This window comes from Neltuma alba, unplaced genomic scaffold, assembly GCF_004799145.2.
Source record: "Neltuma alba isolate B1F8T4 unplaced genomic scaffold, ASM479914v2 tig00004267_pilon, whole genome shotgun sequence".
Taxonomy (NCBI): Eukaryota; Viridiplantae; Streptophyta; class Magnoliopsida; order Fabales; family Fabaceae; genus Neltuma; species Neltuma alba.
The window spans coordinates 143,001-213,599 of record NW_021633628.1 but is presented as its reverse complement, the minus strand read 5'-3'; the positions used below and the strand labels follow the sequence as shown (position 1 = coordinate 213,599).

The following is a 70,599-nucleotide window of genomic DNA, read 5'->3' as shown; positions in this document are numbered from 1 at the left end:
CAAATAAAACTAAATAAACTATATTATTTGGGGTAAACAAAATTTGTTCAACTAGATTCCATTTCATCCTATATATAAGTTATAATTTTTAAAATATGTTTACTTTTTTCTTATAAGTTACACGTTCTATTAAATACATATTTCTGAATTAATTATCATACATTGACTAAAAATTATATTTTATTCTTGTTTGTAGTAAACTCCTCCTCATCTCTTTTTGAGCCCATTGTTTATAGTCTTTTTTTTTATTCATTCTCTCTAATGACATTCTTTAGAAGGGTATATTTTAAAAAATAAATATATATTTATATATATTATTTTTTAATTAATTTTAAAAATTTTAATATATATATATAAGTTGAGTATTTGTATTTTATATATAGGAGTAGAGGGATTTTTTTTAATGAATGCAAACTGCTGAAATACATCGGACAATGCTCCTCCTTCTCTCAAACTTAGAGTGATTTGATAAATGCAGTTTCTGACTACTAATTATTAGTTTAAAAAAGAAGTCAAAAATCCCGCAATTAATACAAATCACAATTTAGATATTAGAGAAGAAATTCACCATCAAGATTGAGCTCCCAGAGAGAGAGAGAGAGAGAGAGAGAGAGAGAGGTGGATTGCAATTAATACAAATCATAATTTGGATACTAGAAAGATAATCAATTAAGCAACTTCAATTCCGGAAATTAATTTTTTTATTAATTTTATTAAACCCTGAATTGTTGGAATTTAAACTGATTCTTTTTTAAAAAGAAGTAGAAGAAGCATATTTCTATAACAGAAACAGAACGATCTAATATCAGACTTCAGGTTAGGAAACTATAACCTCAGGTTCTAAATTAAGAACCGGATCAAAATTTTGGCTTTGAAATAAACCGGGATCATTTAAGTGGGTAATATATGCATACACACACACACGCATATATATAACGGTACAATTTGATGATTAACTTTTTTAATGGGAAAAAAAAAATCTCAGATTAGGAAACTACGTTTGTTTCCTAATTCAAAACGGAGTGAATTGACATACTTTCCTACCAAGTTTCCTTTTGAAGCCGCTTAAATCTTCTTTCTCATTTCACGTTCACGACCATTAGTCTCTAATTCAACATTCAGAAAGTGAACTCACTTCTACTTTCTAAAGCCACAAACAAACAAAGCATCACACTTCAACTTCCCACTCTCTTCTAGGGGTAAGTTCTTCTTCTTCTTTTTCTCTTCTTATATTATTATTCTAATATCTGGAAATTTCGAATTAATTGTGATACCAAATTCAAGTGTTGTAACCAGAATAAAATCATCCAATAAAGAAACCAGAGAAAGAACGCACCTACATAGACGTTTGGGGAAATTGGTAAGCATTTCCATTTCTCCTTTCTCATCATTATCATTATTATTATGTCAATTGATTCTGTGAGATGAAATGGAATGGAAAAATTAATGAAATGCAAAATCGTTATGTTTTAAATACAAAAAACGCTTACCTTTCCTTAGTTGTAATTGAATGGGGCTCATTAGCTTCTTTTTTTTTTGGGCTGACGGGCCTAATAGTTTATCATTAGCATAAAACGTATCTAGTTTCCGTCCTTATGTTGTGATATTGGGGGAGGGGGTGTGTGTGTGAAATTAGTTTGTTTATAATAAGACAAGATTTCCTGTGGTCAAATTTTGTTTAATGTGGTCGAGTCTGAACCTGTTTAGAGCCACTTCTCGTCGCATCAAATTGGACTTATATAGTTTTGAATCAATTATCCTCTTGCTCTTTATAAAAAAGTTATTCTGGGTCTTATGGTGTCAGCTTTTACATTTTGGTGTGTGAGAAAGACATTCAACTCATACATTTCATAGATATTATATTATCTATATTATATTCTAGTGACTATACGTGCCTCTTTTATTTCAAGTATGGTAAACTCAAAGCTGCTTATACTTGGAATGATCTGATCTTAATATGAAATTTCATTTTAGCATAGACCGTGCCATTCTGTTCTCATCTTGTTTATATAGATTTATCTGAAACTCTAGCTGATCAAAATTCGGACATCTTTGTCTGAAATGCAGAAAAAGGCAATAGAGAGAATGTCTGATTTGTTGAGTATGGAAGATTTTGAAAGCATGAAACAGAGTAATAATAATTTGAGCTCTTTGGAGATACTGTTGCAAGTTGCCTTTGTTGCTGCCAAAAAGTAGTATGATTGCCCAATATGAATAATGAAAATATTGAGCCTAACTTGGGTAGAAATGACATGTCTTGTAAAGGAGCTCGAACAATACTGGTCAAAGAGAAGATGAAGCCTCTAAAATTTGTGATAAGGAGACGACATAATGAGGACCAAAATCTCATCAGCTATGCCATTAAAGACCCCTCAATGATACATGATGCGAAAAGAAAGTCTGGTGACTTGATTGAAAGTACTATCTTTAGTTTAATTGGTGAATCATATGGTTTCAAAATTAGTCTTATATTTTTGTTATGGTTTATTTGATTGATTGCTTTTTTTGTGTAACAGAAGGATAGGTCTTCAAAAAAGACTGATACACTAAAGAGAAAATTGGAAGAAACTAAGTAACAAAGAGTGGATTGAGGCTATAGAAATGAAGAGAAAGAAGAACAAGAAGAAGCCGGGTAGTCACCAAAATCCACCACCACGACCAAGGTTGTTGAAAGAATTTGAAAGAAAGATTATAGATGAATATGGCGGAACAAGAATCACAAGAGTCATACAAAAGTCCTTAACTAGTACGGATGTAAGCAAAGGACATAGTCGGGTCATAATACCTTGTAACCAAGTTGAAAGCTTCAAGTTCTTGGATGAAAATGAGATGACACAACTAAGGCTTGGGCAATCCATTACGGTGCCTTTGATTCACACACCAAGAAGAAATGGGGTGGCTCTTCCTCTTATAGAGACATCAATGGAATTGGAACAGTGGGATTTGCATAAAGATAAGAATGATATTCAGAAAGTAAGTTATCAATATGTTTTGAGAACTAACTGGAATACAATAGTTTTAAGAGATGGACTTCAACAAACTGACACGATTCAGATTTGGGCATTTCGTGATGTTCACAACAAGCTTTGTATGGCACTTGTCAAGCTTTGAGGATGATGATGAAGAAGAAAGAGAAGCAACGCAACAAGTCAATAGAAGCACAAAGGAATTCAATTTAGAACTTCAAATTTTTCCTTTTTTTTTTTTTTAAATTGTAGATAGCAGTGTAGGCTTTTAACGCAGTCACAATTTAGATGCCCATTATTTTAGTGTAATCGAGATTGATTGCAATAAAAGCATAAATCAGTTCATTCTTCTTTAGCTTTTTGTGAGTTATAGTATGTTAGATATTCTTTTTTTTTTTTAATCAGTTAATTTAGTAGTTTTTTTTGTACTGCTTAGTTTTTGATATCATTTTAATATGATGCAAGCTCAATTAAATCAATTAAACAAGCAGAGGAATAATTCTATTGTTACATATTATATTGAGCCTACATTCATTTCAATAAATCACGAGTGAATCTTAAAGAATCATGTTAGCTTCATCAACGCTACTCAATGTGTATGTGCAACAAAACAAGTGGCTACGTGGTTTGCTTAATATTTTTTTCATGTGTCTTGGTAAAAGAAAAGGAAATCAAAGAAACACATTTATATACTCCCTCCGGTCCTAAATATAAAAGCTAATTAAAATGTTTGTTTAATGGTAGAGCAGTTAGAAAGTTTTGGAGTGCTAAGTGGTGGAACAGAATGGTGGAGGAGGAGGAGGAGGAGGAAAAAGTGGGTTTTACCGGAAGATGGACTGGTTAAAATTAATTGTGATGGATACTTTGAACCAGAAACTGGTTCTGCTACAAGAGGTGTGATGCGTAGGAATAAAAAGGGTGTGATGCAGTGGTGTTTTGTTGCTAGGACATTAGCTGTGCAGAAGACTTTTTGCCTTGTGAAGGAAGTAAGAGCTGTAATAGAAGTGGATTGTGCTGATGTTTTCTGGTGATGCAAGAAGGGGAATATGGTGAGGGTGCAGATTGAAGAAGTGGATGAGAACTACAATATGTCATCTCAGCATTAATTCTGCAGGAGGTATAAGGACTGAGGAAGAGTGCAAGGCCGAAAGAAATGGAATTGGTTGAGGTTTCAAGCTTGCTGTGATGGCTTTCGAGTTTATTTGTATTTGCTGTTAGTTGTCATGTTTGTATTTTTACTGTGACTTTGTAATATTGTTCTAGTTTGGTAACGAGTGATTGTTTTGCTTTTTTCTTTTCTTTTTCTGGTTTAGTTGTTTGTGCTCGTTCATATCTTTATGCTTTTTGAGAGTTTTTTTTTTAATAACTTCAGCTATAATATAAATCTTTAATTTACTCTATGTCCCAAATCTATAATTTTTTTTAAATAATATCTATTGATTGCATTTACTAAGAGAGATATCATCAAGGATAATTTCAATTTCAATGCAAACAATGAGAAAAAATATTTTAAGAAAACCAACACATATCTTTTATAAATAACTAAATTAATTTTCTTAATTTTTGCAAAGGTTAATAAAAACTTTGATCTTTTAAGTTAATCATCATTTTGGTTTTAATCCCTCAAATTTTAAACCATAGGTTTTAGTCCCTCAAATTTTTTTTAATTTAAAATATTGATCCCCATAATCTAATAAAAACTTGGAATGTTTTATTCCTTAAGAAACCAAAACCTATAATTTGAAACTTGAGGAACTAAAACTAAAATAAAAGCAAACTTTATAAACCAAAGATTATATTAACTTTTTTTGCAGATTAGTTATGTTGTATAATTAGAATGGGAAGGAGCATGATATATCTCGATCAGGTTTTGATAAAACCGGAGATTATCGTCACTAATTCAATACAAAATTCCGTCACTCTCTCTACCTAAATTGGTTTGGGCTCATGGGTTCAAGGCCCAGTTGACATCGAAGTCCATCGCTTTGCACTTTGTTGAAAGTCCCCTTTGACTATTAGACTTTTAGCTTACAACATGAATCGATAGGGACATGGGGCGGGCTTGGTTTGGTATGTAGTTGACACACCCACACACAGAGTAAGCTAAATGAAAGCTTGAAGGGTGCCAACAACAGCTATATATAATATATGAATAAAACTCATGCAAATCAATTCCCATAATTGATCAAATGAGTTCGTGACAAAATTGTAAATACAATTCAAAGTGAGTAATTCATTGCCAAGTGTACATTCTCAGAGTATAAGGTACAACATTAGTGCTAAACAACATTAAAAGGACCTCCACAAAGAGACGCGGCCTGCGCATGGATCCTCAAAAGAGCTGTTATGTCTTAGCCACCATATTATTCACATCAAGCCAGCATTCCTATTTACTAAAAATCAAACTGAGAAGTGTGATCTAGTAAAAGTATAAATTGTCTTATTCACCAGGAAGAGAATGGCAACTGTTATGATATTGGTATCCAACATCTTTCATATTATGGACCAAGTTACTGATTATTCCACATATCTCTACAATTTGGCCATGACACTTGTCCTTGGCTCTAAACTCATGTCTTGTATTTCTTAACTCAATCCAACTGCAACCTGCCTCTTTCTTTAAGCCTTTCTCCTTCATGATTCTTTTGATTCTATTGGCATCATTCCATCTTCCTAATGCTGCATATATGTTTGACAGCATAACATATCTAGCTGTGTTTTCAGGTTCATGCTTGAACAGAGCTTCTGCAGACCTACTTGCAAGGTCCAAATTCCCATGGACACGACAAGCAGCCAGTAGTGCTCCCCAAATGGCAATGTGATCCGTAGCATCTGGTGTTCTCTCGATTAAATCCAGAGCTTCCTCGAATCTGTTTTTCCTCCCAAGCAAATCAATCAATATAGCATAGTGATCAAGTCTGGGCTTCAAGCCATACTGCTTTTCCATCATGTCTTTCAACTCTAGTCCTTCATTATCTAAACCTGCATGGTCACAAGCAGATAGCAAGCCAAGAAATGTCACATGATTTGGCTTTACATTGGCTTCTATCATCCTTTTGAAGAGAGCCAGTGATTCCTCACCGTGGCCATTCTGTGCAAACCCGGTTATTAATGTGTTCCAAGAGATTATATCCCTCAAAGGAGCCGTGTTGAACAAATTTTCAGCCGATTTCATATCCCCGCACTTGCTGTACATATCAATTAAAGCATTACTTGCTGTACATATCAATTAAAGCAGATCAGATAAGTAGCCATTATTGCTGTTTTTGATAATGTGACCATGGATTTGTTTACCTCTTTCAATAAGTGCCATATCTGCACAAGCACTTAAGGCAGTGACATTAGTTGGAGCACTAGGCCATACTCCTTCCTCCAGCATTTGCCCAAAAAGATCCAGAGCTTCCTCAAAACGCCCATTTCGTGCGAAACCCGTTATCAAAGCAGTCCAAGACACATTATTTTTCATTGGCATTTCGTTAAATATCCTACACGCCTCTTCCAATCTAGTAGCCCTTGTGTAAGCCGCAATCATCGAAGTCCAAGACACAACATCTCTCTCTGGCATTCCATAAAATATAGAACTAGAGATGTTGGGTAAGTCACATTTTCCATAAGCATCAATTAAAGCATTGTTAAGGACTACGTTCCCCTCCAAACCAATTATAACTGCGATCCCATGGACTTGACGCAACCAATAAAGGGAAGCTAAAGAGGCACAACTGCCAACTATGCTAACGAGCGTAAACTCATCTAATAGTAAACAATCATAATCCTTCTGCATCTTCCAGAAAAGCTTCACTGATTCTTTGTGAAACGCATTATGTGTCAGACCAGTGATCAATGAATTATAACTGATAAGATTTGGTTCAGGCATTTTATCAAACAGTGAGTGAGCCCTGTCAAACAAACCCATTTTAGAGTAGAAAGAGATCATCATATTCCACGTACGTGTTGTCTTATGGGAAAGATCCTCAAAGGCCCTTTGGGCACTCTCCACACAGCTGCACTTAATGTACATGTCTATGAGACGGTTGGTAAGGAAAGAATCGAAGAAAAATGCGGATTTGATAAGATGAGAGTGCAAGGCCTCGCCAAGTTTCAAATTTCTGGTTGTGATGCATTGAGAAATGAGAAATGCGTACTTCTCAACGGAGGAGCAGATAGCACCATGAAGCATGATCAGAGACTTCAACACATTAAGTCAAAGATATGAAGGGGAAATCATCGGGAAAGGAATTGTAAGCTCTGACAATGCAAATTGTTTGATAATATGCCCCAAAGTAACAATTTCAGTTGAAAGGCGATTTTGAAGTGCCTAATTCCCAATGAAATGGGGCCAAACCCATTGTAAGATGTTCTACCTGAAATGATGACATCCAAATAAGCCCCAACTCTTTCCCACTTGAGACAACGGATATTAGCATAAGGAAAGCAAAAATACAAACGAGATCACCTGCTATAAGAGTAGAAAGAATATGGAGATCGGCTTCCGTCTCTTCTGCTCCTCCTGCTATGCCTGTGTCCGACTGGGGATGGCGAATGTCTTTGCCTATAAGATGGTGATCGGGATCGGGATAAGTCTCGAGGCATTTTCTAACATTGAACTTCAGTATGCCAGATATTTCTCAATTTTGAGCTTTAATTTCCCTGTAATAAAGAAATACGCGCACACAAATAGAACAGGTTTCAAAGAGAACAAAACATTGGCCAAAAAGAAAAAGCGAGAACAAGAAGAGTTCCCATTGCAAGGTCATCAAACAGAGTTAAAAAAGTCAAACGGATAATCGATACCCCAAGCATATGAAACGTCAGTAGTTAAATTGCGGCGAAAAGAAGAAATCAAAAACCCAATTAATGCAAACCAACAAAAGGATTGTCATTTTCTGTACTGTTCACATGCGCAAATAAACAATAAGCAGTGTTTATTTAAAAAAAAAATTGCAAGTTTTCACCTGAAAATCCCAGAGAAATCTCAAATAAAGCAATCAACATCTGTACGTTCAGAGGTTGAGGAAGAAATCCAGTTACATCCAAGTCCCACCCAATCTCAGTCCCCAAAAAAAAGTCCCACCCAATCAAGTAAACGATGAGATAATCTCAATCGAAAAAATCAAATTTAATAGATAAACTATTGTGATTAAATTATGTTATTATTAATCTCGGTTAATTCATCAATCTGACTTCCTTCAAGTTCCTTGATATTTTCGGAAAACAAACGGAGGGCGCACAGATAACGTTAGCACAGTTAAAGTTCCAAAACCCAACAGGGAGAGAATTTAGTGGATTTACCAGCTGAAGCAAATTACTGAGTAACATTGGCGATGTGAGCAGCCAAGAGTGTAGGATAAAGTATAGATTTAGAGCTTTTACTTTAATGTTAAAATTGTCGGGTTTAAATGATGATTTTTATAATAATTATGATTGTTTTGAAAATTAAAATTAACCGACTTAAAAAAAATCTTTTCCCTTAAAGTTTTCAAAAAGGAAATGTGAGTATTCAAAAGTTTTTCTTAGTACAATTTTTGGCCTGAAAGTAGTAAAAAAAATGTAACAATTTCACCATACCCTAAATTGTCATTTGACTTTCATATAATATATCAATTTATAGGGGACCTAAATTAGTTTGAGAGAAAATAATAAATATGAGAAGTAAAGTAGATTAAAATATTATATTTAAAACGAACTCTAATTCCTAACTAACTCTTATATTAAAGATAAGGAATATATATCTATATTTTTATTTATTTATTTTATCATAGATATAACATTTTTCAATTTTATTTATTATATAAAAACTATATATATGTTTGTTTTACATGTTGTATTGAGCTTTTAAAATTATCACTAAAGGAAATAATAACTTTAAAAAAAAATACTTCCTATAGATTTTATTATATTTTATATTGATATATTCTCTTATCATTTTCGGTATCTTTTATCAATCAAAGGTTTGAAGATATTTCTAGTTTGATTTTTTTTTTTTGGGTTGAATGTTCTAGATGCTGATAATGATGATGAAAGGGAAAAGCTTTATTTTTTCATATTTTTTTGTCTACATATTCAGTAATTGTCATTGTCAATAGTTTCCTATTGACTTGTTAATATGTACTCAAAACTTTTTAATGACTTTCTACAACAAAATTATTATATAAACTCATCATTTTATCTGATATTAGAAAATTATTATATAAACTCATCATTTTATCTGATATTAGTATGCATATTTTGGTCACACATGATTTTAGTTTAACAATTGTTCTATAACACTCCTTTATTATAATTTGATTTTATGTGAAGATTATGTTATCTCACAAGTTTAGTTGTCAATTGACATTCACTAACTTGTTAATAGCTTCTCATTGACCTATTTAACCTACTCCCATGAGCTTGTTAATCGGAGGCAAAGGCAATGACGTAATTTTTTATTTAAAATATATTACTCTCAAGTGTTACGTGACTTTCTATTTATTTTGAGATTTCAAAAGACCTTAGATTAATAAACTGTGCTATTTGGAACTTTTGTGTAATTTTTCTTTTTTAATACTCTTTTATAAAATTTTTAGATATTGATGTTTAATATTTTGGGAAAAAGACAGAAAAATGGACCTTTAACTTCAAAAGTTCAAAAACGTCCGTCCAATTCCACAAATCCCATTTTGGTACCATGAGACCAAATTGGGATTATTATGTGAAAGGAAAAGACCACATTGCCCTTCATTTTAAATATTATTTTTAAAATATCACAGCTCCTACTGGCTGGCCGGTCACCGGACCTTCGGCGGCGGCGGTCACCGGAGCTCCGGCGACCAGCCGACAATTGGTCATCGGAGCTCCGTCGATCGGATTTTTTTTTTTGAAAATTTTTACAACTTCAATATAACAGTTAATAACTTTTGTAATGCTATTAACAACTTCAGTATAGCAATTAACAACAGCTCTTTTGGAAAATTCAACAAACTCCGGCGACCGGAAATAATTATTTTGAAAATTTTTACAACTTCAATATAACCGTTAACAACTTTTGTAATGCCATTCACAACTTCAATATAGCAATTAACAACAGGTTTTCTGGGAAATTCAATAAAGTCCGGCGACCGGAAACAATTTTTTTGAAAATTTTTACAACTTCAATATAACGATTAACAATTTTTGTACTGCTATTAACAATTTCAATATAGCAATTAACAACAACAAACTCAGGCGACCGGAAACAATTTTTTTGAAAATTTTTACAACTTCAATATAACGGTTAACAACTTTTGTAAGCCTATTAACAACTTCAGTATAGCGGTTAACAACAGGTTTTTGAGTTTGTTAAAGGCATTACTGAAGTTATAAAAATGTCACTTTTTGAATTTAAAAACTTGTTGTTAACTGCTATATCAAAGTTGTTAACCGTTATATTGGAGTTGTAAAAATTTTCAAAAAAACGTAATTGTTAACGTTATACTGAAGTTGAAAATTTTTACAACTTCAATATAACGGTTAACAACTTTTATAATGCTATTAACAACTTCAATATAGCAATTAACAACAAGTTTTCTGGGAAATTTAACAAACTCCGGCGACCGGAAATAATTTTTTTAAAAATTTTTACAACTTCAATATAGCGGTTAACAACTTTTGTAACCCTATTAACAACTTCAGTATAGCGGTTAACAACAGGTTTTTGAGTTTGTTAAAGGTATTACTGAAGTTATAAAAATGTCACTTTTTGAATTTAAAAAATTGTTGTTAACTGCTATATCAAAGTTGTTAACCGTTATATTGGAGTTGTAAAAATTTTCAAAAAAACATCATTGTTAACGTTATACTGAAGTTGAAAATTTTTACAACTTTAATATAACGGTTAACAACTTTTATAATGCTATTAACAACTTCAATATAGCAATTAACAATAAGTTTTCTGGGAAATTCAACAAACTCCGGCGACCGGGAATAATTTTTTTGAAAATTTTTACAACTTCAATATAGCTGTTAACAACTTTTGTAAGCCTATTAACAATTTTAGTATAGCAGTTAATAACAGGTTTTTGAGTTTGTTAAAGGCATTACTGAAGTTATAAAAATGTCACTTTTTGAATTTAAAAACTTGTTGTTAACTGCTATATCAAAGTTGTTAACCGTTATATTGGAATTGTAAAAATTTTCAAAAAAACGTAATTGTTAACGTTATATTGAAGTTGAAAATTTTTACAACTTCAATATAACGGTTAACAACTTTTATAATGCTATTAACAACTTCAATATAGCAATTAACAATAAGTTTTCTGGGAAATTCAACAAACTCCGGCGACCGGAAATAATTTTTTTGAAAATTTTTACAACTTCAGTATAACGGTTAACAATTTTTGTAACCCTATTAACAATTTCAGTATAGTGGTTAACAACAGATTTTTTTGAAAAATTATATAACTCAAAAACCTGTTGTTAACCGCCATACTGAAGTTGTTAATAGGGTTACAAAAGTTGTTAACCGTTATACTGAAGTTGTAAAAATTTTCAAAAAAATTGTTTTCGGTCGCCGGAGTTTGTTGAATTTCCCAGAAAAGCTGTTGTTAATTGCTATACTGAAATTGTTAATAGCAGTACAAAAGTTGTTAACCGTTATATTGAAGTTGTAAAAATTTTCAAAAAAATTGTTTCCGGTCGCCAGAGTTTATTGAATTTCCCAGAAAACCTGTTGTTAATTGCTATATTGAAGTTGTGAATGGCATTACAAAAGTTGTTAACGGTTATATTGAAGTTGTAAAAATTTTCAAAATAATTTTTTCTGGTCGCCGGAGTTTGTTGAATTTCCCAGAAAAGCTGTTGTTAATTGCTATATTGAAGTTATTAATAGCAGTACAAAAGTTGTTAACCGTTATATTGAAGTTGTAAAAATTTTCAAAAAAATTGTTTCCGGTCGCCGGAGTTTATTGAATTTCCCAGAAAACCTGTTGTTAATTGCTATATTGAAGTTGTGAATGGCATTACAAAAGTTGTTAATGGTTATATTGAAATTGTAAAAATTTTCAAAATAATTGTTTCCGGTCGCCGAAGTTTGTTGAATTTCCCAGAAAAGCTATTGTTAATTGCTATATTGAAGTTGTTAATAGCATTACAAAAGTTGTTAACCGTTATATTGAAGTTGTAAAAATTTTCAAAAAAAAATCCGACCGACGGAGCTCCGGTGACCAATTGTCGGCTGGCCGCCGGAGCTCCGGTGACCGCCGCCGCCGAAGGTCCAGTGACCGGCTGGCCAGTAGGGGCTGTGATATTTTTAAAATAATATTTAAAATGAAGGGCAATGTGGTCTTTTCCTTTCACATAATAATCCCAATTTGGTCTCATGGTACCAAAATGGGATTTGTGGAATTGGGCGGACGTTTTGGGCTTTGAAGTTAAAGGTGCATTTTTCTGTCTTTTTCCCTAATATTTTTATACTAACTTTTTAGCATTATTTTTTAATTTAATTTTTTCAGTAGTAAAATGATTAAATTAATAACATAATACTAAAAAGAGAAAGTTAACTATTAAAGATATCAAAATAATGAGTATTAAAAATATTTTAAATAAATATAAATATGAGTATTAAGAGAATAAATTTGAATAATAAAAAGATTAACGCAAACAATTTTAATTCTAACTAATCATGTTGGTCTTTTCTAAAATTTCCGGAATTTAAAGTCGTTAGTTATAGTTAATGCCCGGGGAGTGACTCGCCCATTTCATATCATTCTTCGGCTTGGTCACAGGTAACAACCATCTGTTGCCACGTCATCACCTGTGCTGAGATGTCAAGCTCCCATTGGTATTAAAAAGAGCACGAATCAAAGACATAAATTATAAAGGAAAGATTTTTAAAATTAACCGAAAAAGAAAAACAAATTGGGAGGGGCAAAGCAAAAACTGGAACCAGAGCCAGAGGACACAGAAATAGAGATCCAAAGTGTTGTGTGCTTCGTTATTTCCAAAGACCTCCCTGACAAAATTCTTCGGTACAGAGAGGGCGAAAGAGAAGGGCTATGGAGAACAGACACATCTTGTTGCCCTTCTTTGTTCTTCTCCTTCTTCTTTGCTTCTTTTCATCCTTTTGTCACGCTATTTGGCTTACTTTACCCCCCACCGGTACCAAATGCGTCTCCGAAGAAATCCAGAATAACGTCGTGGTTTTGGCTGATTATGTCGTCGTACCCGATGATCATTCCCACAATCCCACCCTTGGAGTCAAGGTATCGTCGTGTTGCATATTCTGGATTTGTTTTACCTTTTATGGTTTGGTTTCTGTGAAATTCGAGGGGGAGGTAACCTGGGATCCTGAATTTTGTGGAATTTGTTTACTGTTGTTTCGGATAACCTGTTGGTGTAGTCTATGTTCTCGGAAATCGATTGTTGGACTGGTGATTCGGAAATTCTTTAGCTGATTTGTTGTTTTGTTTTAGGATGTTGAGTACTGGGCGACGTTTGTCTAGGCTTGATGACTTGGTGATGTTAACCTACAATGGACCCTTTCTTCGCACATAATTGAGTATTAGAGATTTGCAAATATCAAATATGATCTGAAGATCATAATTGTTTTGATGATGAAAATATCTCCAAATGTAAAGTAATGCTGCTATTGCTCTTCTGGGTGTCACCAAGATAGCAGAGCAAGAATAACTCTTTTCTTTTCCGATGAGAAGAGCAAGAATAACTAATGTTTTAGTGGCTTGCATGAGTTTATAAATATTAAATTACATACGGAGGTAAAAAATGTTGGAAGTTCTATTGTCTAAGCAATAATAACCTGAAAAAGGTCTCTGATCGGTGTAGATGAGGGTTTGGTAATGCAGAAATCTCAAATGCATGCTTTTATTTTCTTCTCTTAGTTGGTTATCTTTATCAAGATGTTACAAAGTCCTTATATGGGGCAATCATGTTAGGAACTGGCTGACTCAAATTTTAATTGCTATCTCAATTGTCATTGCTTCATATCTGTCTCTTGTTAAAATGATTGATTATAATAAGGGAAAATTGGGGATAAATCCCTCATTGAAAAATCAATTAGTAAATGAGACCTAAGGACTTTGTGCAATTTAACTTCCTTTGTGTGGAATTTATCTTCCCTTGTGTGTGATAATTTTTCTTTGTGCGATGTACAACTCAATTTCTTTTTGTGCAAATGAAATTCTCTTATGTACAAGTCATCTTCCCTATGTGCAAACTAATCCCTTATATCCAAATAATGTTTTGTGCAAACCATCTTCTTTTTGTGCAACTTACCTTCCTTTGTGTGTGACTAATATTTCCTTGTGCAATCAATCATCCTAGGGACCATTTGCCAATTAAATTTGCAATGAGGGATTTATCCCCAATTTTCCCTTATAATAATTTACTTTATTAATACCTTATTTCAAGATTCAGTGAAATGCATAATAATAAATTAGTTAATGATGGATTTCTTCTCAAAAATCCTCTGTACTGAAGGAACATGGAAATATGTTGAATAATCCTCTATTGTTGACCCTTATCTTAAACAAGGGAAAATTATATATTGAGCAAAATTTTGCCTTGTCTTATCCTTAAAGCATACCGTTAGGCCAACTTGTTAAAATGGAAACAAGCATATCATTAATTAAGAGGGAAGATAAGAAATTTGGGAATATTGACTTGTTCTTATGGCTTATCTGGCCTGTAGCTGTAAATTTCTCTGCTGATTGTTAACAGTAGTCTGATTTATTCAGGTGACATCACCATATGGAAACATTCTTCACCATAGGGAGAATGCAACAGATGGTCAATTCGCATTTACTACTCAAGAGACTGGGAACTACTTGGCATGCTTCTGGGTGGATGGTCACAATGAAGCAGGTAAAGAAGTTAGTGTCAACCTTGATTGGAGAACTGGAATTGCAGCTAAGGATTGGGATTCAGTGGCAAGAAAAGAGAAGATTGAGGTGAACAGAAATATTTTCATATTCATTTTTAAATTTCACGTATAACTTCTTACTTAGTCCTTTCAAGGGGCTCAAAGTCTGCATAAGGCCATGTCTAAGTATGAGTCTAATATTTTATGAAACCTTCTTGAGAACCTCCTCGCACTGCGGTTTCCTGGGTATCTTCCCCCTCCCCCCCCAAAAAGAATATAAGGTGGAAATTTTTAGTTATATGGTACTAAATCACAAGTGAATTGAAAATTTTTCCTTGTCTTCTTTCATTTTGTTTAAGCTCCCACACTCTGCTTTGTATCTGCATGTATCATTAACGCCTAGGGAGTTGAGCTTGAGTTGAAGAAGCTTGAAGGAGCCGTGGAGGCCATCCATGAGAATTTGATCTACCTTAAGAGCAGGTTATTTTTCACTACAACATCCCTCTCCCACCAAAAGTGGCAAAAAGAAATAATTTTCTAGTATTTTGAATATTTTATCTGATGCAATGTTGCCTTTTTGTGCTTACTAGAGAAGCTGAGATGAGGATAGTAAGCGAGAAAACAAATGCCAGAGTGGCATGGTTCAGTATTATGTCCTTGGGTATCTGCATTACAGTCTCAGCTTTGCAGTTGTGGCATTTGAAGCGATACTTTCAGAAGAAGAAGCTGATTTAGATCATAAACAGTGTTGAGTCAGTAGCGGAAGAACGGATTTGATATCTGCGGAATCATTATTTTGAAATTCACTTTTTACGTGTAGCTGAAAAATTTTGAATGCCTAATGCCTATAGTAGAGTTCTAAACCTTTTTTTCCTTTATAATACCTATATTAATTACGTGCCACTATCGCTGGTAGGCGCAAATTCTACATGAATTGCTCTCTCCCCTTCTCTCCCTCTCTCTCTCTCACACGCAGCCACATATAAAACACACAAGCATATTTCTTTTCAGTTATTGTCCTGTTTCTACTTTCTTTTTCTTTTTTTAATTTACAAATAAAACATGGCTTGGGCCTTAGTGTTTAAGGAAAAAAATTGGCTTTTGCTGATCGTCAATGGAAAGTATGCGTGGAGAAGCATTTGGTAAAGGAGTCGTAAAAAGTCAAAAACCATTTTTTAAGCAGACAAGACTATTTATTTCTAAATGGGTAAATTTTTTCCCTAATATCTTCATTTAATAATTGATTATTGGGTATAAACAATTGATTGCATTAACTTTAATGAGGGGAAAAATTATAATAGATTCTTCAAATAATATGTTTTTGTTTCTTATAAGATCAATCCTCCCAAAGTTCTCTTATAGAATAGATAGAGCACATCTAAAATATTCAAGTGATCTCGTTGTCATCGTCATAAATCCAGCAAGTTGGAACTTATGAATGCAACTCTAAGATTTCTCATAGTTTTTGGAACTAAACGTTTAAGAATTCCAAATTTGAGTTCTGTAGAAATAAAATTAAATAAACTATAATGATTTGAAGTAAACAAAATTTGTTCAACTATACTCTATTTCATCCTATACATAAGTTATAATTTTTAAAATATGATTATGTTTTTATAAGTTACACGTTGTATTCATCTTTTTATTTTTATCCCTATTAATTATATATTTTCAGATTAATTATCATACGTTAACTAAAAACTATATTTTATTCTTGTGTTTAGTAGACTCCTCCTCATCTCTTTTTTTAATCCATTGTTTATAGTCTATTTTTCTCAGTGATTCACTCTCATCGACATTATTTATAAATAAGAGTATATTAAAAAATAAATAGATATTTTACATAATTATTGTTTTTAATTAATTTCAGCAAAAGTTTAGCGTGTATATACACACATATATATAATTTCTGTATTTGTATTTTATATATAGGATTGGAGGGATTTTTTTTAAATGAATGCAAACTGCTGAAAAGCATCGGACAAAGCTCCTCCTTTGGGTGATTTAAAAAGTGCAGTTTCTAATTACGAATTATTATTTTTCAAAAAAATATGTCGACGATCCCGCAATTAATACAAATTACAATTTAGATATTAGAAAGATAATTAAATAAGTACCTTCAATTTCAAAAAATAATTTTTTTAATTAATTTTAAGGAATGTAAACTGATTCTTTTTATATATAAAAAAAAAAGAAACATATTTCTATAATATAAACAAAACGATCAAATATCTAACTTCAAATTAGGAAACTATAACATCAGGTTCGAAATTAAGAACCGGACCAAAGTTTTGGCTTTATAATAAACCGGGATCATTTAAGTGGGTAATATATACAAATACACAAACATATATATAACATTACAATTTGATGATTAACCTTTTTTTTAATGAAAAAGAAAATCTCACATTAGGAAACTACGTTTGTTTCCTAATTCTGAGAGGACTGAATTGACATACTTTCCTGCCAAGTTTCCTCTTGAAGCCGCTTTCTATTTGTTTATTCAGAAATCTTCTTTCCCATTTCACGTTCACGATTATTTGTCTCACATTCAACATTCAACATTCAGAAAGTGAACTCATTTCTACTTTCTGAAGCCACAAACAAACAGAGCATCACACTTCAACTTCCCACTCTCTTCTGGGGGTAACTTCTTCTTCTTCTATTCTTCTTCTGATTATTCTAATATCTGTGAATTTCAAATTTCCTATGTTGCCAAATTCAAGTGTTATAACGAGAATAAAATATTGTCTGTTTTTGGATAACAGAAACAGAGCATCCAACCAGCTGAGGAAACCAGAGAGAACGCACCTTCATATAAGTTTGCAGAAATTCGTAAGCATTTCTATTTCGCCTTTCTCATCATTTTCATTATGACTACGTCAGTTGATTCTGTGAAATGAATGGAATGGGAAAATTAATGAAATGCAAAATCGTTACTGTTACCTTTCCTTAGTTGTAATTGAATAGGGCTTATTAGTTTTTTTTTTTTTTTTTTTTGGCCCGGGGAGCCTAATAGTTTATCATTAGCATGAAACGTATTTGGTTTACGCCCTTATGTTGTAATATTGTTTTTTTTTTTGGGGGGGGGGGGGTGGTTGTGAAATCAGTTTGTTTTGAGCCACTTCTTGGCATCAAATTGAGCTTACATAGTTATGAATCAATTACCCTCTTGCTCTTTATAGAGAAGTTATTCTGGGTTTTATGGTGTCAGCTTGTGGATTTCGGTGTAAGAATGACATTTAACTCGTACATTTCACAGATATTATATGATCTATGCTATATTCTAGTGACTACTTGTGTCTCTTTTGTTTCAAGTATATGGTAAACTCAAGCCTGCTTTTACTTGGAATGATCTGAATATGAAGTTTCATTTTAGCGTAAACAGTGCTATTGTTGACAAGTTGCTTTAAATCTGATGCAACAGAAGAAGATACATTACATGGTTTATGTATATATAGATTTATCTAATGCTAATATAAGAGATACATTACATTGTTTATGCAGAAAAAGGAAATAGTGAAAATGTCTGATGTCTTGACTATGGAAGATTTTGAAGGCATGGAACAGAGTAATCATAATTTGAGTTCTTTTGAGATACTCTTACAAGTTGTCTCTGTTGCTGCAAAAAAGTATGATTTGGCCGATATTAACAATGAAAATATTGAGCCCAACTTGAGTAGAAATAATGTGTATTGTAAAAGGGCTCAACCAAAGCTGGTCAAAGAAAAGATGAAGCCTCTAAAATTTGTGATAAGGAGACGACACAATGAGGATCAAAATCTCATCTACTACGCCATTAAAGACCCCTCAATGATACATGATGCAAAAAGAAAGTCTGATGATTTGATTGAAGGTACTATCTTTATTTCAATTGGCAAATCATATGGTTTCAAAATTAGTCCTATAGTTTTGTTATGTTTTATTTGATTGATTGCTTTCTTTATGTAGCAAAAGGAAGCCAAAAATTGCAAGAGTCGGTGATCAACAACTCTTCAAGAAAGACTGATACACTAAAGAGAAAATTGGAAAAAACTATAAGCAACAACGAGTGGATTGAGGCTATGGAAATGAAGAGAAAGAAGAACAACAAGAAGCAGGGTAGCCACCAAAATCCACCACCACCGTACTTGTTGAAGGAATTTGAAAGAAAGATCATAAATGAATACGGCGGAACAAGAATCACGAGAGTCATACAAAAGTCCTTATCTAGTACTGATGTAAGCAAAGGACATAGTCGGGTCACAATTCCGTGCAGCCAAGTTGAAAGCTTTAGGTTCTTGGATGATAATGAGATGACACAGTTAAGGTTTGGGCAATCCATTACAGTGCCTTTGATTCACACACCAAGAAGAAATGGGGTGGCTCTTCCTCTTATAGAAACATCAATGGAATTTGGACAGTGGGATTTGCATAAAGATAAGAATGATCTACAGAAAGTAAGTTATCAGTATGTTTTGAGAACTAACTGGAATACAATAGTTTTAAGAGATGAACTTCAACAAAGTGACACTGTTCAGATTTGGGCATTCCGTGATGTTCAGAACAAGCTTTGTATGGCACTTATCAAGCTTTGAGGATGATGATGAAGAAGATAAAGAGAAGCAACACAACAAGTCAACAGAAGCACAAAGGAATTCAATTCAGAGCTTCAAATTTTGCTCACAAATGACTTTTTTCAATTGTAGATGGTAGTGTAGGCTTTTAACACAGTTAGAATTTAGATGCCCATTATTTTAGTGTAATTGAGCTTGATTGCAATAAAAGCAGAAACCAGTTTACTCTTTTTTAGCTTCTCTATGAGTTATAATAGGCTAGATGTTCTTTATCAATTAATTCAGTGATTTGTTTTTGTTTTGCTTAGTTCTATATCATTTATATATGAAGCAAGCTCAATTAAATCAACTAAACAAGTAGAGGAATCAGTTCCATTGTTACATGTTGATGCAGTTATTTTGCAAAAGTGGCACTTGATTTGAGCCCATTGTTTTGGCAACCTAATTGAGCCTATGTTCATTTCAATAAATCAAAAGTGAATCTTCAAGAATCAAGCAAGCTTCATTGAAGTTACTCAATGTGTATGTGTACCAAAAGAAATGGTTACATGGTTTGTTTAATATTTTTTTCATGGGTTTTAGCAAAAGAAAAGGAAATTAAAGAAACACATTTATACATACTCTCTAACCCTAAATATAAAAGCTAATCAAAAGGTTTGTTTAATGGTAGAGCAGTTAAAGAATTTGGAGTGCTAAAAGGTGGAACATGATAGAGGAGAAGGAGGAGGAAAAAGTGGATTTCCGGAAGAGGGACTGCTTAAAATTAATTGTGATGAATCTTTTGATCCAAAAAATGGTTCTACAGTAATGGGTGTGCTATGTAGGAATATAGTGATAGTGCAGATTGGAGAAGAAGATGGGAACTACATTATGTCATCTCAGTATGAGAAGTAGATGGCTAGTGATATGAGGATGGAAGATGATTTTGCATGAGGCATGAGGATTGAGAAAGAGTATGGGGCTGAAAGAAGTGCAATTGGCTGAGTTTTCAAGCTTGTTATAGTTCTCGAGTTTATTTCTATTTGCTATTAGTTGTTATATTTGTATTTTTACCGTGACTTTGTAATATTGTTTGTTTTAATTTGATGAACTATGATTGTTTTGCCTTTTTCTTTTTTCCTTTTCTGGTTTGGTTGTGTGATAGTGTGTATCTTTAGGCTTTTTTTAGAGTTCTTTTTTGGTTTTGGCTATAATATAAAACTTTAATTTACTTTGTCTCCCAAATTTATATTTTTTTCTAAACAATATTTATTGATTGCAGATATTAAGAGAACTTTCATCCACAGATAGTTTTAATGCAAATAATTAAAAAAATTTAGAAAAACCAACATGCATTTTTTCTTAATTTTTATAAATTAGTCATCTAACTTTTATATTTAGAATCAGAAAGAGCTTTATGTATCTCGATTGATATACATGGGAGGTTTTGATGAAATAGGAGATCATCATCGATAATTCAATACAAAAATTCCCTTACTCCACCTAAATTTGTTTGGGCTTCTATGTTCAAGTCCCAATTGAAATTGACATTGAAGTCCATCGTTTTTCACTTTGTTGAAAGACCCCTTTTGACTTTCAGACTGGCCCGGCTTAGTTTTGTATTTAGTTGACACACCCACGTACACACAGAGTAAGCTAAATGAAAGATTGAAAAGTGCCAAGAACAACAGTATATGAATAAAACTCATGCAAATCAATTCTTATAACTGATCAAAAGGGTTCATGATAAAATTGTAAATACAATTGAAAGTGATACATTTGTTGCCAAACACAGCATACATTCTTAGAGTATAACAGACAACAATAGTACTAAACAATATTAAAAGGACCTCTAGAAAGAGATACAGTCTGCATATAGAACCTCAAAAGAGTTGTTCTATCTTAAAGAGCACATTAATCACATCAAACCAATATTTCTATTGCCTAACAATCAAACTAAGAAGTATGATCTCATAAAAGTAAAAAATTTTCTTAGTTATCAGAAGAAAATGACAACTGATATGATATTGATATCCAACATCTTTCATATTATGGACCAATTTACTAATCATTCCACATATCTCCACAATTTGGCCGTGACAGTTGTCCTTGGCTATAAACTCATGTCTTGTATTTTTTAACTCAATCCAACTGCAACCTGCCTCTTTCTCTGAGCCTCTCTCTTCCATCAATCTTTTGATTCTATTGGCATCATTCCATCTCCTTGATGCTACATATATGTTTGACAACATATCATATCTAGTCGCTTTTTTGGACTCCTGTTTAAACAGAGCTTCTACCGTCCTACTTGTAAGGTCGAAATTTCTATGGACATGACAAGCAAAGGAACACTTAATACAAATCACAATTTAGATATTAAAGAGATAATTAATTAAGCACCTTCAATTTAGGAAAATAATTTTTTTTATTAATTCCATTAAGTCAAAGATATGAAGGGGAAAACATCAAGAAAGGAATTGTATGTTTTGATAATGCAAATTATTTAATAATATGCAATGAAGGAATAATTTCAGTTGAAAGGCGAGATTTTGAAGTGCTTGATCCCCGATGAGACTGACAAGAACATCAAGTTTTTAATAAACCAATTATATGATATTTTGACTGAAATAATAATTAAGGTAGTATTTGATTGATTTTTTCAAAGGAAGGGGAGGAAAAGAGGAGAGGGGAGTAGAAAATTTTTCCCCCTCCACCTTAAAATTGAGATTTTCATTTGGATGTAAGCAAAGGACGGAGTAGATTGACCATTCTTTGTAGTCAAGTTAATTAACCAATTTGTAATTTTTGAATTTTCTAGAAAAAGTTTGCTCAAATTGGATTGGTATCAGAGTGAAGTTGCAATCTCCTTTAGGCTTATAATTTTTTTATCCAACAGCTTTGCTTGTTTTGGAGTTCATGTGTATGACTTCCATGTATTCTTGAGAGAATTATACTACCTAGCATAAAATATTTATATACTCTTGTGTTGTTATGCTTGGAATTTTTAAATCATTGTTTTTACTGGATATTGAGTTTCATATGCTTAGGGTTGATTTTTTATTATGTATTTTTTATTACTTATTTGGTTCTATAATTTTTTAACCAATTTGTAACTTCCAAATTTTTAAGGACAAATTCCCATTGGATCCACATCAAATTGGTATCAAAATTAGACTGCAATATTTTAATAACTCAACCTTATAATTCTTTATCAAATAACTTTGTTTTGGAGTTCATTGGTGTTTTCCGAGTTTAATTTTGGTTTACTAGGACAAGTTGCCTAACGGGTTCATATCATTATTTAGAATTCAAATTCAGGCCTACAAACAAGTAGAGCTCTTTTGAGATGCTGTTACAAGTTGCCTGTGTAACTACTAAAAAGTATGATTTGGTCAATATAAATAATAAAAATATTGAGCCTAACTTGGGTATAAATAATGTGTCTTCTAAAAGAGCTCAAACAACATTGGTTAAAGAAAGGATGAAGGCTCTTAAATTTGTGATAAGGAGATGACATAATAAGGACCAAAATCTCATCAATTATGCCATCAAAGATTCCTCAATGATACATGAAGGAAAAAGAAAGTCTAATGATTTGATTGAAGGTAATATCTTTATTTCAATTGGCAAATCATATGTTTCAAAATTAGTCTTATAGTTTTGTTATGGTTTACTTGATTGACTACTTTCTTTGTGTAGCAGAAAGAAGTCAAAAAGTGCAAGACTCAATGATCAACAAGTCTTCAAGAAAGACTAATACACTAAAGAGAAAATTAGAAGAAACTATAAGCTACAAAGAGTGGATTGAGGCTATAGAAATGAAGAGAAAGAAGAACAATAAGAAGCTGGGTAGCCACCAAAATCCACCACCACCAGGCTTGTTGAAAGAATTTGAAAGAAAGATCATCGATGAATATGGTGGAACAAAAATCACGAGTCATACAAAAATCTTTATCTAGTGCTAATGTGAGCAAAGGACATAGTCGAGTCACAATTCCTTGTAGCCAAGTAGAAAATTTCAAGTCCTTGGTTGATTTAAATGCATGTTCATTGGATTAATCCTAGTTCCAAAATTACTTCTTTCTTTTTTTATTATCTATCTTGTATTACTTATTCTTTCACAATTCTTTAACCAATTTGTAACTTCTAAATTTTTTAGAATAAATTCCTATTGGATCCACATCAAATTGGTATCAGAACTAGATTGCGATATTTTAATAACTCAGTTTTATAATTCTTTATCCAACAACTTTATTTGTTTTGGAGTTCGTCAGTGTAACTTTTGACTTTAGTGTTTTGGGTTCTTGGGACAAGTTGCTTAATGAGTCCATATCATTTATAATTCAAATTTAGAGCTATAAAACAAGTTGAGTTTTCTTGTCTTTTTTGTTTTTCTTTTCTCTATAATACCCAATCCCATTCTCTATTATAATTCACATTCATATCATGACATGTATTGCGTGTGCATTCATGCACATGTGCTTGTGTAAATATGTGTGTATGCATGTGCATTGTTCTTGATTAAGCTCTTAAGCAAAGGTAAATTACATTAACAAGCACTAGATAATATATTTCAATCAATCTAACACCTTAATTTTTGAAAATTGATTTTTGGGAAAATCACTAACAGGTCCCACAGAAGACAATTTATTACTCTGAGGTCCCACGAAATGTCAAAATCACTGACAGGTCCCAAGGGACCTCAGAGTAATATTTTCGTTTTGTAAAATGACATTACTGCCCCTCATATTCCAGATTCACATTTGCTCTGTCATTATGATTTACAACCTCAGCAGCGAATATTAACAACCTAATGAGAGGGCGTTAACAACCCTAGCAGTATCCGTTAACAACTTACTTTATAGAATTATATAACCTCTACATAAGAGTAAATTATAACCAAATAATATAATACAACAACTTTAACACTAAAATGGGAAGCTTTTTGATATCATTAAGAATTTTAACTAGATCCAATAGGATTATAGTAATATTTTAATGCGAATATCCATTTACAAACTCAACAACGATTATTAACAACCGAATGAGAGGGCATTAACAACCTAAGCAGTAGCCGTTAACAACTTACTTTATAGAATTATATAACCTCTGCATAAGAGTAAATTATAACCAAATAGTATAATACAACAACTTTAACACTAAAATGGGAAGCTTTTTAATATCATTAAGAATTTTAACTAAATCCAATAGAATTATAGTAATATTTTAATGCGAAGATCCATTTACAACCTCAATAGCGACTATTAACAACCGAATGAGAAGGCATTAACAACCTAAGCAGTATCCGTTAACAACTTACTTTATAGAATTATATAACCTCCACGTAAGAGTAAATTATAACCAAATAATATAATACAACAATTTTAATACTAAAATGGGAAGCTTTTTGATATCATTAAGAATTTTAACCAAACCCAATAAGATTATAGCAACATTTTAATGCGAAAATCCATTTACAACCTCAACAGTAAGTATTAATAACCTAAGGAGAATTGTTGACAACCTTAGCAGTATCTGTTAACAACTAACTTTATCGGATAATATAACTTCTAACTATAACTAACTAAACTATAACTAAATAGTCTTAAAATTAATCTTATATAGTTGTTAGAGGTTATATTATCCTATAAAGTCAATTGTTAATAGATACTGCCTAGATTGTCAACAGCTCTCTTTGGGTTATTAATACTCACCATTGAGGTTGTAAATGGATCTTCGCATTAAAATGTTGCTATAATCCTATTGGGTTTAGTTAAAATTCTTAATGATATCAAAAAGCTTCCCATTTTAGTATTAAAGTTGTTGTATTATACTATTTGGTTATAATTTACTCTTATGCGGAGGTTATATATTCTATAAAGTAAGTTGTTAACTGATACTGCTTAGGTTGTTAATGCCTTCTCATTCGGTTGTTAATAGTCACTGTTGAGGTTGTAAATGGATCTTCGCATTAAAATATTACTATAATCCTATTGGATCTAGTTAAAATTCTTAATGATATCAAAAAGCTTCCCATTTTAGTGTTAAAGTTGTTGTATTATATTATTTGGTTATAATTTACTCTTATGTAGAGGTTATATAATTCTATAAAGTAAGTTGTTAACGGATACTGCTAGGGTTGTTAACGCCCTCTCATTAGGTTGTTAATAGTCGCTGCTGAGGTTGTAAATCGTAATGACAGAGCAAATGTGAATCTGGAATATGAGGGGCAGTAATGTCATTTTACAAAACGAAAATATTACTCTGAGGTCCCTTGGGACCTGTCAGTGATTTTGACATTTCGTGGGATCTTAGAGTAATAAATTGCCTTCTGTGGGACCTGTTAGTGATTTTCCCTTGATTTTTTCCCCTCAAATGATTGATTTGATTGAGTTGGGAAAAAAAGATTTCATTAAACCCTAAATTCTTGAAATTTAAACTAAAAGAATTTAAGACATTAGATCAGAAACTCAACTCAGAACACAAGAAACATGCTTCTATCATAGAAACAAAACGATAAAATAAAAACTTGAAAACAAAAAACTCAAAAAAAAAAAAAAGATGATAATATCATGTTCGAAGTGAACAACGAATCGGAGTTTTGGTTTTTAACATGAGCCAGCATTATTTAAGCGCTTGATATATTGTGTATCGTATTTTTACATATATATATATATACGTATGTATGTATGTATGTATTGACAGAATTGTCATGAGGGAAAGAGAAAGTTTCACGGGATGTCAAATGATGAACTTAAAAGGATTTCGAAGCTATCAAACTTTCTTTATGGACTAACGTAGGCTGGCGTATTCTGTAGAATTCTAATCATTTTTGGGTTATAATTTTAAAGGCTAGATAGTTCCCTAAATGTGGGTTTCTTGAAGGGAAAAAATTTGGAGTTTGTAGTTATCAAATACATCAATTGAAGGTATGCGTGGAGATGCATTTTATAAAGGAGTTAATAATATAACGTTAACGTTGTAAAAAGGCAAAACTATTTTTAAACCAGTCAAAACTTTCTTGAATATGATAATGTGGCATTACCGTTGGTGAATTAAATGCAAATTCCAGCTGAGAGACCTTTATTAGAGAGGGGGATTTACAGCATTAATAAGGACTCAGTAACTTTGATCAATTTAGCGCCTTATTTATTTATTTTTTTGGGAAATTTAACTTTTTTTCTTAAATAATTTATTTCACTAAATTCTAAATTGCTGGAAATTAAACCAAAAGGATTTAAGTCATTTAATAAAAATAAACTAGAAAACGAGAAACATGCTTCTGAAAAGCTGATAATATCAGCTTCGAAGGGAACAACCGGACCAAATTTTAGATTTGACATGAACCAGCATCATTTAAGTACGTGATACACACACACACATGACAGTACAAATTAGATAATCAACTTTTTTTAAGGAAGAAAAAACTCTCAGATTAGGAAACTACGTTTGTTTCCCAATTCAGAGAGGACTATACAAACTTTGATACCAAGCTTTCTCTTGAGGCCGCTTTCTATTTGTTTACTCAGAAATCTTCTTTCCCATTTCACGTTCACCACCATTAGTCTCTCATTCAACATTCAGAAAGTTAACTCATTTCAACTTTCTGAAGCCACAAACAAAGAGAGCGTCACACTTCAACTTCCACTCTCTTCTGGGGTAAGTTCTTCTTCTTCTATTCTTCTGATTATTCTAATATCTGGAATTTCGAATCAATTATGATACCAAATTCAAGTGTTATAACCAGAATAGAATAATGTCTGTTTTCATATCACATAAACAGAGCGTCCAACCGGCTGAGGAAACTGTTAAATAGAGAGCACAATTTCATACATGTTTGGAAAAATCTGTAAGCATTTTTATTTCACCTTTCTCCTCGTCGTCGTCATCATCATCACTACGGCAATTGATTGTGTGAAATGGAATGGAATGGGGAAAAAAAAATGCAATGCAAAGTCATGACCTTTCCATGATTGTAATTGAATGGGGCCTACGACTTCATCATTGGCTTTTAACCTATTTAATTTTCGTGCTCATGTTGTTGGGGAATGTGAAATTAGTTTAATTCTATAATAAGGCAAGCTTTTGTGCCATCAATTTTTTTTCCCAATTTGATTAAGGGTGAACTTTTTTTAATTTGAGTCACTTCTTGACATCAAATTGGGTTTATGTAGATTATCTTTTTGCTGAATTTCATTCTTTTGGACAATACACACACATCGGTCTTGTAGTGTCAACTTGTAGTTTTAGGATGGATTTTAGTTTCGGATTGACGTTTTACTCGTGATTACATAAATGTTATATTATCCAAAAGAGATGTCACATTGGTCTTGTAGATTATATTTTAGTGATTATTTGCATCTTTTAATTTAAGTATAGTAAACTCAAAATTACTTATACTTGGAATGATGTTATGAGAATATGAAATTTAATTTTAGCGTAAATAATGCTATGAAACACCGTTTGTATATTTTGTTATGTCTTCTTGTTGATATGCTTCTTAAGTTGTATTTAAATTTCACACAACAAAAGAGATGTCACATTGTTCATGTGTGTGTGTAGATGGATTTATCTGAAATTGTAGTTAAAGCTGATTAAAAATTGGACATTTTTGTTTGAAATGTAGAAAAAGGCAACAGTGAGAATGTCTGATTTATTGACTATAGAAGATTTTGAAGGCATAAAACAAAGTCAACATAATTTGAGCTCTTTTGAGATACTGTTACAAGTTGCTTCTATTGCTACTAAGAAGTATGATTCAACTAATATCAATAATGAAGCTATTGAGCCTAACTTTAGAAGAAATAATATATCTTGTACAAGAGCTCAAGCAATAGTAGTCAAAGAGAAGATGAAGCCTCTAAAACTTATGATAAGGAGGCGACGTAATGAGGAGCAAAATCTCATCAACTATGCCACTAAAGCCCCCTCAATGATGCATGATGTGAAAACAAAGTTTGATGAAGGCCTAATAGCCCATGAAAATTTGATTAAAGGTAATGTCTTTATTTGAATTGATGAATTGTATGTATGATTCAAAAGTTAGTCTTAAAGTTTTGTTATAATTCATTTGAATGATTGATTGCTTTCTTTGTGGAACAGAAAGAAAACAAAAGGCGCAAAACTCTGTGATAAATAAGTCTCCAAGAAGGATTGAGACACTAAAGAGAAAATTGGAAGAAACCATAAGCAATGAAGAGTGGATTATGACTATGGAAATGAAGAGAAAGAAGAACAAAGAGCCAAGTAGCCACCAAAATCCACCACCACCAAGCTTGTCAAAAGAATTTGAAAGAAAGATCATTGATGAATATGGTGGAACAGAAATCATAAGAGTCATACAAAAGACTTTGTCTGGCACAGATGTGAGCAAGGGACATAGCAGAGTCACTATTCCTTGTAGCCAAGTTGAAAGTTTCAAGTTCTTGGATGATGATGAGATGACCCAGTTAAGGTTGGGGCAATCCATTACTGTGCCTTTGATTCACACACCAAGAAGAGATGGGGAAGCTCTTCCTCTTGCAGAAACATCAATAGAATTTGGACAGTGGGATTTGCATAAATATAAGAATGATTTTCAGAAAGTAAGTTATCAATATGTGTTGAGAACTAATTGGAACACAATAGTTTTAAGGGATGAACTCAAACAAAGAGACACTGTTCAAATTTGGGCATTCCGTGATGTTCAGAACGAGCTTTCTATGGCACTTGTCAAGCTTTGAGGATGACAATGATGATGATGAAGAGAAGCAAAGTAACAAGTCAACAGAAATCAATGTAACAAGTGTTGTATGGCATTTGTTAAGATTTGGGCATTACATGATGTTCACAAGAAGCTTTGTATTGCAGATGTTAGTGTAGGACTCTACTAACACTCTACTAACATAGTCAGACTTTGGATTCCCATTAATTTCAATAGAATAAAAACAGAAATCAGTTCATTCTTCAGCTTCTTTATGAGTTATCATAGGTTAGATATTCTTTTTTTTATTATTTGCAACAATTAATTTAGTGTTCGCCTTTTCTTTTGTTCTGCTTAGGTTTTGTCAATCATTTAAGTATGAAGCAAGCTGGCATAAATCAATTAAACAAACGACTATAAACTTGTTTATTGACGATCTATTTTGTATTTGGTGGTTTAGCTAATTTCTAATGACATTAAAAATAGAATTTCAAATACCCTTACTAGTTGGGCATTGATTAATGATACAATATTGAAATTTTGAATTGAATTAAGATTGATCTATATTAATTAATCCATGTTTCTATATGTCATCTAAATCAACAAAGTATTTACATTTTTAGTTGTTGATCAATAAACCTTGGATTAATAGTTGTGCAATCCCAGTGGCATTCCCCAATCTCATGTAATTTTTTCACCAGTTTCTCTCTATTTAATCTAGCTCCCGCTAGCTAGATCCTTTGTCTGCATTTTGTTGTCATGTACAAAATTGTAAATTAAAATCAGAAAATGCCAAAGAAAAAAGGACAAGAAAAAGGAAGAAAATGAGAGTAGCAGCACTAAATCACAGATGAAAAGGATCATCTTTTGTTTTCCAAATTTGCTAACAGAATAGCTATGAATTCTCAAGTTAAGGGTTCAAGACTCCAAGCACAACAATGTTAAATAAATCTATTCAGCATTCAAGTTGAAGAATGTAAATCAACATGAAGTCTCTTAAGAATTATGGTTCAGGAAAAGTCAAAAAAAAAAAAAAAAAAGCTTATTCTATTCGAACAATCTTGTGGTTCTGGTATGTGAATTTGCAAACCTCATCAAAAAAATCATCTGCACTACTATGGCTGCTTTTCATCTGAAGAATCTTAATAACCATAGTCCTCAAACTCTTCCCATATTTCAGAAGGGATTCAAGAGTGCTCATTTTCTGTTCAGCATTCAGTGGTGATCTCACCGTGATGACAACGTCCTCCAAACATGGAATCATGAATCCAGAATCCACCTGTAGAATATATAAGTGAGCATCTCCACTAGTTAAAATGTTATAGAAGATTGAATAAAAAATTCCTAATAAATATATGAATTGTGGATAAATATTTTAAGAATCAATGTGAGGCTGAGCTGTAAAAGACATCCACAACTCATTTTCTTAATAAAGAACCTTGCAATAGAGATCAAAATGAAATCTGACATCAAAATGCTTTCGGAAATTACATGTTTCAGACTGTTTTTCTGACAAAGAGCTGCAAACATGGCTCCATGAATGTCGAATTTGTGCAGTTTGGGATGGCTGTTGAAGAAGTCAACAAAATCAATCTCTGGGAACGGTTGAAGAGCCTCAAAATCACCAGTGAATTCAACCTTCATGTAGAGATGCTTCACTTCACTTGACAGTTTCAGCATTTTGCATATGGCATCCCAGCACCACTGGACCCCTCTCATAGTCAAAGACTCTAGAGCCGTGAGTTTTCCAAAATCAACCATGTATACTCTTCCTGGAAACAGTTACCATGTAATGAAACGTAAGATGAGCAAAAATGGAAAGGAAAAACATAAGTAAGGACAACACAACAATGTACTACCTGCATTGTTAGAAATTGAAAGATTCCTCAAATGATTGGTTTCAGGTACCCGGATCCAACTACAGCCTTGTACCTCAAGGGATTCGATCTTTGGGGATTTTAGACTAAGAGAAATGTTCCCCAAACCATAAAAATCCATTTTGCATTCCTCTAGATAAGGCAAATCAATTGAGACTGATCTAACTCCTTCACATCCAAGCAGTAACAACCTAGTTAGATAGGGACATGACCGAAGCACCACACTCAGCACAGGATCCTCCAACCTAGCACCAATTATTTCAAGGTTCTTGAGGTTTTGGAAGACATCCCATTTTGGGGAATTGACCATTAACACACCCCATAGTTTTAGAGATTCCAAATTCCTTGCTGCACCCACACAGTCCAACTTTGATGGGTTCTCATTCAAAGCCTGAGTGTCAAGAATATTGTCCATTCGGAGCTCCAGCTGGCGAAGAGATAGACCTACAAGTGATAGCCAGGACGCAAGACCAGCACAAGAGAAAGGGCTATACACAACTAGCTCTTCCAATTGCACAATTTGTGATATCATTCTCCTTACAATGTTGTCAGGTGTTTCCCCACCAGAATTGTTGTCGAATGAATTGCGAGGGAAGTAAAGGGTTTTGATATAAGGCAGCGAGTCCTTCCATCTCTTGGAAACACAACTGCAGGCTGCTACATCTCGGGCATTATTGATATGGGACATGATGAATTGAAGAATAGCATCCGGAAGAGACTCCATTGCTGAAGACAAGAATGCAAATGAAAATTATCAGTACATAGATAGATCCAAGCTCATCTTTCCTAATTGGATAATAAAAATAATTCTAAATCAGTGTATGAACAATACAAAAATTGAAATGAAGACTGCTATCAGACAAAATTGCATGTATCTAGGCGAATCAGATATAAAATATCAATAGACCTACATTTACCTTGCTCTCACGACCTAGTTGAATCTCACTCTCCAAAAATATCTTACCCTCACAGTGTCCTTATAGTTTACTTCTAATGCCCTGAGGGATCTGATCCCAATGAAACTATTGAGATTTTCTATTGAGAGTACTTTTCTTGCAAACTATTTGGGAGTTGGGAACATTGAACATTATATTATAACGCCTCACTTTAATACCCCTAAATGAACTAAGACGTATGGCCAGTAATGACAGTCCTGTAAACATAAGAATTTTCCATGAACAAGGCATTCGAAGAAGTTAAGCCGAATATAACTAAAAGCAATGTTGCGCAGAGTTAAACCTTTCAAAATCTACATGTGGCTGCTCCATAAGCAGTACCGTGGTATATAAAAGGGGGAAGAAACAAAACAGATAGGAAATAATGAAATGTGATACACTCTTCCAATAAAAATCAATTTGATATGGAAAATGTGGAAATCTTTTGCTTTCAACCCTTACTTCTCAAGCATAATTACGCAAACCCCATATAAGATCTAAACCATTTCATCATAAACCAACAAAGTAACCGGCTCTCCCCACCCCATTCCCCAAGATTAAAAGAAAAAAGTAAATCCAATTTGCAAGTAAGCATGCTAATACAGGAGAAACAGACGAAGTCCAGCTCAAGCAGCAAGGAAAAGAACAGCAGAGACAGCATAGAATTGAGAAATTTCAATATGCGAATCGAGAAAAACCTGCAGTGAAGAACCCAGAAGCTCAGATTTGAGCTCGGATCTTCGATACCCAAGTCCACCCCTCCCGCCGTCGAAGGCAGTGTGTCAGACTACAAGTAAGAAAGAGAGCAAGATTTAAGCTTTGTTTTCGGGTTTTGTGTTGGCTCCTATTTCGAAATTTAAAACCAGAGCGAGGACCAACTCTGTGAAACTTGAAAATTTTGTCGCCGTCCGTAGATGCAAGCGTTGAGAAAAAAATTTAAAAAAATAAAACCAAAAAAAAAAAAGTAAAGAAGGAAAAGAGGGATGGAGCGAAATGAATGAAAGCCCGCTTTCTTTTTGAAGCATTTTGAAATCTTGTGACCGTTCAAGTAGATGTACCCCCCCCCCTCCCTCACATGCATTCCCTCTGGCTCTCATGCCGCACCCCCACACGATGCTACTCGGGGCTCCAAATGAACCGCTGCGATCTAGTGGGTACTAAAACGCTTTGTGATCGTACGGTTATCTTGGCTTTTAAATTTGAATGGCTTGAAAGCAGTGTAGGTCAGCACAAATATTGATGGTGGGTAGGAAAAAAGAGAGGGAAGATAATAATAGATTGATTGACATATCTTTATTTTTTTAAAGTTATTTGTTATATAAAGTTTAGTGTTTAATAATATATACCATGGCCAAAAATAATAATATATGGATGTTTGATATATTTATGATTGCAACACTTAAATTTTTTTTTTTTAAGTTGAGATAACACTTAATTTTGTATATAGGAAAAAGTACATTTATAATCATCTAATTTTATACAGAGTTTCAATTTAGTATATTAATTTAAAAAATATATATTTTCAATCTTACTAATCTTGTTAGTTTGTTGTTACTTTCATTGTTATTTTGAAAATTATAATTGATATATTTGTATTTAAGAATTTTTTTGATAATAGTATTAAGATTAAGGGAGTATTTGGATGGAATTTGATTTTAAAAGTGATTTTATAATATATGAAGTAAATATGTAAAAAAATTTATCTTAATTTAAGAAAAAATACTTTTAGAAAGCAGTTTTGGCAATAACTAAACACCTCCTAAAAGCTGCTTCATTCTCCATTGAAAAATAGAACCCAATTCTTCCCAACATCTTAGGACGTGTTTGGAATAGCGGTGCAAAACTATTTTTTTTCAATTTGACTTTTACAGAAGTCAAATTGAGTAAAAATCAGATAAGATAATGTGATTTATGTTTGGATTAGGTTTTAGAAAAAAGTCAGTTTGAGAAGTTGAAACTTGTTTGGATGATAAATGTAAAAGTAAATTTGGATGTAAAATGACTTAAAATAATATAAATTTTATTAAATAGTACATATTTAATATTAGATATATATAATGTGACTATTTTTTAAGAAGTAAGGAAAATAAAATTATTAAAAGTAAAGAAATTTAATTTATTATTAGAAAGAAATTATATATATAATGTGACCATTTTAAAAGAAGTAATGAAAATAAACTTATTAAAAATAAGGAAATTTAATTTATTGTTAGAAAGAAATTATATATATAATGTGACCATTTCAAATGAGGAGTGTGTGTGTTGTTTTTTTTTTAAGTGAGGTGAGAGAAAATTCATGCAGGGTCAGGTAGGTAAAAAATTTTAACACCCAAATAAATATTTTAACGGTATTTTCCAACGCCCTCAGCACTAAAAAAAAAACAGCTTCAAAAGAGCTTCTTCCAAAGTCCATTTCAACCTCAGAAGTCAGATTGATGAAATGTGAACCCAAACATGTTTTAAAGCTGCCTCTTAACTTATTAGATGGGGCCCAAACGTGATCCCAAACACAACCTTAATTTACAAACCATCAACCTAAGTCACCTTTCCTACCTACTAAAATTTATTGCTCCTTCAACCCTTTATGTATGATTTAATTATTGAGTTGATTTTTGTCTTAAATGTAAGACATATTTCTCATATTTATCAACTTTTTCTAAATCATTTTTATTAATACCCCATCAACCATAATCAAATAAAAAAAAAAGAAAAGATATTAAAAAAGATGATTATGATATTTAAAAAAAACATGTCATATCTTTTATAATTAACTTATCTAACTTTTTTAATTTAATCAATTTAATTAAATACGTCTTACATTAAAGACTAGAAGAATATTTGGGGATAAAAAAAAAAAGCCCTCACACTTTTCCTTAATCATACATATTACTTATTTAATATTAAAAATTAACAGATTATTTAACACCACATTTTGCTTTTCTTTTACATTAAAAAGACATTGAACTCCAAACATAATCAGTTTATTGAATTACTTTTTATTTGAGGCAACTAAAAAGCAGAATCAAAAAAAAATTTTATTTTTTTCCGCTTCTGAGCATCTGATGCCTCCCAATCCTGTCTGGGCAGCGCTGAGATTCAAGCCTCCTTCCACCATTTACACGTACAAAAGAAAATATCACAATGAATTCATGAAAACAATTTCTACAGTCAAATGGATATTATACAGAATACTTTTTTTTTTCCTTTTCATTTTCAGAGTGTGGATAGAGACTATAGTTGTGTGGATCTATCTATTTCCATTGCCTAGGAAGTCTCTTGATTTGGAAGATATTATACATTGGTGCCCTATCAATGAACACTCTTCTTCCATCCCTAGTTGTAGATTCATGCTTCCACGCTGGTCCAATCAACCAGGATGCAACGGCTCCACCAATCAAGCCCCCTAACTGACAAGCACATTGTCAAATTAAACATCAAAATCACTACAACATGAAGTTTTATTACCACGATACAAACCAGAATAACTGCATCTGATTACACCAAATTTACTAATGAAATACTATCTCCAGACCTATTAACTATAACTTGATTCTTATGAGATGGTTATGAGACGGGGCAATGTGATGCTTACATGACCCCAGTTGTCAATGCCATTTGATAATAGCCCAATGACCTGCAATAGATGATCATCGTCAAATCAAAAAGATGCAAGGAAACAGGGTCCTGGATCATCAAGTATCAACTAATGTAAGTAATTTTCCCCAAATATTCAGAACGAAACAAAAATAATTTCTAATAACATGCACAACATGCATTTCTTATCGAAGTGTATAATGCTAGTCAAGATATGTGAGATTCAAAAACAGCATTCTAGCAAGTAGCAAATGCTATATCTGTTCCAGGAATAATCAGGCCTGTGAAATGCGAATTAATGTAAAGAAAAAGGTAGCCAACACAAAAGGAGCTGGCCAGCTTTAGAAAACAAATCCCGAGTTACTAACTGACAACTCATTATAGTGGACCTTGAAAAGAAGTCAAGACAGGGAAAAACACTTACCATATTTAGGACAATTACATTCGCTATATGCTGTAAATCTTCTTTGCCTCCTCCTACCAGTTCTCTGTGCCTCAACACAAACACAGCAACTGATCCAACCTAAATCATGCATAGCTGATTAGAAATAGAGGATAAAGAAGAGAAAACAAACATATCCATTTTCGAGCTACTCCTACAGATGAAGGTAAACCATTGAAGTCATTGAGACAGATGCGAATGTGAACAAATTTTAAGTAAGGGGGGGAGAAATGACGCAAGTTTTCCCCAGCATCATCAATAACCATCCCTTGCCACACCATTTGCTTACCTCATATATATCATTTTCCTTTTTTTTGTCCATAGTAAAGGATCATAAAAAAATTAGCAGATGCTAGTAAGCATGACTGTCTTTAGGTATTTGATGAATTATAATAACCCCACCCTGATCATCCTTTGTCCACGCTTCTTTTCCTCCATCACTTTTTATTTGTACAAGACAGATGAAATTGAATCAGTTGTGTTTGTCATTCTGTGGTGTTAATTTGTATGTCAGTGGCATCATTATAGTCTAAACTTTTTCCAGTTTAAACATCCAATGCCATAACTGATGAGCCTTTATTCAAAGTTGATGGTTGTCGGAGATGAAGATACATATTATACTATACAAGGGCATTAACAATCTGACATAACCACGGAACTTCAGTGCCACTGCAAAAGATAAATTTTCAAAATAGTTTTTTTATCTTGTCCAATGCAATTATAAAGGGAATCAGCTCCAACAGTTGAGCTAGGGGGAAAAAAATGAAAATACAGATAAATTTATTAAGTCCATCATCCACACAGTTAAAATTAATATTTGATTTGGATCACAAAAGAATGTTTCAAACAACTTACCAGGCCGAAAATCGCCCCTGATGCACCTACGGCAGGCATTCTGCAGTACCAATAACTCATTGCTGAACCTGAGTTTCTAGAAATTATGGGATCAGAATACTTGTAGGTGAGCACCTATTGGTTTTTTTATTTGTTGAAGTAAGAATATAAGCCATTACTTGCAATTGCTGAGACAAAGTAAACCGCAAGATATCTCCTAGGACCACTGAAATTTTCCACAGTGGGACCAACGGAATTTAAGGAGTAACAATTAACCTGCAGGAAACAAGTAATAATTTTTAAGATACAGGAAAAAAAAGACATTCACAAACAAGATTCAGGCAAGAAAATCCAAACCAGACCATAAGGTGCCCAATATTTGCATGCAAAAAGGAAGAAGTGGCAAGCCTCCACAATTGTCCCTTGTCAATAAGACTGTTAATCTAGCAATACACAGTCAACAAGTAAATATGTAACAATATTAAGGAAGTAAGTTCAAATATTTAATGGCAACTTTACCTTAGCTCCCCACAATAAAAGCTTTCCTTGTGTTGCAATTTGTGCAATATACATTCTGAGATCATGGTTCATAAATAATAAGCCACTAGAATAGCTTCTATGTAAATTTGGTCCCAAAAAAAAAAGTGTACAAGACAAGTGGCAAGGAGAATTAGAATAGTAATATAAATAATAATAATAATAATCCTTAGTGGACTCGCTGTAGCAAGCTACAGGCAAAAAACGGGCAAACAAATTTTGTCTGGAAACAATAAGCATCCAGGCAAACACGCTGATACTCACAAGATATTGGCAGCAAGGAGAATATTAGTCCATTTCCTTCCATTGAATGGACTTTGGCTGGACATCTTGGAGTTAGACATCCTTCCATTTCCCAGGTTTGCTCTATGTTCTCCCCCATTAAAGAAAGAGAAACTAATTGAACAAGTGGAAGTTAAAACATCATTTGATAATTGAAGAAAATTGATTTCTTTAAACTGGAGGGCTCTTTCACACCATATATCCTTCCATCTGAATACATGATTCAAGGGAGGGAGTTTCTGTGCAAAAATGAGAGAAGAGAATTAGAATGCAACCAGAGAACCAAGAGAAAAGATGTAACAACACAATTCTAAATGGCAAAACACGCAAAAAGACTAACAGGCTATAAAAAGGAAGCTTTTTATAGCATGTTAGTTGATATGGAGTTTGGGAGAGCCATACTCTTAAGGTTAAAAGCTCACTCGTGAAATTAGAGAACCCAAGATTCATAAAAACTATACACTAGAATCCCATAATTCTAATGTGACGCCCAAGGGTCATACCTGAAGCATCCCATAGGTTGAGGGAGAGGAAAAAAGACAGGGAGAGAGCGGAGGGAAGTGCAAGGTTATGATTCCACAGATATGAACCTTAGGAAGAGCCAATCCCAAAAAGATAGCGCAGGGGATTAAGTAAACGCAGGTTCGCATAAATCCAAGATTAAAACTCCATAATTTCCAATGGGGGACTTGAGTTCCAAACCTTGAAATAGGATCCTATAACTGATAAAATTGCTAGCAATCAAGAAAATAGCTATTTTCCAATCAAAGATGCGGTAGGCACCTAAACAGCAATGGCATTCCCTTTTCCCTTTCTTTTGGGGGGAAAAAAAGAAAATTGGCATTCGCTTTCACACAGCATCACAAGCAACATGAACCCAGTAACACGATGATCATCTAACATCCCAGTTATCTAGAAACTCAACTACTATCCCACTCATGAAGGCTCGAGCAAACTTCAGCTATCCATAGTTTATTATCGAAGTCTTTGATAATAAACCAAGAATTAAGAACAAACCTCCTAAAGAAATGGATAGTCATGACACGTAACCACCGAAAGAAAAGGCGAAGTTATGTCGAACATGTTGCAATTGCAAACGCATTGTCATAGAATGCACTCTGAACTAAAGGAGAAAACAAATTTTCAAATTAAAGGGACCTTGAAACAGGACTGGAGGAGGAACCGTAGGCGGAAATTGTGGCCGAGGCGGCAGCGGAGAAAGTGACCAAAGTGGAGGGAGGTGGCGGTGGCGACGAGATCAAGCGGACAAGGACCCTCCTTGGCCACCGGTAACCAGAAAGGGTTAGGAGCAGCCGAACCCAACATGATCGTTACAAGGTCAAAGACGAAGACAAAGACAGACGTATATTCGATGCACTGGCCACCACTCAAACGAACTCAGTTCTGTGATTGATTTGTCCCAGTCCCGGTGTACAACGAAAAGAGAGAATTTTAAAAAAAAGAAAAATTAAAAACAAAAAGGAGAAAAGAATCAAGTTCTTGGGATTTGGCAATTTGCACGTTTGAACAAGAAGTAGGTGTCTTTATGCTCATTTCCCTGAATCTGTTATAAATTATAATAACCTTAGTTGTTCATTTTGTATAATTAATCGTTTTTATAAATAAAAAAAACACAAGAAGTAGCATGTCTTTATATCAAAAACAAAAAAGAAGGAATCAAATATAATTACCAAACTAGAGAAAAATAGCATTAAAATAGTTTATCCAAATTAAAGTTAAATAAAACTAAGAGATAAAACTTAAACGTCAAATAAAGTTAAGAACTTTTTTTGCCCAAAAAATGAAGTTAAGAATTTGACGCAAAAAGAAAGATAAAGTTAAGAAACTAAATTGACACCAAATTAAATTATTACACAAAATAAAAAGAAAAATTTGTCATTTCATATTGCTAGTTTTTTTTTTACTTGCATATAATAAGTATCTTTATCCTATTAAAGATAAATTTATTTGATTTATGGTGAAAAACCAAATGTGGACAAATTTTCAATTATTTTTCTAGAGAGTTATTGAAATTAGTATATTTTTCATCTAAAAATGGTACGATGCTTTTAAAGATAAAGAACTGCTCGAATTTTGATTTTTTTTTTTTTTGCTCTTTTGGCCAACATTAAGTTTAGTTTAGAGAGAGAATCACAATCAGACCTCAATGAAAATAATTATAAATAACCTTAATAAAAAATGAATAATTATTATTTATTATGAATTAACTTATCATTGCAAGGTGTTATGTTGTTATTGAAATTTTTTACTGATTATATTTTTTTAATTGATACTTCATAATAATTCACATGAAAAAATATTTTTACACAAATTCAGATAAAACTCTTTTATTATGTTGAATTCCAGCGTAAAAGCGTTCGAAAATATGCGTCCGACGGACACGCCATATGGGCTATGGCCAATCCAGAGCTGCGTGGGCCCACCGAGCGAAGATAACGCTTAAGGATAACACTTTCGTTTCCACTTTCCACCACCCCAACTCGCCTTCTCGATAACTCCCGAAATCTACCGCCATACGCCGCGGCGTGTGACGGCGAGGACGAGAATGAATCCCATAGGTTCCAGCCTTCAGTACTGGTTAGTGAACCACCCATCGATTCTCAACTTCACATGGATCCCAGGCCAAACCGTAGGCGCCTCCCCTCTCTTCCTCTCTCTCACTCTCCTCTGCTACCTCTCTCTCACCTTCCTCCTCCCTCTCCTCCGTCTCCCTCCTCTTAAACCTCACATTCTCCGATCAATGTCCGTGGTCCACAACCTTGTCCTCCTCCTCCTCTCCTTCGCCATGTCACTTGGATGTATCTTCACCATTGTCTACCATACGCCTCAGCTTCACTGGATCATCTGCTTCCCGCCCAAAACTCCTCCCTCGGGACCTCTCTTCTTCTGGGCGTACGTCTTCTACCTCTCGAAGGTTCTGGAACTCGTCGACACGCTCCTCATCATCGTCGGAAACTCCATCCGACGGCTCACGTTCCTCCACGTGTACCACCACGCGACGGTCCTGATCATGTGCTACCTGTGGCTCCAGACATCGCAGTCCTTGTTCCCGGTGGCGCTCGTGACGAACACGTGCGTGCATGTGCTCATGTACGGGTACTACTTGTTGAGCGCCTTGGGGGTCCGACCCAAGTGGAAGCGGCTCGTGACGGATTGCCAGATAGTGCAGTTCTTGTTCAGCTTCGCGGTTTCGGGTGTGATGCTGTATTACCATTTCGGAGGATCCGGATGTTCCGGGTTCTCGGGTTGGTGCTTCAATGCCGTCTTCAATGCCTCTCTTTTGGCTCTTTTTGTTGACTTTCATGCAAAGAGTTATGCGAATCGCAAGACGCGAGAAGCTCAGAAGCTCAAAGGGTCCTGATGGTGATTCCTCATCTGAACACCATTGGTTTCGTGTGTGTTAGCCCTCTCTTCTTAAGTAAAAGGCGAAACAATAGTTCGCTCTGTGCTCACCACACGGGCACGGCTCCGTGTTAGCCCTCTCTTCTAAAATGCTCTATTCAATATTGTGGCTGAAATGAAGGGAATAAATTTTTCATTGAATGGGAAATCTTTTGTTTACGAGTCTAATTATTGAGTGAGAATTCTTGATACAAAACTGCAAAATATGATTTTGTTTACTACAAAGCAATTGTGTGGTAAAGTTTATTAACTAAAACTATTATTATTAAAACAAATATCTTGAAAAATAAATAAATATGAAAAATAAAATAAATTAAAATCTTATATTTAGAACCAAAATAAAAAAACCTTGAATTGAAGACCAAAGGTAGTATCATCATTAAAATGCAGAATGTTTTTTTTCTCATGACCATATCATAACTGAGAATTTAGTCATTTAAAAACTAACATCACTTGTCAATTTCTTAAACCATTCTTGTCAGTTAGAGACTTGTTAGCTACAGGACTCTTTTTCTTCCCCTTCTTTCTTTCATTTAGCAAGGTTATTTCGGTCAATTTGCTTCACAATTTCATTTCAACTCAGTCCAAAAATATGCACTGTGGTTTTAAAATTCTTTTAGCCTAATTGGTAAAAAAATTCTACTGTGGTCCTTTACGAAAATTCCCCCCAAAAGAATAACAACAACAACATAATAAACAAAGATATACTGTATAAGCAAATCACGGCCTTTACGCATCATGATTATTGATTAGGCCAATAGAAAAAAGAGCTACATTTCACCCCCATGGACTGATAGGATTAGGCTAATTCATGTGAGCTCTTCAGCAGCCGCAGAAATGAAATTTCATTTTCACTGTATATTGCCATCACAGTCTCATCCTTTGTATAGTTTTCACAAAGCTTCATTCTCCAACTCATATTTAACTCCTCTCAAGCCCATCAATTATCAGTCGCTCAAAAACCTGCTTGGTAACCAAGCATGAAAAAGCCAATCATTCCAAGAGATGAGAAGGGGATGATCCAATTAAAACTGGGAAAGGGAAGGCATACGAATATTGACTCCCAACATATATTACAAGAAAACAATTTCACGTCTTACAAATCCTTTCTTGCTTTTACTCATAGTCTCAGTTTATATCTCTCAGCAATATTTTCCCAGCAAAACACCAACTTTACAGAAATCCCACTTTTAAAAATGCGTGCTAAGGCTTCACTTGTACAATCACCTTCAAGATAACAGCTGTAGAACTGTATTAATTACCAGTGTTGGACAAATACAGGGGTCAAAAGTCAACTCCCTGCGGTAGTTCGTGCTTTCACCACTAAATCATCAGCAGTGTAATAATCAGCTATGAGCCGGTACATGTATGATGGGTTATGGCCACCTCTGAAAAGGCAAGGTAAATGCATAAGGAAAATGAGTATAATTTTTAAAGAAGTTGACGATAAAGGAAAGCTAAAAATTATTTACTGAAACCCAGTTCAACTTACGTGTCAGTAATGAAGAGACTAACAAGCTTCGGTGGCACATAATCAAATGTTGGATTAACGACATGAAGAGAACAAGTGCCACTTGCAGCATCCATACAATCTGAAAATTCCCCAAAATCGAGCAATTCAGAAGGAGACCTCAGCTCATTCAGCAAGACCTCAGGATTGTGTGGATACAAAGGACACAACTGTCAAAATGAAAGAGCAGTTTTCAATCACCGAAACTATGAAGCATATAAAAAATAAATTTTATAACCAGACTATGGCATTAAAGACTGCCAACTCATAATATACTGAAACCCAGGGAGCCACTAATTAAGGCAATTGCATTAGCATTTTACCGTCAAGTCACATCCTAACTGAACCAACGACTAGGATGGAGCTATTTGTAAAAGTGTTAGTGTCTAACAATCACACTGACCACTTAGGCAATATACTTTAGCAAAAGCATTTGAATTTAAAAATTAAATCAGCAACCGCATACCAGCATTCCTGCCCCAAAGAAAGGAAATTACAATACATACCCTGTCAGCAGAATAAACACGCTTGAAAGCTAGATATTGAACTTGTTTTCCAAAAGAAAGCAAATTAGACATGGTCTAGATTAATTTTACAGTACGACTATGACAACCGTCTTACATTAAATGTTTACAAACTATTTGAAGCTTCAGTAGAGGTGGCAGAGAAAAAGAGTATTCTTAGTGATCATAAAGATCTTAGGTTTTGTCATGTACGCAGGAAAAAAACACAATTCCGTAGCTCAAAATGGACATGGCTATATATAAAATTAGTGTCCCAAATCAAGCCTCTGAGCAAACAATTATTCACATACGTCCCTTATACCACTAAGGCAGTCAAGTGTCCTCCTATTTCAAATATTTAACCGAGAAAGATATATAAACAGACATCACAAAGTGAAAAGTCATTATAATTTTGTTGCATTAATATGACAGATGCAAAGAAGATGGATATGATATTCTAATAATTCACCTTGTGACTTCCAGCAAGTACGACAAAAGGAACAGCATGCTTTTGAGCTGCAAGTGCAACCATATTCAGCCCAACAGGGGCAATAACTCCCCCATTAGCCATGACAGCATGAGCTCCAACTATAACCTATATAATTTTAAATTCAAAATCAGTTCAAATTTTAGTGTAAAAAGATTCTATTCCAGATTCAGAACAAGAATTTTCAAGTACCATGTTTACTCGGGATATCATGGCAAAAACTGCAGAATCAGTTATTACTGTGGTTTGTAAGCCTCTTGCTGCCAAATCTTTCGCAAGTAGATGCCCCTGATATCTGATTACACACATATTCAACATTATTAAATCTTATAAAGACTACATGCAAATTGCCATTGCTACCAGAAAAAAGGCAGGTTGCATTCCTTGCAAATGTTAGTTAGCAACTGTTACCAACCTTGGGGCACCCTCGGCAACAAAGACCCGAAATGATCTCTTCTTCTCCTTTGCAGCACAAAGAAACTCCAGCACTGTTCTCGAACTTCCTAGTGTTAATATTACCTCACTGAAAAACATGCACTCAGCAGTGTAAAGAAATAAGGAAAACTGATGACTTGACATGGCAAAACAGCACGTCAATATTATTTTAATTCATTTCAAATAAATTATTTGAAAGAATAAAAACAAAGATAATTAAACCTTTGATATTTACGATTAAGAGGAAAGGGGAGTTTAACTTCACACTATCCATATATCAATAACTGCCTCTATTAGTTTAAACTTTTCGTTACTAATTGATATGCTTTTGGCTCTTAAATATCCATTACAGACCCTAACATTAAGATGAATCCATTGAAGTTGCCATTCTCTTTCCTTATCTAACATATATCAGGTGCAAGAAAAGAATTTTATAAGAGAATGCATTAACACAATTTTTCTTCATTTTAATTCTAATATATGACACTGACACATTCAATCTTTAACTTTTGACCTTTGACTTTCTAGAAAACAGTCAATGTATTTTTCCCTAGTTAATTAGAGCTTGAGGGAAGTAAATATTGCTCCTACAACATCTTTTCAACCAACATGGCTTTCGAGAATAGCAAGAAAATCTAAAAATAATAACATTCTCTTGGAGCACTAGGGAAAGAAGTACTTTTGATGTATGTGTTCTACAGCTTGCTCTGCTATTTGCTCATGGCAAGTGGCAATATCTTGAATAAGATCATTGACAGCTTCAATGACATCATGTTTCAGCTTCCGGCCTCGGGAACCTTTGTCTGCTGCTGTAAGAGAATTAAAAAATAAATACAAAACTACAAGACACAGGCAACTGAATGATAAGAAAACAGCAGCATTTTCATCATAAAATGAGACATTGAGGCATGGACTCAGTCTTAGTCAAATCAGTGTCAGTGACTTTTTGTTACAGGCAGATAAATCATCTAGTAGTTTGGATTCAAGTTATGGCATTCTTATATCATGATAAAGTCAATACTTAAGTAAGGATATAACATTCTCATAGTCTGTCATCTCACATCTACTTTTTCCTTCAGATTCACCCCCAGAAGAAGAAGTGGGTGGAACAGCAGCTGAATCAGGCAAATCCTCTAGAAGAGTTTGCAGTGATGGTGGACGCAAAGTGCTTCTCGCAGCAGCAGCAACAGCAGCTGCAGATAGAACAGGATGATCATCTCGCTCCACATCATCTTCATCGTCACTTCCTGCTGATATTCCCAAACCAGCAATAGCATCTGTTGCAAGGGAAAGATCTTCCTCCCTTATAATGTGCAAAACCCGCCTTACTATATTACCCACAGCTACCTCTGCAATTACAAACATACCACATAATGATAGGAAAAATGAATATAAATATCCAAAATTAACAACAACAACAACAACAAAACATCACAGTAGGAATCGAGTCATGGGATGGTTTTCAAAATGGCAAGGACTCTAGCTTTCAGAAACAAGCTTGTTGGAAGAAGTGGGTTTAGAGGAATCACTGGCTTGGAAATCCATGGCATTGGGCCAGGCAAAATGGCTCAGCCAGCAAAAAGTTTAGGAAATGCACAAGCTTGACTATCCTCGTTTGATAGTTAGTGATACATCCTATAGAAGATATGTAAGTTAGTACAGACCAAATAAGGACCAGCCTCATGTTAACTACACAATAGAATCAATTAATATAATGTGCCAAAGATGATGACTGTCTATTACCACCCCTGAGGCAATCCAAAAATAACAACTTGCCTACATTACAAAACATTCACAAATGCTGCACATTACAATATGATGATCTAAAAAAGCATCTAGAAGACATGCTTCAACTTACACAAGCAATCGAGTAGAAAATAGGCCCAATGGATACTCATCCGAAACAAAAAATCTGTTCAAGACACAAATTAATTTTAAAAGGAAGCTATATTCGCATACCAACAGGATTTGCAGCAATGAGCTGCTCCCCAACAGCTCTTACTGCATCTATCAGAGCACCAGCTTGATTTGTGTAGGGCAATCGCTGTTGAGAAATCACAGACCTAAGCACCTCTGCTGTCTGCTTTGCTGTGGCCTGGGAACCTTCAATTTTACTACACCACAGATTAAAAAAAATACAGAAATTAGTTCTCAATCTCACAAGATGGAATCCAACACTATACTCATTCAACTCTGTCAGTGATAGTGAAGAAAATTTACCGTTTCTTAAGCTGATTCAAGAAATCGTTAACAAGGGACTGAACATCAGGCATTGTGATACTTGATTCAACCTGAAACACAAAAAATGTCAGGGCTGTACATGACTATACACTAAGGTTATGCTTAAGCGTCATAACAGCATGATGGGTCTTCACCTCAAGTTCCTGTATTGCTTATATTATTGACAATATTTGTAATAGTTGCTGTTGCTAAAAGGAATTTTTCAAGATTAAAATTGTTCAAATCCTATTCAAAATTAACCATGTTACAAGATAAATCAACTGAATAGATTAACCATCGATCCTAATAATTTTTCGTTAGGCCTTAAAACGGCCCCGCCCATTTAAAAAGGCTGCTTCCTCTCAATTTGAACGTTTAGACTTTGCTGGTAACTCATAGCTCCTATTTGAAAGTCACCAGTTTCAAAGTTTAAACCTAAAGCGACCAACTCTTCAATCTCCCTTGAAGTTTTCCTCTTTAAAGACAAAACTCCAAAGCAATATCGTCAATTCACTCATTCGAAGAAAAAGTGTCACTCTAAAATAACATATAGCCTATATAGACATTAATCTAGAAGACCAGAACAACAAAAAGAAACCAATTTAGCCTAATACTATAATATAGTATAGCAGCAGAAAGTGGAGAGGAAACATAGCAACAAAAACAGAGGCTGAGATTATGCCATCACAGTCGCAAGATTGAAAACCTAATGGAGATTTCTGCCTTTCTACCTATGAATCACAAGAATCTGAGACTCAGATTAAGCAAGATTGCTCCCTTTCTGGATGAGTCACAACAGACGGAGCCGTGAGTGACAGACGCAGACTGAGACTAGACGGAGACGGCGTTCATGGGCGCGGGTGGATTTCACGTCGTAGGTTAAAATAAAACCTAAATCTAATTTAATTTACATAATTTTATGGATATATGAGCAATTTAATAATAAAATTTCTAAATATAAAACCAATTTTAAAGTAAACCAATTTTATAGACAAAAAAGAGTACTATATTACATTATGTATTTGTTAAAAGGGTTAATACAATTTGAGTCCGTCAAGCTTGCCCTAATGTTAGATTTAGTTACTTAAATTTTAAATTATAAGTTTTGATCTTTTAAATTTTTTTTCGGTTTAAAACATTAATACATATAATTTAATTAAAATATGGATATTAAGAGACTAAAATTTATAATTTGAAACTCAAAAAACTAAAATCAAAATTCATACAAAATTTGAGGAATAAAAAATTATATTAACCCTTGCTTAAAAAAAACTAACTAAAGTGATATCAACATGTCAGACTTTATGGACTTAGACCTAATAATGGATCCGTTTGGCAAGGTTTAATTTGGGCTTAAAAGCTACTTTTTTTACTTATAAGCCCGATTGGCTGAGAGGTTGTGTTTGGCTAGGCTTAAAAAAAACAGCAACTTATACACTTTAAGCTTCAAAACGTTCAGTCTGTCTTAAGCTGAATTTTGTAGCTTATTTCCTTACTGTAGGAGCTTATTTTTTTGACCGTTGAATAGGGGGTCATTTTCACGCTGGGGCCTCTGTCATTTTTCGTTTGGCTGGTGAAGCTTTTTGCGAAGGCGAGGATCTAGGGCGCCTGGTTTCCTGAGAGCATCCGTAAGCCATATGGCCTGGCCCCACGACGTTTGAATAATGCTAATAATTAAGAAAACATCGTACTTAACTTTTCGTTTGGAAAAATAGAAAATAAAAACCCCTAATATAAAAAATTATAATTTGTAATTCTTAATTTAAAAAATAGTAAATAAAGACCTGATTTTATATTATAAATATAAAATTTTGATTAAATATCTGAAATACTTCTCAAACTATAGGAAATGACAAATTCAATTTAGCAATATGGGATTAAATTTTTATTTGTTATTTTTCAAGTTGAGAATATCAAATCGTAATTTTATATATTAATGGGTTTTTGTTTGCTACTTTCTTTTTTTGTTTTACCCTTTTTTGCTTTTTTTTTATTTTTAATATTTTGCCCCCAAGGCACGAAAACAACCGGCATTCTCAGCCGAAAGAAAAAATCTTTGACTTGCTAAATTATTTTTTTCCCATTTTTTATTATTTATTAAAACCCATACCCATTTTGGTCATTTTACAATCAAACTTACTTTTACTCAACCATAATCCAAACAACTTTTCACCAATTTCACTTTTGCAAATGGGTTTTTCTGAACTCCAATCCAAACACAATTCAGCTTATCCAATTTAGCTTTTACCCCACTTCACTTATCCATAAGTTGCTTTTTCAATAAGCAGCTTTTCCAATCGCTCATCCAAACGGGCACAATATTGTAGTTGTACTTAAATAAGTGCTTTTATATTTTACGAGACAAGACTCTTTCCACGTACTCTTTTGGTTGTATTTATAAAATTAAAAAATGTTTTATTTAATCATATTTATAAATCATTTTATTATATTTTTATGTAAATATATAATTTTATCTTTTATTTATTATTATGTAGTTTGTAACTTTTAAAAAAAGTATATATATTCAATAGGGGCAATATTAGAAAATTATTAAATTTTAAGTTAGAGTAAATAAGATTTAATTTTTTATTCAAGTAAAAATGCTAAAAATGCTTTTTAAATAGAATTTGAGGAGACTAATTAAATTTTTGGATGCAAAATTGCAGTATGATCTATGTCCGCAAATGAACAATGTTCTTTTGATCTCGTGTTCTTGTTGGCGGGTGGACATCAACAAGGACCTAAAATTTTCGGTCCAATTTACTTCCGATCTCAAGTCTTCTTTCTATGCTGAATATTTCAAAACCTCAACAAAGTCATACAATCCTTCTAAACCTCAATCTTTTGTTCCAAATGATACACTAACTGTGGTTATTTTTATCAACATTAATTATAGCAAATCCATGATGTTAGAAGTAAATTTTTACCTTTGACAAAAAAAAACAGTAAATTTTTGCAATTTTATAATATGATTTTATTTTATGAGCTTGTATCTTGTGAGTTTATTCCAACTCATGAGTTAAACAATCTTATTTGGCACTTCCTCTCCAGTGATTACTTACAGGTTTGAACTCATGAGAAAAAATGGATTCAAAATTCAAAATCAGAGACTTTTTTTTTTGTACAACCATTTTATGCTAGGCAGAGATATCAAGCCTGTTTGGCAAGGCTTATGGGCTGAAAAAATGTTTGCTACAGGCGTGATTGGAAAATTATTTAGTGTTTGGTTAGACTTAAATCCAAAATGAGCTTATCTAATTTAAGCTGGCAAACGTATATTGTGGAAGAAGCTACTAGATCTGGCTTATTGGATCAGTGATTGGAACTTATTTACCGTTGTAATATATCAGGCTTTATTTTTTTCTGAGTTCAATGGTCCCTAATTTAAAGTCACTAGTGTTGGAGAGACCAGAGTAGAACAAAACAAGACGTGTGAAGGGCTTGGGTGTTTAGCCAAAACACCAAGATGCATTTTTATTAGCATTCTTTTTTAATAAAAAAATGTGTAGTTGCCAAAACAACACACCACGTAAGAATAAAATGTCACAATGAAAATGACTAAAAATTTATGATAAAATTAATAGAATGTGATTGCCCGATTTATTCATGTAAAATTTTCATTTACTTTTTGAATAAAATTGACACTTTATTTAAAAAAAAGTAATATAAAAAATAAATAAAAAAATTATAAATATTAAAAAAATTAATTAAATTACATATTTGTGATAAATATGTCTTACTTTCTCTCAAGTTATATATAGCTAATAGAGATATTTTATGAAAGAAATTATAAATTTAAGAGACAAAATGGATTAAGATATTATATTTAGAATCAAAATAAACTTTTTATTATAAATATTTTTTATGATTTCTATAAAGTTTTAAAATTTAATTCACTTATTAAATTTAATTTCTTCATATTAAATTATTTTAATTTCATTATATTATGTGAAATCAATTTTTTTAATCATGTTTCATTATTTATTAAAACTTATACCCATTTTGGTCATTTTACAACCAAACTTACTTTTACTTAACCATAATCCAAATAACCTTTTACCAATCTCACTTTTTCAAACTAATTTTTCTGAACTCTAATTTAAACACAATTCAACTTATCTAATTTAATTTTTAGCTAACTTCACTTCTTCATAAGCCAAATTGATAATAAGTTGTTTTTTTAATAGCTAATCCAAATGGACCCATTATTTTCAGCCTAGACTTGTTGTCATATGAGTTTTTTTTTATTTGCGTTTAGGGCCCAATTGCTTACCCCAAAAAGCACAAAAGCAACGTATTTATTGGTGACGGTTGGCTTTAAGTGGTCTCATGCATTTGCTCGTTCGTTTTTTTGACCTTCACTTGCATTTGCACGTTCAATTTAAAGAATTATAGAACATTGCATGAATTTTCAATTTATATTGATACTATCCTAAAGATTTTCATTATTATTTTGATCTATTAGCCATTCCTAACTAATCACATTATTTTGTCTATAGCTGTTCCACTTAATACACTAATTAACTAACATGGCAAGGCGTCGTAAATTAAATCAAAATGAACTATGAAGATCTACGTACGATCTTGTTGATAGCTTTGGGTCGGACTAAGAATAATCCACATATATAAAGCACTGAAACCTTAGCCAACAATAAGGCAATTGCATAACTCTCTCTCTCTCTCTCTCTATATATATATATAAACACACATACGTATAAAAATTTGCAGCACTCATTGCAACATATGTATTTACTTCCTCCTATCCTAACGTAAGAGTTAGATAGTTAATTTAAAAAAAATTAAGAAATCTAGTTAAGTTAGTTATTTATAACAAATATGTATTGACTTTTTTAAATTACTCTTATTCAATCATGTACATTGAAACTATACTTAGATAGAAATAACCTACAATCAATAAATTAAAGATATTTTTTATAACACATTATAAATTTAGAAGATAAAACAGATTGCGGTCTTATATTTAGAAATATCAAATAACTTTTATATTTAGGACTGATGATAGTATTATACACTGGCTAGGGAATTAGCCTAGTTTTGTTATCAATTTTTTTATAATTAAAGTTGTTATTTCTTAAAATGAAATACTCATGAATTTTCAGATCACCATTAACACATAAAACTCAAACCTAATTTTCAAAGTACTAATTATCATTGTTCAAGGTTTTATCTTCCATTATCACATATATAAAATTGCCATTTTCTTAAAGTGAAATATCTGTTTGTTCCAAGATCACTCGCTTCTTAATTAATAATTCTTTGATCACCTCTAAACATAACAACAAATCGAGGAGGGAGTATATGTCCACACCTAGTATCGTTATTTTACAAAGGAACTTAATTTCAAACAAGTCTTATGAATATTGTAGCGGGGGTAAAGCATTTTGAGAGGTCATGTTGTTGGTTTTGTAAGTCCTTATTATGTCTTTCTTCCAATGAAAAATAAATGCAAAGAAGTCTCAAAAAATTCATTTTTTTACAAGTTTTACTCATAAATAATGTAATTTAATTCGAGTTGTAAATGTAAAAGTTTAACTTATAACGTAAATTATTAAATTTGATTTGTATTTGTTCAAATTCAGCATGTAAATATGAATTTTTTGTAAGATTTTTTTATATTTAATATATTTTCTTACCTAAGATTTATAGATAGATTTTTTTTTTTAATATATCACAACCACAATACCCATTTGCTAGGCAAGAACAAACTGCTCAGATCCAACAACCATGGTCATATTGACAACAAAAGCCAATAACAGGAATATATATATATATATATATATAGATAAACCCAATTCAATCATGCATTTCCAATTTGCAAGATTTTACTATGTCTTGAATCTAAACATAAGACATTAATTTATTTTTTCTTCTAAGTTTATAATTTTTTTTTGCGAACTACCCATACTATTAATGGCATGTGTTAAGGGGATTGATTTCATCAAGTAGTAGTTTCAAAAACAAATGATTAAAGAAGATATTTTAAGGAAACCAATACACTTTTTTGTTTTTTAACAAATAACTAATTTAACTACTATCTCCCGTCCTTAACATAAGACCTCGTTTGACTTTTATTTTGGTCATAAATAAAAGACCCCAATCCACTTTATATCTAATATTTATGCATTTTTTTTCAAGATAGTCCTTTTAATAATGGTAGTTCTAGCCAATGCACTTGATTAGCAAGGATATTTTAAGAAAAACAACACCTATTTATTACAAATAACTAACTCAACTTCTTTCCTTAATCTTTTCAATTAGTCAACTAGCTCTTATAATTAGGACTGGAGGTAGTAACTTTTATAATATCTATAAATTAGTTATTTAACTCCTATATACTACCTATATTAAGGGCTAATTTGACTTTTAATTTGGTTATAAATATAATATCCCAATTCACTTTATCTATCATATTTATCTATTTTTTCTAAACTAGTAGTTCTTGTAGTAGTTGCATATGTTAAAAGTCCAATCAAATGGTAGTTTTAGTTAGTACATGATTAGCAAGAATATTTTAGGAAAAACAACACCTAATTATTACAAACAACTAATTTAATAAACTTCCTTAATCTACTCAAATTAATCACCTTGCTCTTATATTAAAGACTGAAAGTAGCATAAGAATCAGAGTAAGTACATTCTTTCCTCAAACAATCATATTGATTGCACGTACTAGAATTTTCATTAATGAGTATAGTTTCCAATGTAAATGATCAAATAGTACTTTTAATTAAATAAATCAACACACATCTATTATAAATAACTAAAATAACTAATTTTTCGTAATCTCTTTAAATTAATTATCTAACTCCTATATTTAGTATCAAAAGGAAAGGAAATATCTATTGACATCAACATGTTTTTTGAAGAGTGTCCCAAAGAGAAAGACGTTAGGCTAAAGTGTTGTCCCATTAATAAGTGTGGTTTTTAATATCTCACCCATATATGTGGGGGGAGGCCATGGGATATATCATATGCTCATCAATTTCTATTGACTCCTTATGAATACGACCCATATCTGTCTTGCTTTTTCCATATACATTAACATTAGATATTTCTGTATCTTAATTCCACACTCCCCAAAAATATCTATTTTACCGTACAAACTAATTTATTTTGAACATAGACATAACTAACACCAAAATGGTTACATCAGGATCAAATGATGAAAAGATATATTGACCGAATGAACTTATTCGTATTAAGTGAAAAAGGTTAGTTGGCAAATTTGAATGTTTTTTTTGCATATGTGGCATAAGAATAATCTTGCTATCATGTTTTATGATCCCATGTTTAACTGTTAACCGACAAACTTGTGGAGCTTATTAACAGTATTAAAAAAGATATATCAATTTAAGTAAGAGACAATATTGATATTTGAGAGATACTCTCTCCACTTCCTAACATAAAAGCTAGCTTTCATCAAACTACTTTGTTTTTTTTAAATATATTTATCATTTTTTCTGAACTAATTTATCTAACTAATAAACTTATATATATAACCTAACATTATATTATAGAAGAATATTTTAGGGGACAATATCATATTTATTATAATTTATTTAACTTTTTACTTAATCTACTCAAATTAGTTAACTATCCTGAAGAGAGATTTTCTAGCAGTAATACTGTTAAATTTTCCAACAATTATATGAGTCGGATTATAAATATGACCGGAGGTGGGAGAGGGAGCATGTGTACATCTATGAAAGTTTATTAAACTTAAATGACAATGTCCTTAAAAGGCATGCTAATTCTTTTTTTTTTTAACTTGTTTCCTTTTAATTTATCATTTGAATGTCGCAACAAATATATTTTAATTTTGAAGATGAGGAAACAAATTAGTTAACCAATAAGGCACGGCATATAGTTAGAAGATGGCTTGATCTCTTGAACATTATGAGGGTTTCAATCCTAGACAAAGCCTGTTTATGATCTCTTCGGTTCAAAAGCGAATTAGTCCTTAGTTATTGTGGAGGATCTTTAATTATATAACTATCACACCAAAAAATAAAAGGAAAGAAAAATAACAGCAAGGAAATCAGATATTAAAGTGAAAATACATTTAACATAAATGCCTAGAAAGTAGCTAGGATATGCCACAAAGAGAACAGTCCCACACTGTTATGATACTATACATTAACTGTTAATTTATTAATCTATATTTATACTGCCACATTCATGAAGTGCTACTGAATTTCACAACTCTTGTCACAGCTTTCTCAGTATCATTATATTGCGAGGGAGAGAAGGGGAGATTTTTTTCTTCTTTTTTTTGAGAGTTCTAGAAGGTATATTAGCACAACTAGAAACATGGGTAAGTATAATAGTTAGTCCTTATAGTTTTATTTCATTTTGATTTTGATTTCTATAATTTAAAATCATAAGTTTTGGTCTCTCAAAAAACAAAATGGTTCATATTTTTATTAAAATATAGAGGCTAACGTTTTAGACAGAAATAAACTTGGGGGACTACAATCTATGATTTGAAACTATATATAGGGATTAAAGTTAAAATGAGAACAAATTATAATAACCAAGTAATTTGGAAGAATTTAATTTTCAAAAGGGTAAAAAGATGTGGTTGTGAGATTAATTTCCCTCCCATGCATGTACAATCAAAACAGTCTGGATGCAAGATGTGGGATGTGAATAGTAATGGGACCATTCTTGAAAGAGATGCATGCACAACACCTTCACAACACACTCTATAATAACACTCTCTCGACCTACTTATTAATATAATCCCACCACTATTGGAGAAACCCCTAACTAGCTTTCTACCAGATGCCGCTCCCTTCTCTCTAGACAGTGCCGCTTTAATCTCTCAAAAATCCCTTTTTCTTTCTCTCTCTCCGCCGCAGACGGTGGTGGTGCCGCCTTATTATTTCATAAAAAATGAGTCAGATTTTCTCAGCCATTGAGTACTACCTGGTGAAGCAACCTTCCATTGAGAACTTCACATGGATTCCCAACAAAACCCTAGCTTCATCTCCTCAATTTCTCGTCTTCACCGTCTTCTGTTACCTCTCTTTCACCTTCTTCCTCTCTCGTCTCTCTCTCCCTCCTGTTCCTCAGGTCATCCTCAAACCCATCACCGCCATCCATAGCACCGTCCTTCTCCTCCTCTCCTTCGTCATGGCCCTCGGTTGCATCCTGTCCACCATATCCCATGCACCTCACTTCCAGTGGATCATCTGCTTCCCGCCGAACACCCCTCCCTCCGGCCCCGTTTTCTTCTGGGCCTACGTCTTCTACCTCTCGAAGATTCTAGAATTCATCGACACTCTCCTGATCATCTTGTCAAACTCCATCCAACGCCTCACGTTCCTCCACGTGTACCACCACTCGGCCGTCGTCGTCATGTGCTACATTTGGCTCCAGACGTCTCAGTCGCTGTTCCCGTTGGTGCTCGTGACCAACTCCTCCGTGCACGTGCTAATGTACGCCTATTACTTATCGTGCGCACTTGGGGTTCGTCCCAAGTGGAAGAAGCTCGTGACGGATTGCCAGATCGTTCAGTTCTACTCCAGCTTCGTCGTTTTGAGCCTTATGCTGTTCTACCACTATTCTGGGTCGGGTTGCTCCGGAGTTTGGGGCTGGAGCTTCAATGTCGTTTTCTATGCTTCGCTTTTGTTTCTGTTTGTTGACTTCCATAAGAAGAATTACGGGTCGAACTCGAAGAAGATGACGATGGCCTGTGACGAGGATGACGACAATTACAACGTTAAAACTTGGAAGCCTTTGATTTATAGTATTCCCAAGTAGAAATCATCATCACAAATTAATTTTAAAAAGAAAAGACTCAATCTGTGGAGGAAAAAGAAAGAAAGAATATATTATGAGATAAACCAGTTTTTCTTATTTCTTGATGGTAAGTATGAAAGGGACAGTGATGATGGGTATTGGGTCAAGTTAAGTTTCATGTTGTTTCTTATAATTCGTCTGTGATCTGTCTTTTCTTTCCTTTTCCTTTTTTATTTCCTCTTTTGTGGAATATTGTTATTTGGCCAATTTCAACTTATATATTACATGCATGCATTCACATGGTGAAAGGAGTAGTTTGAAGAAACCATATAATTTTGTTTTAATTAATTAAATGTAGCTCTTTTGTGTGTTTTGCATGGGATGATCTATGATAAGCTGAATTGTTAATTAATTATAATTTGAATTTTTATGGATTTTATATGTGTTTTTTAATATATTATCATCCGGTTAATCTGATTAGGGGCCATAGCTTCTCCTTTCTACAAAAGTGTCTTTTTTCAGACTCAAATTCAATATATACATATATATTGATTCTAGAATTTGAATTATATCTTTTTTAGGAATTGGGAGCGCATTATTATTCCTTAATTAAACTTAATATTTTAGTTTTGATATGGTAGGAAAATTTAATCCAACGAGTAATATTTTATTAATTGTTCTAATCGGGTTAGTTGATTTCTTTTTTTTTTTTTCCCGGTAGTAATTGATTTCTATTAATTTTGAACAAGAAAGAAGAACATGTACAACTTTCCAGTACCAGGAAAGAATATATGCTTTTCTTTTTTTCCCCCTTCAACCAGAGGAAAGAAAACTAACAGATGGGTCCCAATGGAAAACTGAACCCAATCTTCATATCAACTAAAAATGAAAAACTAAAATATTGTTCAGAGAAAACTGTAGATTAACGGCAATAATTGGTGGGATTTACATGGTTATTAATATTAATTAATAAAGATTATTGTTTTATATTGATCCTATACCATCCAAGAAATAGATCTTAGGAATATTATTATTATTTTTTGACCAGATTAGGAATATTATTATATACATTGGTAATTAAAAATTTTAAATAGTTGAACAAGAGTTTACTAGAAGAGACGTTTTAGTACCACCTCAGCTAACATCTGCTTTAATTAATGCATTTTTAATACTAAAGTGCTATTAAATAAAATTTGATATATAGTATACTTAATTAATAACTAAAATGTGTACCCCATTTCTTTGTGAAGGTAAAGGCGTTAGCTGTGAGAAAGACCAACATAAGTAATTAAGCTTGTACAATAATTTTGAGAAAAACGCTTTAGACTATATTGGTTCGATGGTATATATTGTGAGCAAATTTGACAAAAATTTCCCAATCTCGCATCATACTTGAAACACAATGTTAAAAACAAGGTGGCTTGTGTCATAGTTTCGTGATGTCATAAACAACCTTCACACAGAGTCCGTGTACATGTTAACCTTTTACCAAAGCTATGAGTTTATTCTCTATTATAAATTGCTTTCAGCATGTTTTATTGAAATTTAAAAAGTTATTAGCTATGTCTTAAAATTTAATAACTTTTTCATTTCACCTCTATTAATACACACTTTACCTCATGAAAACAAAGTTTATACCATAATAAATAAATGGTAAAATTACACATTTATATGAAAAAAATTTAATAATATAACTTATAAATAGGACGAATGAAACATTTTTCTCTGTCTTATCAATAAGATCATACGGTATTTCTTCGCTAGTCCTATTTGAAAAGTAGAGAGACTTTTTTTGTCATTAATATGTCATAATATCATATTAAATTTATTATATGAATATACAATTTTACTCCTAATTTATTATTTTATAAACTATTATTTTCTCAGAAAATAATATATTAAACATAAATAAAGTTTAAGAGTCATTACTTTTTGATATGAAATTAACAAGGTTTAAGATTTTTCATATCTTCAAGGTCCTCATGAATCAAATGAGATGAGTACTAGGCCCTCTAGTCCCATATATAAGTTTTAAATAATCGAATTATGTTTAATGAACTAGTAGTTAAAAATTGTTAAAAATAATAAATAGGCCAAAAATATTTTTTTAAAATTTTTTCTTTATTTGTTAAGAGAGAAAATGAGAGGCAATAAATGAAAAAAATGATAAAAGAAAATATATGAGAATAATATTAATATGAGAGAGAGTACTAAATACAATCAACTAAAAGTAAAATAAAAAAAAAGTAATAAATACTCAAATGAACTTAAAAATAAAGTTTATATTTTGAATCAGACTTGTCTCTAAAAATCAAGCTTATGCATTCAATTGGAAGGAGCAAATGGGAAGGAGTCAAAGCAATGCAAAAAGACATGTAGTTACAAACTATGAAACCAGCCGTAAGCTTAGGTTCAAGGTACGGCTATTAATTATGTAGGGCATAATATTCTTTGAAGTTGTTGAGGTATTTTATTTTATATTTCGTTTAGACTTTAGAGAGACACTTTGATATGAACAGTACGTTGCGTTTTTATTTCTAAATCGTGTAATAAACGTTACACACACACACACACATATGTTGAGTGTATATATACACACCAATATAGAGTTGGTCTAACAGAATAAAGTCCTACTAATCTTTTTTAATCTCAAGTTTGAGTTAAAATGTCGGATATCGAACGGTAATATTAAAGAAAAGCATGTGTATATATAAAATTAATTTAATTAATATCTCATATGAATAATATACCCTAATCCACATATGTGATTTTAATTAATTCATCGGGATAGAAAATGATAGTTAGCACATTAAATCTTCATGTGACTTATATTTCGAATCAAACCATTCTTTCAGAAATAAGGACTACAGGGAGTATAAATATGTAATTTGAAAAAAGCTCCACAAAAGAACTATGTTCATGCATGGGCATTGAAATATCAAAACAAAAATCTGGAGAATTTGCGTCCCTGCGTAGTGTCCCCATAGGAAGTGTAATAAAGAGAGTGGCAAAGACGGGTTGCTCTTGAATTTTCATTAATAGCTTCATCAGACTCATAACTACCCACCGTTCACTTCATTAATGCACCATTCACTTTTGCATTATTGGCTACCAATGACAACTACGTTGTAGAATAATACCACTCCCATTCCATCCTGAATGTAAATCACTCGTCAAGAAAAATTTAGTCTTAAATGTAAATTTGCAGTATATTTAAGAGTTAAAGAATAAATTTATCTAAAAAGTTTTCATACACAAACACTGAACACTCTGAAGCTTTTTTTGTTGTAAATTTTTTCTGAAAGTTTAAAATCATAACAATAATTGCTTTATTGTCCCACCGTGAAAAATGTTTATTATTAACATCATTATATTTTAACAATCAACCATAGTTTTTAATGGTAAGGAGTGATATTGTTATAATTTTAAATTTTCAAGGCAAATTTCCACCCAAACAAGCTTGCAAGTATTCTTGATTGAAAACTTTTAAGATAAATTTACAATTTAACCCTATGTTTAATGCTTTTTTTTAATTTTACCTATATTTAATTTTTATTGAAAAGAGAGAAAAAGAAAGGAGATGATACTGATTTATAGAATGTAGAGAAAGAAGAATTTAAATAGAGTAAAATTATTGCATGCGAGAATGTGTTAGATGTCACTTATATTAAAAACCAAAATGGTACTGCTTACTTAATTACTGATAATTACGCTTCAAAAGAACTTTTATTGTTAAAAAAAAAAGTAACCTTGGAATATAATATTATACTTTGGCCCCAAAAAAAAATGAAATATAATATTTTAGAAAGATGCACTTTTCTTTTGAATGATTCCATTTTCACTTCCACTATGTTCCTATTTGACTGATTTTGCAGTGAATGGGCAAAGAAAACAGCAAAAGGAGCTGCAACTATGCAGAAAGATTCCGGGAGGTTCTTCCTCGGAAGTACGGCTTATTTGATGATCGTCCTCTTTGGTTATAATTGAAATGTATCTCTTTGTAATTATAGACAGCCCACAGCCTTTGCTTCCTTTAACATTTATTAACAAAAATTAACAAACAAAGATTATATTAGATTTTTTTAAGGTTTATTCTCTTCCGATTTTTTCCCCTCATTTGAATTTTTATCGTTTTTCATTAATTAGATGTTGGTGGTAAAAAAAATTAATGAATGGCAAAAAAAATGTAAAAAAATTAATTAGACTTTTTCTTTTTCATACGCTGCACATAATTTTCTCTGCTAGCATCAATTACTGTGGTCAAATGATGCTTTTTTTTTTTTTTGCGGGAAGGTTAAATGATGCATTTATTACTCAAAGAGTTAATGGTGATGCGATATTATTCTTTTATTAAAATATCGTCAATTTGACGGCTGCAAAGTTACTGCCAGAAAGTAAAGTTTCATGTAAGGCTATAAAAAATGACAAATAAGTCTAAAAAAATTAATATTAATTAAGTTCCCGCGATTAAAGATAAATGTCATTAAGATTTATATAGTTGGGCCTAACATAACTCTTCTCTTTCATCTGGATTTGGGACTAGCCATAAAATATAGGCCAAGTTAAATGGTGAGAAAACCATATTAGATGTACCTATACTTTTTTTTTTTTAACTTGATACTTGTATATTTTTTCTCTTAATTAAATTATTTAATTTTACTATTTTAGCAATATTAACTCTTGTGACTTTGTTCTATTAACATTGGTAGTCTTTATATAAAGGTTAACAATATTAATAGAGCAAAATTAAAGATTCAATAAAGAGAAAAAAACACATAGGTACCAAAATTAAAAATTAAAAAAAAGTATAGATACCACTAAAATAGTTTTTTCTTAAATAGTTCATATATTTGGGATCAATTATACCACAAATGGTAATGTTAATGAAGAAGTCAATCATAAAATTCGAGGTGGGTCATTTAAATAGAAAAAAATTAACAGAGTTATTTGTGATTAAAAAAATATCTAATAAAATAAAAGAAAAATTTTAATGCATTGCCATAAGACAGAAAATTTTTTATGATAGAATATTGGGTTTTAAAGGAATAATATGAGCATAAAGTAGGAATAATCGAGATGATAATGTTGAGATAGATGTCTGGTCATATAAAAAAAAAGAATTCCTAATAAACATATATATTCCTAGAAGAGTTTGCATAACATCTTCGTGCGGAAGAAAAAATGATAGAAAGTCGTTTGAAATGATTCATATGCGTTCAAAGAAAGTCATTGAATGCATTATTGGTAAGAAGGAAAGATCAAGTAGTATGGAGTACTGTGGAAAAACAAGTATAGGAACATGATGGAGAATGCTCAATGAAATTGTTGATCGAGACTGTTTGGATAATAATTTATAAAGATTTGATTGTTGATAGAGTTTTTCCCATCTAATGGGATAAAACTTATTATCATTGTTATTATAAATAAATGCGGTTGGACTGATATTATTTTTTAACCCCATATGAAACTACAGAAATTATTTTGGGAATTTGTTTGTGATTATATGGAGCCTTATCTATAATTTTCTGTCTTCCGACAATTAATTGACAATCTATTACTAGATTGTAATTCGATCGTTGGAACATAATAGAAATTAGAAACTCAGAGTACAAAGGATTGTAACATTGCAGAATAAATTAAATTTGCAGATCATATAATAAATAACTTGTGCATATAATATTATAAGCTAATAAAAACACTGTCGGCAAATTTTATTCAGTTAAAATAGTAGTTATATATATGTATGTCATATAGTTTTACTTTGATTGAGACTTAACATGATTGATCCATTTGTATGCTATGAAATTTATATCATTCACCAAACATTGCCTCAGTATGTCCCATTTGGGCGTTGTCTATTTGTCTTAGTCTTTATTTCATATGTTTTGTGAGATGGCAAATTAATTAAAGATAGAGACAAATAACATGCAATGTGTAAAGATGTCGTGTTTTGTATGGAGTTTCAAAAATAATTAGGAGTCACCTTATTTAAATGTATATGTGCTAGGTTGGCTAGCTTTATAAACTTGATCATGTTCGGATGGTTTGAGTTAGATCAAGATAATAAATACTCCTCTGGTACTTAAGATAAGACCCATCTAACTAATTTGATTAAATTAAGAAAGTTAGGTAAGTTAGTTAATTATAAAAATGTGACACATTTTTCCTAAAACAAGATAATCATTTTTCTTAATACCTCATCTCTCCCTTCTACTTGATTATAATTGAGGGAGTATCCATAGGGGTAATTTAGAAAAAACTGATAAATATAAAAAATGGGTCTTATATTTAAGACCAAAACCAACTCAACAATTGTGTCCTATATTAAGGACCGGAGGAGTAATTAGGTTAAGATATATCGATATATATGTGTGTGTGTCTTTTATTTTTTAGTAAATGGATAGAATTCAGAAAATTAGTTATCCAAAAAAAAATATAAGATTCACAATGAACATATTTATGACAAAATTGACGTGGCATCTATTAAATAAAAATTGATAAAAAATTGTTTGAGGTGATTCTGACACAGTCGAAGAAAACCATTGAATGCACCGACGTGAAGTATAAGTCAATTAGTATGGAGTTCTCCGGAGGAAAAAAAAGAAAATTGAGAAAAATACTCAATAAAATTATTGACTAAAACCTTTTGATTAACAATCTATTTAAAAATTTAATTATTAATAGAGTACAATAGCATTGGATGATTTTAGTAGATGAGTCAACATGTTAAAAAATTTAGAAAATCCTTTTTTATGCTTATTTTGAAAACTTTTTATTCCAATATTTTAATTTTATTTGAAGTTTTAAATAAATCTCTTCACTTAATATATTATGTATAAATATTATATCTAAATGAAGCTAGTTTTTATTCTAACATTATTTTTTCAAGGAAATATATTTTACATGAGAATAACTAATTCTTTTATTCATAGATGAAATTATTTTTTATTATTATCGTTAACTACGAAATAGTTTTTTTTTTTTAATTACAAGCCAAACAAAGTAGCTTGGTACTTATCCAACCTGGCCACATAAAAAGCATTGGCTGACTTTAAGGTTGGGCCATAGGATTAATTACGCCTGACTCATGAATATTCTAAATACTTTTTTAGGCCAAGAATAGTCCTAACATGAATACCTGTATATTCTTTTTAGGTGAACGACTCTTTAATAATATCCATTGCTTAGGAAAATTATAGGTGTAGCTCATTAAAAGCTCTTGACGAAGATGTTTCCTTCGTTGATTAATATATATATGAAGTCACAACCTTATCCACAGTTAATATGGGGATCATTTGTATTGCACTAGGTTTGAATAATGATGACTTAATTATAATGTAAGAAAGCGATTTGTTAGAATTTTAAATTTTTTAATTATTCACAAAAGAGCTATTGTATTTGAAGGTTTTCTTATTGTTTCAATTTTGTCGTCAAATACTCTTCTCATCGTATTTATAAACTTCAAATTTAAGAAGTGGTGTGGTCCATTTTATAAACTTCGATTTGAATTTGTCTAAATATGAATACATTTTTTTATATTACTCTTAATTATCTTTCTCTTATTATGTTTCCTCATGCACTTGTTTATATTTTTTTTCTCTAAAGACATACTACTTCTGATTCTAAATATAAAAGTTAGTTGATTAATTTGAGTAGATTAAGAAAATAAATTTAGTTAGTTATAATAAATAGATGTTGTTTCTCCTAAAATATCTTTGCTAATCAAATTTATTAGTTATGACTATTGTTATTAGAAGGACTATTTTGAGAAAAAAATAGATAAATATGATAGACAAAATATATTGAGGTTTTATATTTAGAATCAAAATAAAAATCAAATAAGATCTTATATCAAAGACGGAAAAGAGTATTTAAAAATAAAAGTATATTTTTAGCCTTTTTTTTTGGAAAAAAAAAAGAGCATTATCGCCCCAACCACTCTAACTGTTTAAAAACCATCGGTTTTCTCTACTCGGAAGAGTTGTTCATGCCTTCATGGGTTGGGTTGGACCTCAACCCAATAAACATCTTGCCATACATTTTGGAGCTCGTGCTCGAGTAGCAGAAAAAGAAATTCAACAAAAAAAATTTTAAAATAAAACAAATCAATTTCATCTATGGACAAAAAAAAAACTTCTATTAAAGAAAAATTTTCATAAAAAAAAATTTTCATTTCGCTCAATCATAATTCATTTTCAATTATCGCATGTGTGTATCATACTCGTTCATAATGACATGATAAAAAATAATATTCCTCCAAATCTAAATACAAGAGCTAGAGTTAATTTTGATCCTAAATATAAGACCTAAACTCATGTTATCTTTCATGGTTATCATTTTTTTTCAAATTAATTTATCTAACTTATAAATTGACCTTTGGTCCTTAATGTAAAATCTATTTAACTAATTTGATTATATTAAGAAAATTAAATAAATTAGTTAATAGTTAATTATAAGAAATATGATATGTTTTTTTCTAAAACACCACATTCATGTTACTCCTCTGGTCCTTAATATAAGACCCAATTGTTGAGTTGGTTTTGGTCCTAAATATAAGACCTATTTCTCATATTTATCAATTTTCTCTAAATTACTCCCATGGATATTCCCTCAACCATAATCAAGTAGAAGAGGAAGATTTTTTTTTTTTACCAGAAGTAGAAGAGGAAGATGGAGTATTAAGAAAGATGATTATGGTCTTTTAGAAAAAGCGTTTCACATTTTTTATAATTAACTAACTTACCTAACTTTCTTAATCTAATCAAATTAGTTAAATAGGTCTTATGTTAAGGACCAGAAGAGTATTTAATATCCTCCTAGCCTCCCTCCTTCTACTACTTAATTATAGTTGATGGAGTATATAATCTAACGTTATATATAGATATTTTAAGAAAATCATGTCATATTTTTTAGAATTAAATGATTTATTTAGTTTTCTTCATATGTCCAAATTAATTAAATAATTATGTATTATTAAAATAGCACTCGGGGAGAAAGCCATTTAAGTCCCAAGAGAAGCCAATTCAGATCCCCAGTTATTGAAAAATGAATTACGGATATTAATTCAGACAATTGCGACGGGAAATTTCAGTTGCAAATGAAAAGCTACATTTAAAATATAGATGTCTTGTTTACAATTAAAACCAAAAAAATTGTAATTGTCTGAATCGATATTTGTAATTTATTTTTCAGAAAAATTGCTGGAGACTTAGCTATCATTATATCCATTTTTCAGGATCCAACTATCATTCTCCCCAAAGGTAAATAGTTATGTCTTAATTTTGCCTAACTCTATTTTTGTTTGATATTAAGCCTGTGAAAAAACATTGAATTATTCAAGATATTGAAATATCAAATGTTGAAATATTGACTATTGACTGATGATGTGGTTTTACTTCTTATTTTTATTTTTCAATTAATGTTTTATAGAAATAAACAGACCAACACACTTAGTCCCCCTAGCCAATCAGAACTATATATTGTTTCACCTCACTTTACTAGTGCAGTCAAAAATTGATTAGTCTGCCTAATTTGTTAAGGTACATTTGCTGCAAATTTAACAAGAATGAAGCATCAGTGCAAAGCATACAGGGGACACAATAAAGAAATGAGAATGGGATTGGAGGGTAAGGTATCATCTTTGATGTTAGGCAAAGCAAGGAAGCCTTTTTGGGGTTGTCTGTGGAATCTGGAATCCATAAAGATTCACTCTCTTCTTCACGCATTCTTCAATACTTTCTGTCTCAGCCAATGCCATAAATAACTTCACCATTAACATTCGACTTGTCCCATAATTAGAAGCTGAGTAGACTATTATGGCTCATCCTTACTCTGCATTTCTTAAACTCACTTTCATCTTCATTGTCACTGTCTCAGGTACCTTTCTCATTCCACAACATCTTTTTCTCTTACGTCTTGCTTTGTTGATAGAAGTCTGATAGTGTCATGCTGATTTCGTTTAGTCGGATGTGACATATCTCATACTTTAAATATCCATATACCATTTGGGGATCATTGGTCATTAAATTGGATTAAGGTATTGTTCTTGAGAGATCTGAACCAAATTCAGTTGCTTTCGTTTTGGTTCTCAAAATTCATGTACGTAGCCTCAAAAAATCTTGAACTGTTCCTACTTAACATCTGACTAATGACATGTTCTAGTACTTGTTCTGCATATACAAAGTTGTATATGAGATTCTATCCGGGAATATATCCCATAAAAGACAGTGGAAATATTACCTGAGGTAGTTATTTTAAGCTAAAATATCTTGAAGATATAATCAGTTTTGACTGTAATATTATCAGTTTTGGAAATTTTATATTAAATCTTGAGAAAAATTACTGTCATAGCCTTAAAGGTAAAATTTTTAAAGTCTGGGGTCGTATGCATACATTTTCCCAGAGCTATTGGTAGGAGATAACTGGTAGAGGTAAAAACGGAACCTTGACATCAAATTCTTAAAAATTGACATTGGCATCACCACTATTTCACGCTATGACAGGGTAACATAACATCTTAAGTCATAATAACACACAGCTCGGGATTGACATGCCAAGGGACCAAAAGCCTTGGAACTTGTTTAGTTGGCATTTTGTTTATTGCTTGATGAATTTAGTTATTGGATGGCAGGTCCAGAACTCTGTGGAAGCAAGCAAACTTTCACTTTTGTAAATTACTGCAAGGAAACAATATGGCCTGGGATAACTCACAATGACAACTTCACTAGTGGCAGCTTCACATTGAAACCATGCCAATCCCAAGCATTCACTGCTCCTGCTGGATGGAATGGCCGGATATGGGCCAGAACAGGCTGCAACTTCGACAAAAATGGCGCTGGCAAGTGCCGAACAGGAGGTTGTGGAACTGAGATGAATTGTAGCGCCCCCGGAAGCCCACCATCAACACTAGCTGAATTTGCTCTTGGTGAACTTGATTACTATGATGTTAGTCTTGTGGATGGGTTCAACTTGCCCATAGCCGTGCAGACTGTTAATGGCACAGGGAACTGCAGCAGTGCAGGATGTGATGGAGATCTGAGGCAGAACTGCCCGTCACAGCTAGCCATGAAGGAAGATGGCAAAGTTATTGCTTGCCGGAGCGCCTGTGATGTCTTCAAAACTGATGAGTATTGTTGCAGAGGGCAGCATGGAAATCCAGGAACATGCCTGCCTTCCAACTACTCGAAGAGTTTCAAATCCGTGTGTCCTGTAGCATATAGTTATGCATATGACGATCCAACAAGTGTTTTAACATGTTCTGGAGCAGATTTTGTCGTGACATTCTGTGGATCCAGGTGAATATCATACTCTAACCCCTCCATCACCGAGACAATAATACCATATCAATGTTTCAAAAAAGTTTTCATTATTAATATCTCTAATAGTTTTCATGAAATAACATGTTCCAAGCACTAGGAACACATTGATGATGGAGTTCAATATAGATTTGTACAAACAAATTCTTATTATTTACTGGCACATCTATCATAATTCCTGACGTTCTCGTTAAATGCAGGAATCAAACGTTGCCAACTTCCCATGACAATCAGCATCCATGTAATGCATCAAATGCTCATAAAGCCATACCTCAGAGTTTGTGGGTCCTGATGCTGCCATTGGCTTTCATGTTCAATTCATGGATCGCATCTTAGCAAATCACGCATGTTGAAGACCTTTTCAATGAACACCTTCACTAGTTCATTTCACTTGGAATTTCCTTGTTGCCTCCCTTGATTTTCCCACAAACTAAATTGAAGATGTCCTCCAGCCTTTTCACATGTCATGTACATACATTTTCCTAAGTTATAATCACTTCTTTTCTTTCTCTCCTTGTGCGGGCTCCGATAAGGCATTGAATGGAAACGAGAAATATATTAAGATTATTTCTTTCTTTGTTTTTTCCTTTTTTCCTTTTACCCTTTTTTGAAAGGTACAATTACACCGACCCGCCCATTACAACCCTCTCCTTTTTTTTTTTTTTTGGGGGGGGGGGGGGAGAGGGGGTGGGGACTCACCCACACCCACAAACCCACCTATGAGTTGAATCAGTAACCTCCCCTTTTCAAGTAGGTGAACGATGCCATTGTGGCACTAGGCCACTGGAAGTCTAAGATTATTTCAAGCTGTGGAAAAGATGGTGGACATATTTGAAAAAGAAGCAATCTAACAATTGGTAACCATAATAACTTGCCAGATGGAGACTCGGTCCCAACATTCTACACACCTCATATGGCAAGCTATTTGCATAAACAATTATCAGTCAGTTGAACATATAGAAGAATACGTGTACCCTAAAAGCAACATTAAAAGAAAATGCAACATACTGAATCAAATGGAACAATTTCTGCAGGCTGAGACTTTCATCCATGAGATTGTGCTGGGAAAAGAAATGGGGTGGAGCAATAAAGCGAGTAGAGAAATACCTCATCTGTTAGCTCCGGAAATCCTTTATCTCCTGGGAAAACAATTTCCTCTCTCAGCATAATTCATCTTCAAAGAATTTTGATTCCCCTTGGATGAATTAACATAACATATCATATAGAGAAGAAAATCCAACAAGGCTCATGTTGCCCCTACAAAATTGCTTTCTTACCACAGGCAGACAAAACTGTAAAATTTTTTATATGTGCGCCATAAACTTCTCCAATAAAAACATAATATACAGAGCTGTATGCTACTGGGACGTATCATGCCTTGCTTTGTTGGACTTTTTGATAGTAAAACTTCAAATTATACCTAACTTCTTGCTAAAACTGATCAGATCAAGCATTTCATCAAAGAGAGTCAAACTAGTACACAAACGTCCTCTTCTTTACAAAAGAATTGACAGAAAATTACATCCATATATTCTATAAACAACCATGATCATGGTGCAGCTATCTATCTGGACTTAAACAACTTTCTGATTTCCTTGTGGATTTTCTTGGTCCTCAGTTTCCTTTAGCGGACTTACTGATCTGGACTCATCATTTTCATACGGTAAAACTACTACAGGGGCAGCAGGGACGGCATGCCAACGCTCCCTCACCATACTAATGAACCTCTTTAGTATTTCTCTCCTGAACTCAAGCTCTCGTGTAAAGATGCCCAAGATAAGAAAGGAAAGAATGTACTTGAATGGGACAATGAGAAGAAAAGTCGCGGAAGATAACAATAGCAATGCTACCTCCGTAGTCACCTGAAAAGGGTCAAAATTAATGTGCATCGGCGATGGGATTTTAAAAGCCACCAAAACGAACAATATCATGACGCCAAGATATTGTTTGATATAAATAGTTTTCCATTATCCCTGTTATGGTACCTGTGGATGACCTGAAAGTAAAATAGCACGCATTTTGAGAAGTGCACCATTCACTTGCTGCATGTAACTCCAACATCACGCATGGCATCTTTTACAGCAATAATCTTTCGTATGGTATTCGATGGAGGCTGATCACGTATTGTGACTTTACCAAAAGACCGTCCAAGACGGCCTTGCTCCTTGAGCCCCCTGATTGTCCGCATTACGGCTCCCAAAATCATCAGTTCAGAGTACAATAACATACAAGGATAAAGAATTCATTCACAAATGTGTGTACCAGAGCCTAAACAAGCAAAAGAACTATAACCAGTGTTAGAAGAACAGACAGAATTAAAGAAAGATTAAAAAACACTAATATCATGCAAGATAGTGTTGGTTGAGCTTGTTATTAGTGTGACTGGATTCAACACCTTCCGCCCTACAACTGAGATATTTCATGATCTGAGCTCACTAGAAGCTAAGCCAGAGTTGCATATCCAAAACGAGGTTGTTCGTAAACAGCTCGAGAAGAAATCAGATTTCTGCACTCGATTTCTTTGGCATGAAAGAGCCTGCAGAGGAAGACCATGGAGACATGTGTGTGTGTGCATGACAAAATAAAGAGGAGTTAGCAGAAATCTTCCTGATAATGTCTCTTTGGCTGTGACACTGATGAAACCCAGTTTCACACTTTCTTCAGATGTCCTTTTGCACCAGCACTCTGGTTTGGTTGTTTTGATCTTCGATCACCTCATATTAATGAAGACCATTCCATTCGCTTGCTCAAAACGGTTCTGCTGCGTTTATATCAAGGAAATCATGCTGACATTTTGAAAGGAATTATCATTCTTTTGTTTTTTTTGGTTGAAAAAAGGAATTATCATTCCTCTTATTACAATTTGGTTCAAGCGAGATCTTGTAATGCACCAAGGCAAGTCCTTTCTGCCGCAGACCGGGATCCTTAATCTTCTCCAACGCGGCATTCTCATCCAGCAAGGATCTCATTCGGCAGTCCAACCCATCTAATGAGGAGCTTTTAAACTCATGTCAATGGAGTATCATTTAAATGTTCAGGTGTTCCCCCCCCCCCCCAAGCATGATATTTTTTTAATTGGAGACAATCTTATTTTATTAGTTCTCCTTAGTTTGACACTTTAGAATTTTCTTAAACTCATGCTATTCCTAAGGCTATCCGGCAGCACCAATTCTTCTATCCACGTTATTGGGTCACTTGACGGACCATTCTCTTGACAAACAAAAGGTAAGCCCAAAGGCAGACCATTCCTTATTGGGGTTGTTCATGTGGACTCCCTTAAACTCGAGGCCCATTTAGGTCTTCAGAGCTGCTCAAACCTAATAAAAATAAATCAAAGGTACCAACGGGGGTTGGGTCTAATAGAAAGGACTAGTCCCTCATAATGTGATGAACCAAAGTTCAAATCCCTGTTGAGAGAGGTACCTAC

At 32.8% G+C, this 70,599-nt stretch overlaps 8 protein-coding genes across 15 annotated transcripts; 4 read left to right on the top strand and 4 right to left on the bottom strand.

Annotated features, from left to right (window-relative positions):
• Window positions 1–5,175: 5,175 nt before the first annotated feature.
• Window positions 5,176–7,300, bottom strand: LOC114744114 (pentatricopeptide repeat-containing protein At1g20230-like). 2 transcript variants are annotated; one of them, XM_028932300.1, is made up of 3 exons: window positions 6,261–7,300; window positions 6,048–6,154; window positions 5,176–5,948 (listed from the first exon to the last, which is right to left on the bottom strand). In XM_028932300.1, the coding sequence occupies exons 2-3, from the start codon at window positions 6,139–6,141 to the stop codon at window positions 5,407–5,409; spliced, it is 636 nt and encodes a 211-aa protein (XP_028788133.1). In that variant the 5' UTR covers window positions 6,142–6,154; window positions 6,261–7,300; the 3' UTR covers window positions 5,176–5,406. The 2 variants fall into 2 exon arrangements, 1 of the variants encoding a protein (XP_028788133.1); XR_003740059.1 differs by having other exon boundaries at window positions 5,866–5,948.
• Window positions 7,301–12,851: 5,551 nt separating this feature from the next.
• On the top strand, window positions 12,852–15,719 carry LOC114744117 (transmembrane emp24 domain-containing protein p24delta4). The gene is made up of 4 exons (XM_028932306.1): window positions 12,852–13,180; window positions 14,672–14,884; window positions 15,200–15,276; window positions 15,387–15,719. The coding sequence occupies exons 1-4, from the start codon at window positions 12,974–12,976 to the stop codon at window positions 15,529–15,531; spliced, it is 642 nt and encodes a 213-aa protein (XP_028788139.1). The 5' UTR covers window positions 12,852–12,973; the 3' UTR covers window positions 15,532–15,719.
• Window positions 15,720–29,844: 14,125 nt separating this feature from the next.
• On the bottom strand, window positions 29,845–32,630 carry LOC114744119 (F-box protein At1g10780). Its single transcript, XM_028932308.1, has 4 exons — window positions 32,524–32,630; window positions 30,873–31,616; window positions 30,505–30,785; window positions 29,845–30,292 (listed from the first exon to the last, which is right to left on the bottom strand). The coding sequence occupies exons 2-4, from the start codon at window positions 31,612–31,614 to the stop codon at window positions 30,056–30,058; spliced, it is 1,260 nt and encodes a 419-aa protein (XP_028788141.1). The 5' UTR covers window positions 31,615–31,616; window positions 32,524–32,630; the 3' UTR covers window positions 29,845–30,055.
• A 2,211-nt stretch (window positions 32,631–34,841) lies between these two features.
• LOC114744112 (RHOMBOID-like protein 10, chloroplastic) lies at window positions 34,842–38,928 on the bottom strand. Of its 3 annotated transcripts, none has more exons than XM_028932297.1 (10): window positions 38,298–38,522; window positions 38,018–38,216; window positions 37,497–37,753; window positions 37,215–37,269; window positions 37,058–37,138; window positions 36,875–36,971; window positions 36,717–36,784; window positions 35,844–35,942; window positions 35,418–35,459; window positions 34,842–35,232 (listed from the first exon to the last, which is right to left on the bottom strand). In XM_028932297.1, the coding sequence occupies exons 1-10, from the start codon at window positions 38,312–38,314 to the stop codon at window positions 35,077–35,079; spliced, it is 1,071 nt and encodes a 356-aa protein (XP_028788130.1). In that variant the 5' UTR covers window positions 38,315–38,522; the 3' UTR covers window positions 34,842–35,076. The 3 variants fall into 3 exon arrangements, with proteins under 3 accessions (XP_028788130.1, XP_028788131.1, XP_028788132.1); XM_028932299.1 differs by having other exon boundaries at window positions 35,109–35,232; window positions 36,713–36,784; XM_028932298.1 differs by lacking the exons at window positions 38,018–38,216; window positions 38,298–38,522 and adding an exon at window positions 38,673–38,928.
• Window positions 38,929–40,010: 1,082 nt separating this feature from the next.
• On the top strand, window positions 40,011–41,114 carry LOC114744120 (elongation of fatty acids protein 3-like). The gene has a single exon (XM_028932309.1). It carries the CDS (start codon window positions 40,081–40,083, stop codon window positions 40,894–40,896), a length of 816 nt encoding a protein of 271 aa, XP_028788142.1. The 5' UTR covers window positions 40,011–40,080; the 3' UTR covers window positions 40,897–41,114.
• A 474-nt stretch (window positions 41,115–41,588) lies between these two features.
• On the bottom strand, window positions 41,589–46,880 carry LOC114744116 (translation initiation factor eIF-2B subunit beta). 5 transcript variants are annotated; one of them, XR_003740060.1, is made up of 10 exons: window positions 46,093–46,791; window positions 45,832–45,986; window positions 44,934–45,221; window positions 44,552–44,681; window positions 43,853–43,960; window positions 43,630–43,732; window positions 43,420–43,545; window positions 42,430–42,617; window positions 42,165–42,325; window positions 41,589–41,900 (listed from the first exon to the last, which is right to left on the bottom strand). XR_003740060.1 is itself a non-coding variant. In XM_028932303.1 (10 exons), the coding sequence occupies exons 2-10, from the start codon at window positions 46,143–46,145 to the stop codon at window positions 42,229–42,231; spliced, it is 1,248 nt and encodes a 415-aa protein (XP_028788136.1). In that variant the 5' UTR covers window positions 46,146–46,163; window positions 46,824–46,880; the 3' UTR covers window positions 41,589–42,228. The 5 variants fall into 5 exon arrangements, 4 of the variants coding, with proteins under 4 accessions (XP_028788136.1, XP_028788137.1, XP_028788138.1 ...); XM_028932303.1 differs by adding an exon at window positions 46,824–46,880 and having other exon boundaries at window positions 41,589–42,325; window positions 46,093–46,163; XM_028932304.1 differs by having other exon boundaries at window positions 42,200–42,325.
• Window positions 46,881–54,930: 8,050 nt separating this feature from the next.
• Window positions 54,931–56,050, top strand: LOC114744118 (elongation of fatty acids protein 3-like). The gene has a single exon (XM_028932307.1). The coding sequence runs from the start codon at window positions 55,009–55,011 to the stop codon at window positions 55,876–55,878; it is 870 nt and encodes a 289-aa protein (XP_028788140.1). The 5' UTR covers window positions 54,931–55,008; the 3' UTR covers window positions 55,879–56,050.
• A 9,381-nt stretch (window positions 56,051–65,431) lies between these two features.
• On the top strand, window positions 65,432–67,687 carry LOC114744110 (pathogenesis-related protein 5-like). The gene is made up of 3 exons (XM_028932294.1): window positions 65,432–65,733; window positions 66,488–67,151; window positions 67,373–67,687. Exons 1-3 carry the CDS (start codon window positions 65,673–65,675, stop codon window positions 67,506–67,508), a joined length of 861 nt encoding a protein of 286 aa, XP_028788127.1. The 5' UTR covers window positions 65,432–65,672; the 3' UTR covers window positions 67,509–67,687.
• Window positions 67,688–70,599: the final 2,912 nt, after the last annotated feature.

Excerpts from the sequence above, each read along its gene's own strand:
- LOC114744114 (XM_028932300.1), bottom strand. The coding sequence starts at position 6,141 with ATGAAATCGGCTGAAAATTTGTTCAACACGGCTCCTTTGAGGGATATA. Across the intron at positions 5,949-6,047 it reads GTTTGCACAGAATGGCCACG|GTTTAGATAATGAAGGACTA; the intron begins GTGAGGAATCAC and ends GTGACCATGCAG.
- LOC114744117 (XM_028932306.1), top strand. The coding sequence starts at position 12,974 with ATGGAGAACAGACACATCTTGTTGCCCTTCTTTGTTCTTCTCCTTCTT. Across the intron at positions 13,181-14,671 it reads ATCCCACCCTTGGAGTCAAG|GTGACATCACCATATGGAAA; the intron begins GTATCGTCGTGT and ends TGATTTATTCAG. Across the intron at positions 15,277-15,386 it reads TTGATCTACCTTAAGAGCAG|AGAAGCTGAGATGAGGATAG; the intron begins GTTATTTTTCAC and ends TGTGCTTACTAG.
- LOC114744119 (XM_028932308.1), bottom strand. The coding sequence starts at position 31,614 with ATGGAGTCTCTTCCGGATGCTATTCTTCAATTCATCATGTCCCATATC. Across the intron at positions 30,786-30,872 it reads TTCAATTTCTAACAATGCAG|GAAGAGTATACATGGTTGAT; the intron begins GTAGTACATTGT and ends AACTGTTTCCAG. Across the intron at positions 30,293-30,504 it reads AGAAAAACAGTCTGAAACAT|GTGGATTCTGGATTCATGAT; the intron begins GTAATTTCCGAA and ends TATATTCTACAG.
- LOC114744112 (XM_028932297.1), bottom strand. Across the intron at positions 37,139-37,214 it reads TTTTATTGTGGGGAGCTAAG|ATTAACAGTCTTATTGACAA; the intron begins GTAAAGTTGCCA and ends GTGTATTGCTAG. Across the intron at positions 36,785-36,874 it reads CTTTGTCTCAGCAATTGCAA|GTTCAGCAATGAGTTATTGG; the intron begins GTAATGGCTTAT and ends CTAGAAACTCAG.
- LOC114744120 (XM_028932309.1), top strand. The coding sequence starts at position 40,081 with ATGAATCCCATAGGTTCCAGCCTTCAGTACTGGTTAGTGAACCACCCA.
- LOC114744116 (XM_028932303.1), bottom strand. The coding sequence starts at position 46,145 with ATGCCTGATGTTCAGTCCCTTGTTAACGATTTCTTGAATCAGCTTAAG. Across the intron at positions 45,987-46,092 it reads TTGAATCAGCTTAAGAAACG|TAAAATTGAAGGTTCCCAGG; the intron begins GTAAATTTTCTT and ends TCTGTGGTGTAG. Across the intron at positions 43,961-44,551 it reads GTAGAACACATACATCAAAA|TGAGGTAATATTAACACTAG; the intron begins GTACTTCTTTCC and ends CATGTTTTTCAG.
- LOC114744118 (XM_028932307.1), top strand. The coding sequence starts at position 55,009 with ATGAGTCAGATTTTCTCAGCCATTGAGTACTACCTGGTGAAGCAACCT.
- LOC114744110 (XM_028932294.1), top strand. The coding sequence starts at position 65,673 with ATGGCTCATCCTTACTCTGCATTTCTTAAACTCACTTTCATCTTCATT. Across the intron at positions 65,734-66,487 it reads CTTCATTGTCACTGTCTCAG|GTCCAGAACTCTGTGGAAGC; the intron begins GTACCTTTCTCA and ends ATTGGATGGCAG. Across the intron at positions 67,152-67,372 it reads GTGACATTCTGTGGATCCAG|GAATCAAACGTTGCCAACTT; the intron begins GTGAATATCATA and ends CGTTAAATGCAG.